This window comes from Triticum aestivum, chromosome 4A (genome assembly GCF_018294505.1).
Source record: "Triticum aestivum cultivar Chinese Spring chromosome 4A, IWGSC CS RefSeq v2.1, whole genome shotgun sequence".
NCBI classification, from domain to species: Eukaryota; Viridiplantae; Streptophyta; class Magnoliopsida; order Poales; family Poaceae; genus Triticum; species Triticum aestivum.
Genome location: NC_057803.1, coordinates 745,279,012 through 745,351,100, shown reverse-complemented (window position 1 = coordinate 745,351,100; position 72,089 = coordinate 745,279,012). Strand labels below are relative to the sequence as shown.

At 45.0% G+C, this 72,089-nt stretch overlaps 1 protein-coding gene and 2 pseudogenes across 1 annotated transcript; all 3 read left to right on the top strand.

Moving 5' to 3' along the window:
• Window positions 1-730: 730 nt before the first annotated feature.
• LOC123084548 (probable LRR receptor-like serine/threonine-protein kinase At3g47570) lies at window positions 731-4,497 on the top strand (annotated as a pseudogene).
• A 22,458-nt stretch (window positions 4,498-26,955) lies between these two features.
• On the top strand, window positions 26,956-38,966 carry LOC123084547 (putative disease resistance protein At3g14460). Its single transcript, XM_044506091.1, has 5 exons — window positions 26,956-28,228; window positions 28,319-28,605; window positions 28,723-28,808; window positions 28,968-29,139; window positions 38,955-38,966. Exons 1-5 carry the CDS (start codon window positions 26,956-26,958, stop codon window positions 38,964-38,966), a joined length of 1,830 nt encoding a protein of 609 aa, XP_044362026.1.
• A 7,573-nt stretch (window positions 38,967-46,539) lies between these two features.
• Window positions 46,540-50,407, top strand: LOC123083584 (putative disease resistance RPP13-like protein 1; annotated as a pseudogene).
• Window positions 50,408-72,089: the final 21,682 nt, after the last annotated feature.

Below are 72,089 nucleotides of genomic sequence, written 5' to 3'. Positions count from 1 at the left end.
TCAGAGATTGTGTGTGTGTGTGTGTGTGTGTGTGTGTGTGTGTGTGTGTGAAGTTTCCTCCACCATCCTTATGGTTTGATTTTTATGAATGACTTTTCTGATGGGCAGGGTTTTCAACCTTAGGTGACTTTTCTGATTGTGCCACATGAACATAAAATTCAAACTTAACCTGTTTTTTCTGTACATCCAGTTAATGCTGTTGCCTGTAACATCATTGGAATATTTCAACGTTTGCTTCCACTACATGGCAGAGGACATCACAATAGTCATTTTCAAGCTCTCTTTTTCTTTACTCATGATAGCGATATTTGTAATTTGAAAAATTAATTTTTATTTATTTAGCATGTGCCCACTTAGTGTAGCATACACCTCCACCTCGTATCCAATATGTGTGATAGACAATGCATCTATGGAGATGTGTCTAAGATCCGTGTGAGTTACTTGTATTTAGTAACATAGACTCTCCGTCAAACACATGAACACAAACTTCTACAATCTAGGTAAGAAACGGCACCGATAGATAAGCAATAAGTGGTTCTGCCAGAAAGAAGATGAGAACTCATAATTAGTGAAAGCAGCTCTGCTGCATTTCGTCAAAAATATTTTCATTGGCCGACCCCAGAGAGTGAGCGTTGGTGTATATTTAACGACTTGCACACAAGGAGAGGGGTCCTGAGTACAATAGTGAAAGACCTACAGCCACGCCCCATCTCCACCTCCTTGCTCAACCATGAAGACATGGCAGCTTTTCATGGTCCATCATCTCACTCATACCCTCCTTTTTCTCACATCCAGCTGCTCTCAACCCACCAAACAACCAAAGTAGTAACTATGGTGTCGATCTTCCGGTGCTCCTATCATTCAAATCCCTCATAACCAGTGACCCTACAGGGGCACTGTCCTCTTGGTCTTGGGGCCCTGTCATCAACGGCACGAGAACGGCACCATTGCCTAATTACTGTGAGTGGATTGGCGTGGCGTGCAGCAACCGCCGGCACCCAGGCCATGTCACTGCCTTACGTCTGCTTGCCTTGGGCCTTGTCGGCAGCATCTCCCTGCAGCTCGGTAACCTGACCCACCTTCGCATCCTCAGTCTTTCAGACAACAAATTGAAAGGTGACATCCCAGGCAGCCTCGGTGGTTGAACAACACTTCATACCTTGGAGTTGAGGGGGAACAACCGGACGTGGATTTTTAGAACATTTGCACCCGGGCCCTGCTATCCTGGTTGTCTAATATTGCTTTAAGATCTGTGCAACACAACTAACTTTCTATATGAATTTTTCTTTTTTTGTTTCTCTCACATAGAACATGTCTTGAACTTCAAACCTTTGCAGCGTGGCAAAGCCTTCTATCTAGAATCTAGGATAAATCATAATTTGTATATTTATGTTTGACAAAAAAATCTGAACGATTTATCCTAGATTCTAGATAGAAAACTTTGCCACGCTGCAAAGGTTTGAACTTCAAAACATGTTTTATGTGAGAGAAACAAAAAAGAGAAATGTGTTTGCACGAATCACGATGCGCAGAATGGATGTCTAGATAGGGAGGGCCTGGGTGCAGGTGTTCTATTATATGTTTTTGGGGAACAACCTATCTGGTTCCATGCCTGCTTCTCTGGTCTCAAATTTCTCAATGTTTCCGATAACAATCTGATTGGTGATATTCCCATGTCATTCTCCAACCTCACAGCCCCCACGAAGCTTAGTATGCGCAAAAACCAAGTCCATGGCCATATCCCGAGTTGGCTCGGTAACTTGACATCACTAACACACATAGGATTAGCCCAGAACGGTTTCAGTGGCCATATCTCTCCAGCTCTAGGTAAGATGGCAAATCTTTTTACATTTGATATCATGGATAACAAACTGGAAGGCCCTTTTCCTCCATCCATGTTCAATATTTCCTCCATCTTATACTTCAGCATCGGCTTCAACCAGTTTTCAGGATCTTTGCCGCTTGATATTGGCCTTAAGCTTTCCAAGCTAAAGTTTTTTTTACCACAATTGTGAACCAATTTATAGGACCAATACCCGGCTCCCTGTCAAATGCATTAGCACTTGAATTTTTGATTCTGGGCGGAAATCACCATAATGGCCTGATTCCATGGGACATTGGCATCCATGGTCATATCCGGGGATTTTTGTTAGGATACACTTTTCTTCAAACCACAGAGCCTAGTGATTGGGATTTCCTCGCATCCTTGACCAACTGTAGCAACCTGGAAGTATTAGACCTTGAAGAAAACAACCTTGAAGGTGTTATGCCAGTTTCTATTGCCAACCTATGTGCAGAGTTCAACTGGATTTCACTAGGTAGAAACAAAATAAATTAGGAGCATACCTGCAGGGTTTGGGAAGTTTAAAAAACTTGCAAAGTTTATCCTCACAGATAGCCTTTTCACAGGCACACTGCCTCTGGATATTGGACAGATTTCTAGACTCTAGTATCTCGACCTATACCATAGTAGATTCTATGGGAAGATTCCGCAATCATTAGGCAATAGCACACAATTGAGCAGCCTCTCTCTATCTAATAAGTTTCTAGATGGCAGCATTCCAGCAAACCTTGGTACTCTCACAAAACTTATATCTATGGATCTTTCTGCTAACTCCTTGAGTGGGGAAATCCCACAGGAGATACTTACTATTCCCTCTCTTACCGTACTTCTCAACCTCTCCAACAATGCTCTAAGTGGCTCCATTCCAACACAGATAGGAAAGTTGAACAGCCTTAGCGCAATCGACCTATCAATGAGCAAGCTCTCGGTAAAATCCCAGACACTCTCAGCAGTTGCGTCCAACTGAATTTCCTATTTTTTCAATGAAATATTTTGCGTGGGCAAGTACCGAAAGGTTTTTCTTCTTTGAGAGGCCTCGAAAAATTGGATTTGTCTGATAATAAATTAGCAGGACCCATTCCTGAGTTCCTCCAGAGTTTTGAGATCCTAATATATCTAAACCTCTCTTTCAACAACCTATCTGGTCCTGTGCCAAATGAAGGGATCCTTCGCAATGCTACTGTACTGTTGCTCCCTGTAATAGCATGCTATGTGGAGGTCCCCCATCCTTGCAACTCCCTTCATGCCCAGGCTGCGCAGCATCGGCGTCGGGTCATACTCTTTTGCATGGTTGGAACTTTGATCTTCTCCATGTGCTCTCTAACTGCATGTTACATGATGAAGACAAGAATCAAACCAAACAATGTTGCTGATCAAGGAGTTGGGTTTCACTTAGAGATGCATGAGAGGATATCCTATGCTGAGATAGATGCAGCAACGGAGTCATTCTCACTGGCAAATTTGGTTGGTTCTGGAGGTTTCGGCAATGTGTACATTGGAACTCTAAATCTTGACGAGAGTTTATATACTGTAGCAATCAATGTTCTGAATCTTAGCAAGCGAGGAGCTCATAAAAGCTTCTTGAGAGAGCGTGAGGCCCTAAGGAAGATTCGACACCGGAAACTTGTCAAAGTGTTCATTGTGTGTAGCAGTTTGGACCGTAATGCTGATGAGTTGAAGGCACTTGTCTTAGAATTTATCTGCAATTGAAATTTAGATGAGTGGATGTATCCAAAAGTAGTGACTAACAACGACCTGTAGAAGGCTAAGTTTGAGGGAAAGGCTATTCATTGCTCTTGATGTTGCAGAACAATTAGAATACCTTCACCATCAAATTGAGCCATCCATAGCTCACTGTGATATCAAACCATGCAACATCCTTCTAGATGATGACTTTGTTGCACACGTCACCAACTTTGGTCTAGCAAAGATAATGCATACTGAAGAATGTGAGCATGGTGGTGGTGGAACTGAAAGCAGCTCATTTGCGATTAAAGGCACAATTGGATACGTCGCACCAGGTCCGCAACGCTTTAAATTTATCTAGAAATATTTGTCCTTATATTACTTAATCCAATATCTAAATTGAACTGAGAGTGAAATCTGCAAAATTTGTGTCTATTACATGGCCAGTAACATCTTTGTCTCATGTTTGTCAGATTATGGCTCGGGATCTGAACCCTCCCCGGATGGTGATGTATATAGCTACAGGGTTTTGCTATTGTAAATATTTACTCGAAGGAGGCCAACTGACAATTTCATGGATGGTGTGACAAGCCTGGTTGACTATCTCAGGATGGCCTATCCTGATAAACTAATGGAAATATTGGATGTTGGTGCAACCTACAACGGAGACATGAAGAGCGTCACAAATACTCCCTCCGTTCGTAAATACTTGTCATCAAAATGGATAAAAAGTGATGTATCTAAAACTAAAATACATCTAGATACATTTCCTTTTATCCATTTTGGTGACAAGTTTTTCCGGACAGAGGGGGTATATTCTTGTATCCTATGTTTAAGCTTGGCCTAGATTGCTGTGAGGATTCCCCAAGCCACAGAATGAAGAAAGGGAATGTGGTCAAGGAATTGAACACCATAAAGAAAGATGCGCGGCTCACATGGATTTTCGTGAATTCCGAGCAACCGTCTGATCCAGGCGAGCAATGAAGTGATCATCTTTATTGCCAGTCTGCACCCATAGATTGTGGCACTGTGGTACAAGAAGCCTGTTTGTTGTGGTTTGGAAGTTAGCATTTTCATTGTATTTGTTTGTAGAATATGCAGTATTCATTTTTGATCCATTATGTTTACTTCTCCCTGAAGTTGTACCATCATTAGCCTGAAAGAACTACCACTTCGATTCAGCGTGCTAAAATTCAGCAAAGCATTTGTTGCTATCTGGTTGCTTCTCTGATTTAGATAACCATTGCATAGTATACTAGCTGTATGCATTAGTTACTTCGTGATCATATTATGATTGAGAAGAGTAATATAGGAATTGAAATAGTCTTTTGTTTTCTTTTTAAAAATAAATCGTTAATGCAATTTGTTCCCATGTCTCACTTAGTTGGTTCTTGTCAATATTCTGCAACCTCTCGGTTACAAAGTTATGTTTTGAGAGCTGGATTTAAATGTATGATTGTAATGCTGCTCAAATTTTGTTAAATTAATTGCTAGTCAAAATATGTTGTGCAAGCCCATTCTGAGTTATAAGTTTTACACTTCAGGTGAGTAAGAAAAGATTTTCAAGCATATGTGGTAAGCTATCTACAAAATACAAAAATAAATAAATTCGGGGCAGTAGAGTCTGAACGAAAAGCAGAGCACCAATCTCTATCGGTATCATCACCGTGCCTTTCTCCCCTCTTCCTCTGCAATCCAACCAACACTGTTGTTCCGTAGAGCTATACACTTCGAGCGGACATTGGTCTGTTGCTTCTACTGCAGGAAGCAGAGGACAAAGACAGCCTAACGTCGCTGACTGATTATGCACCCTAAGATATTATTGTAAGGCTGGGGAGCTCCCAGCATCATCTTGGCAACTCTGGGCGAAAAGTTGGAGCTGACTGTGCGAGATGCGGAAACCTCTTAGCCTCGGTGCGAGGGGACGTGTTTCATGTTTATAGGCAGGGGCGCAAGATCCCTGAAGGCGCATACATGATGGTTGAGATATTACAGGAGACTTGGAGGAGAAGAGATAAGAAGATAGAGTAGATTACAAGAGAGAATATTTGAACTACCTCCAGTCTATCTCTATCTCTAGGTGCACCTGGTGCGGTACAAGATGTCTCAAGTAACGTGACATAAGATATGTTTAACACCCTCCCTTAATCACAACTTCATCAAGTTGAGATTATGTTTAAACTCTTCAAAACTTCTTGTAGGTAACGGTTTTGTGAATCCATTTGCAATTTGATCTCTGGAATGCACAAACCGAATCTAAAGTTGCTTCTTGGCAACCCTTTCTCTCACAAAATGAAAGTCTATCTCAATGTGCTTTGTTCTGGCATGAAAAACTGAATTTGCAGATAAGTATGTAGCACCCAAGTTATCACACCATAAACAGGGAACTTGACTACTTCGGATACCAAGTTCTCTTAACATGGATTGTACCCATATGACCTCAGCTGTGGCATTTGCCAGTGCCTTATACTCTGCCTCTGTACTGGACCTAGAAACTATGGCTTGTTTTCTTGCACACCAGGATATCAAGTTTGGGCCAAAGAAAATTGCAAAACCACCAGTGGACCTTCTGTCATCCAAGCAACCTGCCCAGTCAGAGTCTGAAAAAGCACTTACAAGTGTAGATGATGACTTGCTGAAATTCAGACCAATATTGGCAGTATTCTTGACATATCAAAAAATACGTTTAGCAGCAGTCAAGTGAACAAAAGTGGGTGCATGAAGAAACTGACAGACCTTGTTGACAGCAAATGAAATATCTGGTCTAGTAAGTGTAAGATATTGAAGTGCACCCACTAAACTTCTGTACTTTGTGCTATCATCTGGACTCAAAAGTTGTCCTTCTGTGAGAGATATCTTTTCTGAACTTGACATAGGAGTAGGTGAGGGCTTACAACTTTGTAGACCTGCCTTTTTTACTAGATCTGCCGCATACTTCTCCTGAGAGAGATGAAGTCCATCCTCATGTTTCTTCACCTCAATCCCTAGGAAATAATGCAAATCTCCAAGATCCTGAGGGCAAACTCTGTGCTGAGGTCTTTCAAGAGCCCTGTGACAGCCTCATCTGATGAGCTTGTGACAATTATATCATCAACATATATGAGTACAAATATGTGTATATTATGCTTGTTGTAAATGAACAGTGAGGTGTCAGACTTAGAAGGGACAAAACCAAGTTGTTGCATTTTGTGACTGAGACGTGAATACCATGCTCGTGGGGCTTGCTTCAGCCCATAAAGTGATTTCTCAAGTTTGCATATGTAAGAGGGAACATTTTTGTTCACAAACCCAGGAGGTTGCTTCATATACACTTCCTCTTCCAGAACACCATGGAGAAACGCGTCCTGTACATCTAGTTGCCTGAGATTCCAGCCCCTGGGGACAGCAATAGACAAAACAAGGCAAATAGTAGCAGCTTTTACAACAGGACTGAATGTGTCATCATAGTCTATGCCATACCGTTGTTTGAACCCTTTCGCAACTAATCTTGCTTTGTATCGGTCAATGGTTCCATCCGACTTTCTCTTAATTCTAAAGACCCGCTTGCAGTCGATGAGATTTTTACCTTGCTGAGGAGGAACCAAATGCCATGTTTTATTCTTCTGTAGTGCCACAAATTCCTCATTCATGGCCTTTTTCCACTTTTCATCGCTCAAGGCTTCCTCAAGATTATGAGGTTCACCAGGTTCACCTGTAGAACACACCATGCCATATTTCGTAATATGCTTGTAGTTTACAGGTTTCGTTACCCCTTTTTGCAGTCGTGTGTGACGTGGAGATGTTGTGGTAGCTGTTTCTGGCGCAGAAGATCCTATGGCAGAAGTTGGAGCAGTTGTAGCGATCGGATCCACCAGCGCCGGATCCTCTGTGGCAGATGAGGACGTGGGCGAAGTTACAGGCGTCACAGCCGGCACAGAAAATCCCGTCGCCAGACTTCGAGGCGGATCCACCTGACCCAGCTGCTGCGCCCGACATGCCTCATCATTGGCATAGGACGGCGTGGGCAGCGTATCAGCGCGGGATCCCACGCCGGTCGGACCTGCAGCTGTCGGGTGGCGCAAGTCCCGTCGCTTGTAGCAGACTGGCTGCGGCGGAAACTGAGCCGCCACGGATCCAGTGGCGTCACGCCACCTGTCATCTCCCGATTGGTGCGGAGCAGAGGAGATGGGTCCCCCAGCCACAGTGCACCGCGAGGCCGTCTCGACGTCGCTTTCAGCGCGTGTCGGCCCGTGCCGGGTCGCACCTGAATCAGCTGGCGCGGAGTTTGAGGCAGATCCGCCTGATCCACCTGCCGCATCTGGGTGCGCTGATCCCGAGGGCGATGTTGCGGCTGACGAGACGGATCCCGAGGGGGATTTGCTCCCCTCACCGTGACACATGAAATATGGCCCTGTAGGGCGTATTTCTTCATTGTTTTGACTGCCGTTGTTTCCCTGCTTTCTCCTGCATCATCATCATGCTCATACATGGTGTTAAGAGGGTCAGTCAACAGTTGATCATTACCATTATCACCCCCGTGATCAAAACTAGTGAGATGAGAAGGAAGAAGCAGAATTTCTTTGCGGAGGAGTGCACCCACATTGGGGTGAAGTTGAGCAAAGGGAAACTTGGTCTCGTCAAAAACGACATCACGGGAAATGTATACACGACCAGAAGAGACATCAAGGCATTTTACACCCTTGTGTTGAGCGCTATACCCTAGGAAGACACACTGTTTTGATCGAAACATGAGTTTTCTATTGTTGTAGTGACGAAGATTGGGCCAACACGCACACCCAAAAACACGAAGGGACTTGTAGTCTGGTTTGGTGTGAAGAAGTCATTCCATGGGAGTTTCGTTGTTTATGACACGACTGGGGAGCATGTTGATAATGTGAACAGCAGTAAGAAACGCTTCATCCCAAAACTTAAGGGGCATAGAAGAACCGGCTAGTAGAGCAAGACCCACCTCAACTATGTGACGGTGCTTGCGCTCGGTAGAGCCGTTTTGTTGGTGTGCGTGAGGGCAGGAAACATGGTGAGATATGCCAAGAGTTTGGAAGAAGGAATTCAACTTTTCGTATTCCCCTCCCCAATCAGATTGTACCGCAAGAATTTTGCGATCAAATTTCCGTTCAACAAGTGCTTGGAAATTTTGAAAGACTTGAAAAACTTCGAATCATTTCTTGAGAAGATAGATCCAAGAGAACTTGCTATAGTCATCAATAAAACTAACATAATATGTGTGTCTACCAACTGAGCTAGGGGCAGGACCCCAAACATCTGAGAAAATTAATTGAAGTGGTTGAGTAGAAACACTGGTAGAAACGGGATAAGGCAATTGATGACTTTTTGCTCTTTGGCATGAATCACAAATGGTTTCAACATGACGGTCACCAACAAACGGGAGCTTATTTTTCCTAAGCAAGCGTTCAACTAAAGAAAATGAAGCATGTCCTAGACGATCGTGCCACCGTGTTGAAGAAATCTTGACAACACCATAGGCTTGTTTATTTTGTCTTGTAAACTCCGGAAGGAACGGGTAGAGCCCTCGAACACATCTACCTTGATAGAGGGTTTTCCTCGTGGCCAGATCCTTGATCAAGGAGAAAAAAGGATGAAATTCAATGAAGACATGATTGTCAAGAGTAATTCTATGAACGGAAAGGAGGTTTTTGTTGGCACTAGGGACATGCAAAAAATTTCTAAGATGAATCTTACGATGAGGGGTATGTATAACAGAATGACCAATGTTGCTGATGCTCATACCTGCACCATCGGCAGTGTGGATTTGATCCCTGCCATGGTACTTCTCACGGAGGGTCACCTTCTCGAGCTCTCCAGTGAGATGGTTGGTGGCGCGGCTGTCGAGGTACCAGTTGGTGTCAACGCCGTAGGATCCATCCGCCGCCGCAGTGATCTTGTCATCATCATGAGAGTCATCCTCATCTTCATCATATCTGTACCAGCAGTCCTTGGCGGTGTGGCATGGTTTGCCACAAATCTGACAGCATGGGGAGTCCGGACGTGTGCTGCCAGAGGCGCCGCCGCGGCGACCCCGGTTGCCACAGGCGCCACCACCACTGGTTCCACCATTGCTGCCGGTCCTGGCGCCACCAGCCCTGCCCTTGCCACGGCCACGATAGCGAGAGCCACCGCCGTGGCCGCGAGTAGCAAGGTTGGCTGAGGACTTGAAGCCGCCGCCACCGGAGTTCTGGAAGTGCACCATGCGATGGCCGAAGTTGCTGAGCATGGAGAAGATCTCATCGAGGGAGGCGGGGCCGACGTGGGCGTCGAGGGTGTAGACAAGGGGCTGGTGAAAGGATCGATATGGTTGACTAGAGGGGGGCGTGAATAGGCAACTAACAACTTTAAGCTTTTCTTTACCAATTTAAACTTTGCAACAAAATAGGTTGTCTAGATATGCAACTATGTGAGCAACCTATATGATGCAATAACAACTAGCACATACGCAAGCAAGGGATACAACACAAGTAGGCTTGCAAAAGTAAAGGCACGAAATAACCAAGAGTGGAGCCAGTGGAGACGAGGATGTGTTACCGAAGTTCCTTCCTTTTAAGGGGAAGTACGTCTCCGTTAGAGCGGTGTGGAGGCACAATGCTCCCCAAGAAGCCACTAGGGCCACCGTATTCTCCTCACGCCCTCACACAATGCGAGATTCCGTGATTCCACTATTGGTGCCCTTCAAGGCGGTGACCGAACATTTACAAACAAGGTTGGGGCAATCTCCACAACAATTGGAGGCTCCCAACAACACCACGAAGCTTCACCACAATGGAGTATGGCTTCGAGGTGACCTCAACCATCTAGGGTGCTCAAACACCCAAGAGTAACAAGATCCGCTAGGGATAAGAGAGGGAATCAAATTTCTCTTGGTGGAAGTGTAGATCGGGGCCTTCTCAACCAATCCCGAGCAAATCAACAAGTTTGATTGGCTAGGGAGAGAGATCGGGCGAAAATGGAGCTTGGAGAAACAATGGAGCTTTGGGGGAAGAGGTAGGTCAACTTTGGGGAAGAAGACACCTTTATATAGTGGGGGAAACAATCCAACCGTTACCCCACTGAACAGCCACGCACAGAGCGGTACTACCGCTTGGGCAGGGCGGTAGTACCGCTAAAGAGCGGTACTACCGCACCCTCCCAGTGGTACTGCCGTGCTAACGAGGAAGGCAGGGTCCTGGCCCCAGAGCGGTACTACCGCGGGAGTACGGGCGGTACTACCGCTTGGAGCGGTACTACCGCTACTAGTACCGTAAAACCCGACACGAAAAACATCGGTCTCGAGTCGAGGCGGTAGTAGCCCGGAACCACCGCGGTACTACGGTCGAAGACCACAAGCGGTACTACCTCTCGGGGAGCGGTACTACCGCTTGGGGAGCGGTACTACTGCTCGGGGAGCGGTACTACCGCTTGACGAGCTTCGGCGGTACTACCACTGAGGATCGCGGTACTACCGCGGGGACAGGACGGAGTAGGCTTGGATAGGAAAGGCAGCTCCAATGAAGCAGAAAGAAACATCGGGTGTGATAAGGATGTGTACGTCTTGATTCCACCCTAGCCTTACCAAAGCGGATCCCCTCTTGATAGTACGGTGACTCCTACGAAACTAGTCCACCAACAGAGGAACGAAGGAGCTACACCGTCTTGAATAGAACACCGAGGGGAGGTAATCGTCTCGTGCCAAGGATGAATCTCTGAAAGAACTCAACGCACACGATTAGTCCACAAAAGCATTGTCATCAATCACCAAAACATTTTGGGGATAAATATGCCCTTACAATCTCCCCCTTTTTGGTGGATTGATGACAATACGGGATTTGCACAAACAGGAACGATATAGGACAAGCGCAAAACCCCAGCGCTCTAAAATGTAGATGGGATCCCCCTAGATGTGTGCTATCTGGATAAGTGCTTTGGACTGCACAGCACACATATTAGGATCAATGCTCCCCCTACATTTTAGAGACCAACCACCTAAGTAGGATATATGAGAGAAACACAGATAACATGATAAGCATGCTACTCATAAGCTAGATAGTGACATAGATTATGATACTCGAAAGATAAGGTAGCATAGGTAGCATAGGTAGCATATGTCTCACACCATATGACTGGAACATAGGTCTCACTAACACAAACCAAACAAAGCAAGCTGCGAGAGAACACAAACACAGAAGATGGAAGACACAAAACACAAATCCCTAAACTCTCTCCCCCTTTGGCATCGAGACACCAAAAAGGAGAGGGAGTGTTGCTACGGCTCCAGGTGATAGAAATAGAGGGACTCAAACATCAGAGCTCAGCGGGATCTTCTGCGCCACCGTCGTCGGTCGGGAAGTGCTCGGCATCAGAATCGGTCCACGGGCAGTGCTGCTGAATCCATTCCTCCTCCTCAGTAAGCTGGTCCTCAGATCCACTGATAACTGTGGCACCCAACTGATGCATGAGCTCCTTGTGACGACCTCGGGCCTTCTTCTCAGCCACATGAGTCATGTACTGACCGTGAGACTCAATGCAGAACAACTTCTTCATCTTGAGCTTGAGCTTCTTTGCCCAAGAAAGCTCTGCCGCAGAAGGCACAAAGTCCTCATCATCATCCTCAGTCTCAGCCCCAGTCTCCTCCTCGGTCTCCATGGCAGTAGGAGACGAAGGACCTCCAGATTTAGGGACCTGAGTGCCCTAATTGTCCTTCTTCCTCAGGCGCTTGATGTCATGAGAAACCAGCTCTCCAGTCTCTAGCATCACCTTGGGATAGACACGAGCCCAGGCCTTCTCAATAAGCAGCATGATGAACGGACCATAGATCGGGCACTTGCGCTCGGAGATAGCAGATAACAGCTCAAACCACATAACATGAGAGATATCCAGGGACTCTCCAGTGTTCTGTTCCTTCTGACGCTGGCAGAAAAGAAGCATGTCCATGAGATAAGAATGAACCATATCCAGATTCCCGATACGAGGGAAAAGAGTCTCTCGGAAGACACGATGAAGAATATTCAGAAAGGAAGGCAGCTCATACGTTTCCTTCTTCGTCGCAGGGTTGATCTTCAAAGTGTAGTAGGGCCATAGAGCTTGCTTGTGAGTGGAGGTGGTGTTGCGGTGTGGACGAAAACCGACAGGAGACTCAAGTCCTTGATCTTCCACCCCAATCAACTCAATGAATGCATTCCACTTGACTGAAAGCAACTTGTCATTGGTCATCCAAGTTAGAGTCCTGTCCTCAACAGTCCCGAGATGAACCATGGCATAGAATTGGGCCACATGTCAGCATCATAATCTTTGTTGAATTGCATGACCCCAAGAATGTTCAGTTGAGTTCACATCTGAAGAGCTTCACCAAAGTATTCAGGATCCTTCTCCATATGGTCGGTGTCGATGGAGTGCACGTTGACAAAGAGGATCTTCTTGGCTTTGAGAACATCAAAGAAGATGGAAAATTGAAACCTGTTCCAGAACGGACAGTTGACCAAAGTGGGATCTTGGTCAGCCTCATAGGGGTTGCGGTGACGCCTTGCCCAGAACTCCTTGGGTTGCATTTCTGGCACGGTTTTGCTAGAGGGCTTCGGCTTGACCCCAGACTTCTTTTTGAGTTGAGGTGGAGGTTGAGAACTTGAGGAACCTCCTGCAGACTCAGTAGTGCGGTAACACTTAGACGTGGCACGACCGGGGTTGATACGCCGAGCCTGATGCTCAGGAAGCTCATCACCTGGAACCACACACAAGAACACGCAAACAACTAGAAAGAACGAGCATAAGCCACCAAACACAACCAAAAAGATCACTGGGAGGTAGGAGTATGGTGGAATCTGGTAGAGGGCAGTAGTACCGCGACCTGTGAGCGGCAGTACCGCTCCAGGGAGAGCGGTAGTACCGCTCGAGACGGGGAAACAACAGTTTCCTACTGCCGTGATCAGATCCGGCACTACCGTCCTACCAAATTCAAAAATATTTCTACCAACCACCAATCCAAACTGCCTAGATGCCTTCTCCATCCTACTCAAGCCTAGATTTGGCCAAAAATCTAGAGATGCAACCACTATTGCCCCTAAGATGCTAGATTGGAAATCTAGACAAGAAGAGAGAGGGAACGGGGGCAATACCGGCATCCATGGCAAGAGGACAAGGTGGGGATCGTCTCCACTGAAGGAAATGGAGAGGAACGCCCCGGAGAGGGAGATCCGCTGGAGCCCTCACGCGGCACCGGTTGTTGGAGAGACGAACGAGCGAGGGGGCGAGCGAATGGGTATTGGGGAGAAGAAAACTCCCCCTGCCCCCGATATAACCCCCTGCCCTGCCTCGTAGCGGTAGTACCGCGCACCACCAGCGGTAGTACCGCTAAGCAACCGACATGCCTCTAGACATATGGCAAAAGCTCAAAAAGAAATGAAAAGCACAACCAAGAAAAAGGAAAGACCAACACTGCCAAAAACACACTAACAATGGTCCAGAACCCACCTCTTCAAAACAACCACACGGAAGCAGAGAGAGCTCTGGCCTCTCTCACAAGAGGGCGGTGGCCGGAGCCACCTATGTTTGAGTCAATTGGTGTGGCACCATGAAGAATTATCCTTGGGCCCATGACCAAAACTCGTCTTTGAAGCACAAGTACCATAAAAAATGGCGAATGTGAAAGAGTTGATTGTTTTATGCATAATGGGGGGAGGGAGAGTTCATTGAGAGAACAACACTCCTCCTATGTCCATGCCTACATCTAAACTAGACAACAAGTTGAGTGAGGTGGGGTGTGCACGGCTTCAAGTCACATTGATCGAATTAATGATATTTAGCTCATGCCTTAACTCGCGAAATCTTGCTTCATCCAAGGGCTTCGTGAAAATATCTGCAAGGTTATCATGAGTGTTGACATACTTGAGCTCGATCTCCCCTCGCCTAATGTGATCCCGGATGAAATGATACCGAATCTCAATATGCTTCGTCTTGAAGTGTTGCACCGGGTTGAGAGAAATCTTGATGGCACTTTCGTTATCACACCAAAGAGGCACTTTGTCACAAATGACACGGTATTCCTTTAAAGTTTGCCTCATCCATAGGAGTTGTGCACAACAACTACCGGCCGCCACATATTCCGCTTCGGTGGACGAGAGAGACACACAACTTTGCTTCTTGGAAGACCAACTCACCAAAGAGCACCCAAGAAATTGGCACCCTCCGGAAGTGGACTTCCTATCCACTTTGTCTCCCGCCCAATCGGAATCCGTAAATCCTTCAAGCTTGAAGTTTGCTCCTCTTGGGTACCATAAGCCAAAGTTTGGGGTATGAGCCAAATATCAAAAGATTCGCTTGACCGCCACATAGTGACTTTCCTTTGGCGCGGCTTGAAACCGTGCACACATTCCCACACTCAAGATGATATCCGGTATAGATGCACAAAGGTAAAGCAAGGAGCCAATCATGGAGCGATATACCTTTTGATCCACCGCTTTACCATTGGGATCAATGTCAAGTTGGCACTTGGTAGGCATTGGTGTAGTAGCCGGCTTGACATCACTTAGCTTGAATATTTTTAGCATGTCTTGAGTGTATTTGGCTTGGTTGATGAAAGTACCTTCTCTTCGTTGTTTGATATCAAAAGCAAGGAAGAACTTCAACTCTCCCATCGAAGACATCTTGAACTTGGAGGTCATAAGAGTGGCAAATTCCTCATTGAAAGCTTTGTTAGGGGAAGCAAAGATAATATCATCAACATATAGTTGGCATACAAACAACTCCCCTTTGACCTTCTTAGTAAAAAGAGTGGGATCGATTAGCCCCACCTCAAATCCACGATCTTGTAACAACTCGGTAAGGTGGTCATACCACACACGTGGGGCTTGTTTAAGGCCATAGAGTGCCTTATCGAGTTGATACACATGATCCGGGAAGTAGGGATCCTCGAACCCGGGGGGTTGCTTGACATAGACCAACTCATTAATAGGACCATTAAGAAAAGCACTTTTCACATCCATTTGTTGCAACTTAAAGTTGTGATGGGAAGCATAAGCAATCAACAAACGCATGGATTCAAGACGAGCAACGGGAGCAAAGGTTTCACCGTAGTCGATACCCTCGACTTGGGAGTAGCCTTGTGCTACCAATCTTGCCTTGTTGCGAATGATGTTCCCATGAGCATCTTGCTTGTTCTTGAAAATCCACTTCGTTCCAATGACGTTGTGGTTCCCCGATGGCCTTGGCACCAATCTCCACATCTTGTTGTACTCGAAGTTGTTGAGTTCTTCATGCATGTCATTGAGCCAATCCGAGTCTTTGAGCGCCTCAAAGACCTTTTGGGGTTCAACACAAGAGACAAACGCGTGATGTTCACAATAGTTTGCTAATTGTCTACGAGTGCTTACCCCCTTTCTTAGGCTTCCAGCCACATTTTCCATGAGATGACTTTGGGTGGTGAGCTTGGAAGCAATCTTCGCGGCACGACGCTCTAATTCCTCCTCAGATGTGGAAGGAGGAGGGTTAACTTGATTATCTTGAGCGCCTTCTTGAGATTGTTCTTGATCTTGAGCTTGCTCGAGGGGGAGAACTTGACCTTGGGCATCATTTAGAGGTTCACCACCATCTTGAGGTTGATCTTTCCCTTGGTCTTGTTCACGAGGTTGAGGTCCTTCACTTTGTTCCTCGAAAGCGTGTGGGTCTTGGGGAGGTGATGGCTCCACTTGAGTGGAGCATTGTCCTTCTCCTTCGGCCACAAGGGGTTCCTCAATGGGTAGAATATGACCAATACCCATTCTTCTTATGGCTTGGGGAGGAATTTCATCACCTACATCACAAGTACCACTTTGCTCCACTTGGGAGCCGTTATTTTCGTCAAACTCCACGTTACACGTCTCCTCAATGAGTCCGGTGGACTTATTGAGAACATGGTAAGCATGAGAGTTTGTAGCGTAACCAACAAATATGCCCTCATGAGCTCTAGCCTCAAATTTAGACAAACGAACACCTTTCTTGAGGATGAAACACTTACAACCGAACACCCGGAAGTACTTGAGATTGGGCTTGTTGCCAGTGAGTATCTCATAAGGAGTCTTGTTCAAGCCTTTGCGGAGATAGAGCCGATTGGATGCATGACATGCGGTGTTGATGGCTTCGGCCCAAAAATTGTATGGAGACTTGAACTCCGCCATCATGGTCCTTGCCGCATCCATCAACGTCCGGTTCTTCCTCTCTACAACACCATTTTGTTGAGGGGTGTATGGAGCAGCATATTGATGCTTGATCCCCTCATCACTAAGAAACTCATCCAAGGTGTAGTTCTTGAACTCGGTGCCGTTGTCACTTCTGATTGTCAAGATCTTTGCATTATGTTGATGTTGAGCTTCATTTGCAAAGTCGATGACGGTTTGTTGAGTCTCACTCTTCCTCTTGAAGAAGTATACCCAAGTGTATCTTGAGTAATCATCCACAATCACCAAGAATACTTTCTACCTCCAAGACTATCAAAAGATGGAGGCCCAAAGAGATCCATGTGAAGGAGCTCCAAGGGTCTCTTCGAGTAGATGATGGTCGTGGGAGAGTGAGCCTTCTCATGGAGCTTTCCTTCAATACAAGCACTGCAAGCACGATCTTTGGCAAAACTAACATTTGTTAGTCCACGGACATGGTCCCCCTTGAGAAGACTTTGCAAAGATCTCATATTGACATGGGCTAAACGGCGATGCCAAAGCCATCCCACGTCAACTTTAGCCATTAGGCATGTCGCGGTCTTAGTGGGTCGCTCCGAAAAGTTAATCACATAGAGACCGTTCTCGACATGCCCAACAAAGGCTACTTTAAGAGTCTTGCTCCACAAGAGGGCCACGGTATCAATGTCAAAGAAAGTAGCAAAACCCATGAGTGCAAGTTGACGAACAGAAAGCAAATTGTATGCAAGGGACTCAACAAGCATGATTTTCTCGATCGTTAGATCATGAGAAATGACAACCTTGCCAAGACCCAATACCTTAGAATGTGAGGCATCACCCCACTCAACATTGGTGGGCATAGATGGAATCTTTTGCCCGTCCACCACCAAGTCCTTGTTTCCGGTCATATGATTTGTTGCTCCACTATCGAGCAACCATGATCCCCCACCAGAAGCAAACACCTACAAGAGATCAATGCTTGGTTTTAGGTACCCATTTAGTAATGGGTCCTTTGATGTTAGTAACAAGGGTCTTAGGAACCCAAATAGACCATTCAATGTGCTCATAAGGAGAACCAACAAATTTACCATAAACATGTCCATCACTACCACGACACAACACATATGACGGGTTAAAGTGGCCGGCTTTGTTGGAGGAAATGCTTTTGCCCTTTTGGACATCAACTCCCTTCACTTTTTCCTTCTTCTCCTTAGGAGCACCCTCTCCTTCTTTCACAAAAGTTTGCTTGAGAGGAGGAGGACGTTTGGTCTTGTCGTTCTTCTTCTTACTCTTGGACTTGGGTGCAAACCCAATTCCCTTCTTGGCCACAACTTCCTTTTGATTGCTCAAAAGGTCGTTGAGGTTCTTCTCACCTTGAATGCAAGTCACAAGCCCTTTCTCAAGTTGATCCTTTAACTTGGCATTCTCCTCCACAAGGTGCACATGCTCACAACACGGGTTAGTAGCACATGCATTATCAATTAATACCATATGAGGGAAGGTGGCCTTTTCCTTGGTTAGATTAACTTGGAGTTGAGCATGAGACTCCTTGAGGTTAGCGTGAGCACCCTTCAAGACCTTGTGGGCCTTGTCAAGTATCTCAAACTCCTCTTTGAGTCTAGCATGATCAACCCCAAGTTTAGCCTTCTCAGAAGTTAGCACACGAGACACGACAAGAGCATGATCAAGATCTTTCTTTAACTTAGCATGGTCATCGTTGTGTGACTCCTCAAAAGTCAAACGATGCACACTCTCTTCCTCAAGTGCATGAGAGAGATCCGATATCTCATCGGCATAGTCACGACTATGACCTTCCATCTTAGAGATGGTTTCTTCGTGAGCCTCGATCATGTCATTGGCCTCACCAAGTTGTTCCAAGAGAGCAACAAAATGCTTCTTGGACTTGCCCTTGAGCTTACTCATAAAAGACTCAAATTCATTCACTTCCTCATTAGACACATCATGTTCATCAATGCAATCCTCCAAGGAGGGATTAGTAATGATGGTGGTTTTGATGTTGGGGGTTACCTTGTTTGAAGCTTTAGCCATGAGGCACTTGGCGGTGATGTTCTCGTTGGGTGAATCAAAGAGAGACACCCGGGAGTAGTAGCAATGGCAACGGACGCCATGGCCATTGCTTCTCCATTTTCATCATCATCGTCATCCTCTTGGTATTCTTCTTGAACCACCAACCCACGAGTGGGAGTCTTCTTGACGAAGTTGTTCTTGTTGGGGAAGGACTTGGCTTTGTCTTTTCGAATGAACTTGCCACCATTGTCTTCCCGTTTCTCGTAAGGACAATCCGCAACGAAATGGCTCACATTGCCACAGTTGAAGCAAGTTCTAACTCGTTGCTTGCCCTTGACGCCACTTGAGTTGTTCTTGTTGAAGTTGGGTCTTGTATTCTTCTTGCTCCAAAATTGTCTTGAAGCAAGGGCCATGTGCTCATGATAATCATATTTGGTGTCTTCGGGGTTGCTCTCCTCATCTTTCACTTCTTCCTCTTCTTCCATAATAACCTTGGCCTTCAAAGCAAGGTTGGGCTTCTTTGCCCTTTGAGAATGGTGCACCACATTGTCGGCGGTCTTGTCCAAGACGCTCATTGCAATGAACTCATCCAACACTTCACTTGAGGTCATGGAGTGGAAGTTCGGTCTTTGACGGATGACGGAGGACATGGCCTTGTTGTAGGGCATCATGGCCTTGAGGAACTTGCGCTTGATCCAATTGTCATCTGTGTCCTTGCTTCCATGATCTCGGAGTGAGACCGCGAGTTTGGTCACTCTTCGAAAGAGCTCACGAGGTTCTTCATCTTCTTTCATTGCAAACTCATCGGCTTCATCTTGCACCACTTCATAGTTGGAGCGTTGAATGCTAGCACTTCCTCGATAGAGACACGCAACACATTTCCATGCGTCTTTAGCCACGACATGAGGTCGAAGATGAGGGAGATCTTCGGGAAGGATTGCATCTTGGATGATGAAGAGAGCACTCTCATTGAATTGATTGTCCACGGCTTCTCGAGGGGTGAAGTTGGTTGGGTCATGAGGATAGAAACCTTCTTCAATGATTCTCCAAAGGTTAGTATTCACATGTTTTAAATGACGCTTGAAGCGATAAACCCAAGAATCAAATCTTCATTTTTCTCATACTTAGGAGGGGGACCGGCATGATTCAAATGACTAGAGGGAATCGGTCCTCCATAAATTGGGGGTCCACATGGGCAAAGATGTCAGTGCCATTTCTACCACTAGTAGAAGGACTCTTTTCACTGTTAGCTTCCCCCTTATCAGAGGTAGCATCCGTCACCTTGTTAGTGGGATCACCCACTTTCATCGGCGAGGTGGACAATTTAAGCCCTTCAAGAAATTTAGTAAGCATGCTTTCAACCTTGGTCATCATGGAGTCTTTCAATGTGTCTAGAGCCACATTGAATTCCTCACGAGAGACCGAGGTTCCCCCATCGGCCGTAGACGAGACGAGATTCACACCGGAGTGCTCTTCCGCACCGTCTGTGGTGTCAACCATACTCTTCGGACGGTAAAGTCCTTAATAAAGAGACGAGGCTCTGATACCAATTGAAAGGATCGATATGGTTGACTAGAGGGGGTGAATAGGCAACTAACAATTTTTAAGCTTTTCTTTACCAATTTAAACTTTGCAACAAAATAGGTTGTCTAGATATGCAACTATGTGAGCAACCTATATGATGCAATAACAACTAGCACATACACAAGCAAGGGATACAACACAAGTAGGCTTGCAAAAGTAAAGGCACGAAATAACCAAGAGTGGAGCCGGTGGAGACGAGGATGTGTTACCGAAGTTCCTTCCTTTTAAGGGGAAGTACGTCTCAGTTAGAGCGGTGTGGAGGCACAATGCTCCCCAAGAAGCCACTACGGCCACTGTATTCTCCTCACGCCCTCACACAATGCGAGATGCCGTGATTCCACCAATGGTGCCCTTGAAGGCGGCGGCCGAACCTTTACAAACAAGGTTGGGGCAATCTCCACAACAATTGGAGGCTCCCAACAACACCACGAAGCTTCACCACAATGGAGTATGGCTTCAAGGTGACCTCAACCGTCTAGGGTGCTCAAACACCCAAGAGTAACAAGATCCGCTATGGATAAGAGAGGGAATCAAATTTCTCTTGGTGGAAGTGTAGATCGGGGCCTTCTCAACCAATCCCGAGCAAATCAACAAGTTTGATTGGCTAGGGAGAGGGATCAGGCGAAAATGGAGCTTGGAGCAACAATGGAGCTTTGGGGGAAGATGTAGGTCAACTTTGGGGAAGAAGACACCTTTATATAGTGGGGGAAACAATCCAACCGTTACCCCACTGAACAGCCACGCACAGAGCGGTACTACCGCTTGGGCAGTGCGGTAGTACCGCTGCCGCACAAACGAGGAAGGCAGGGTCCTGGCCCCAGAGCGGTACTACCGCGGGAGTACGGGCGGTACTGCCGCTTGGAGCGGTACTACCGCCACTACTGCCGCTACTAGTACCATAAAACCCGACACGAAAAACATCGGTCTCGAGTCGAGGCGGTAGTAGCCTGGAACCACCGCGGTACTACGGCCGAAGACCACAAGCGGTACTACCGCTTGGGGAGCGGTACTACCGCTCGGGAAGCGGTACTACCGCTTGACGAGCTTCGGCGGTATTACCGCTGAGGACCGCGGTACTACCGCGGGGACAGGCCAGAGTAGGCTTGGATAGGAAAGGCAGCTCCAATGAAGCGGAAAGAAACATCGGATGTGATAAGGATGTGTATGTGTTGACTCCACCCTAGCCTTACCAAAGCGGATCCCCTCTTGATAGTACGATGACTCCTAGGAAACTAGTCCACCAACAGAGAAACGAAGGAGCTACACCGTCTTGAATAAAACACCGAGGGGAGGTAATCGTCTCGTGCCAAGGATGAATCTCTGAAAGAACTCAACGCACACGATTAGTCCGCAAAAGCATTGTCATCAATCACCAAAACATCTTGGGGATAAATATGCCCTTACAGCTGGTACTCCTGATCCAGCCCGTGGAGGATGTACGAGATCAGCTCGTCGTCCTGGATGGGTTTGCCGGCCGCCGCAAGTTCATCCGCGAGTCCGCGCATGGTGGCGAAGTAGGAGGCGGCGGACTGGTTGCCCTTCCGCGCGTTGATGAGCGAGATACGGATGTTGTTTACGCGGCTCAGTGACTGCGACGAGTACATGCCCGCCAGCATCGTCCAGAGCGCTTGCGCCGTGGTGACCGCGGTCACCGTGACGAGCACCTCTTTGGAGAGGTTGCTCAGCAGGAAGCCTAGCACCTGCTGGTCCTCCCGAACCCAGATGGGGTGGAGAGGGTTGGGCACAACCGTGTCCTTGCCGTCCTTGTCCTTGGCGGCTTGAAGTTTCTTCGGCTCCGGTAGGGTGCCGTCAACGTACTGGAAGACACCGGCGCCACGAAGTTGTGGTGTTATCTGTGTGCGCCATAGCACGTAATTCGTGCGGGAGAGTTTCTTGATCACCTGCACACTGAGGCTAGGGTGAGATATGCCGGAGGAGGAAGACATGTTTCTTTGGTGCGACTGGAATCAGGGAGAAACTAGATGGGAAGAACGATGGCTCTGATTACCATGTGCGAGATGCGGAAACGTCTTAGCCTCGGTGCGAGGGGACGTGTTTCATGTTTATAGGCGCAAGATCCCTGAAGGCGCATACATGATGGTTGAGATATCACAGGAGACTTGGAGGAGAAGAGATAAGAAGATAGAGTAGATTACAAGTGAGAATATTTGAACTACCTCTAGTCTATCTCTATCTCTAGGTGCACCTGGTGCGGTACAAGATGTCTTAAGATGTGTTTAACACTGACTACTCAGGTTGGACGACACGAGTGGTCTTTCGGACCGAGCGGACCGAAGAACTTGTCCTCGGGCAACCGGCGGCACGGTCCCGGCGGCGTGGCAGGGGCGCAAGAAACTGTCGTCGTCTATGTCTGCCACGACTGCTGTCATCGCTCGTCCGCTGATCAGTGTCGCCGTCGTTCATCCAGGCGGCCACGAGCCTCCCTGACGCCGGCAAGCATGTCTAGTGGATGTGCCGTGCTTGGATATATCGTCTGGACGGTAGGAATCGAAGCGGGACGCTCTACACCGCCACACCCGTCATCGTTCCATCTCTATACACCGGCCGTCGTGCCAAATTCTTCACCGCCGGGAAAATATATTGTGAAGCTTAGGCTCAGGTGCATCTCGTTATCTAGCCATTCATCTCTGCATCGCGATTCCTGCAAGGAGCTTTGTCTTTTTTGTTTCTTCCAAATAAAACAACATATGAACTTCAAACTTTGCAGCACAACAAAACATTCTAACTAGAATGTGGGAAAAAACTTTTAGAATTTTTTCGTGCATCATAAATAGTAAAAATAGCATTTTTAATAGAGAAAATCTCATTTTGTATATTTATGTCGTCAAAAAAATCTATAGGTTTTTCTCACATTGCAGTAAGAATGTTTTGCCGTCTTGCAAAGTTTGAAGTTCATATGTTGTTTTATTTGGAAGAAACAAACAAAAAAAAATTTCACGTAGTAAGTTAGTTGTCTAGCACGGATCTTAAATCTATGTTGGAGGATAAGGATAGGAGGTGTTCATGAGCCCATGCTCTAAAAATCCACGTCCTTCGCCGCCGCCATGCGCCAGCCTCCCTCCTTGATTCATAATCTCTCTCTGGTTCTCCCGAGGCCGCCGAACATCTCCATGTCGAGCCGCGCTTCCTCCAGTGCTTCCCCGCGTCGCCATGCTCCGGCGGCATGCTCTGTGATGGCCACCGGCCGGTCCGCTCGGTCCGGCTTGGGCTTTGTCGCTGCCGGTTGTTAACCTTTTAATCTTGGTTATGTATCTGCATGTTTAGTTTTGTGTCTGCATGTAACTTAGACGGTTTAGAGAGTAGCTAGTCGTCGAAGCTTCGGTTTTTAAGACGATATGCCGGGCTGCCGTGTGATGCGGAGAGCATGGTGAGATGTCGATTGTGGTGTGAAGCCGCGGTGCTGTGAGACGCTGCACGGTCGCATGAAGCGGTAAGGCGCACTGGAGACAGACCTGCTGTCTGCTTAATGGACTAGCTGAACTAGAGCCGAGTGAATCAGTGTACTAGTTTGTTAGTGTGCAAGCATGTACTTTGCTTGGTCAGGTGGTTGTCGAGTAGTATGGGTAATGGAGGAAGTCTAGGACCTGGTTAGTGCATGGAGTTTGTTAGTGGAGTAATGGGTCAAAGTAGTTGCATGGCGTGGTGGCCGTGTCCGTGTGTGGTGGCTCGTGTGAGTGGGTGTGTCCTACCCCTGGTGTGTGTATATGCACTGCATTGAGTTAATGAAAAGTAAAAGCCGTGAGGGCTGTACAAAAGATGTTGTGTTTGTATGTCCTTGTCTTCATGGGAGTGTTCATGAGAGGAGAAGGAGTTGTGTGAGGCAGCTCAAGGAAGAAGAAGGGATGCTGCGAGGAGAGGCGGCGGTAACACCGGTCCGGTCCCTGAAAACGGGACTGCGGCACTGCTCGGTCCGGTCCGGTCCGGAACGCCGACGACTCGGTCAGGGACCGGACTGGCCCATACCGTGTCCCCCCTGACTGACGACGATGATGCTTGCGGGCGCCGCTGGCCTTTGAGAAGGCGTTGTTATCCAGTTGCCTCCATCTTTCTATCCTGGACTCTGGAGGAATGCCTGGTTACATGTCTTCCTGGAATAGGCAGCGGTGGCGCAACTTGGGGCGCGGACATTCCTGAAGAAAGGCGTCGTTTTTGAGTCAGCTTGGTTAACGCGGTCCGAAGGCTGCAGATATTCTTTCCTATGAAAGTGGTGCATGGTGTGGCACAAGTATTGATGATAAAGGATTTTCCCCCGCTTTATATTATAAAGCAAACACCCAATACATACAGCTTGCTAGGGCTGCAGCACAGATAAGCCCAAAAGAAAACAAAAAAAGAACAAAAAGAAATAAATGCCGACACCGGTAAATCAACGAAGAGAGGAAGACCAGCAACCGCTGCACCCGGCACAAGTATTATTGACAGAGTGGACAAATCACGGCCGGCATACTTTCCTATGGGGAAAATGTTAGAAGCATGCAGACGTTCTTTCCTATGGAAGGTTTCTCTTGTTTCTTCTTGTCCTTGGCTGTGGTTTGTTGTTTTCTCTTGGCCGGCCAACGAGCAAAGCTTTGTACTCTTCGACCCATGCGGCCAGTTTTCATAGAGACCTCTACCTTCACCTCATATTCCTTGGCCGGCGCTTCCCCTCTCTTCTCCTCTGACCATCCAGCGCCTTCCTCTCTTCTCATCGGCTTCCTCGGCTCCGGCGTCGCTCTCAGGTGCGAAGATCCTGTTTGCCTGAGAAATGTACGTCGGGTGGCCTTTGCCGAGTGCAACTCTTGGCAAAGTCTTTGCCGAAGGTTTTGGGCCTTTTGCCGAGTGTTCCTGGCACTCGGCGTATGTAGTGGATACAGGAAAGGATTGGCTACTGAATGTTCTTGCAAGTTGTTGAGAAGATGTGCGTGGTCGCATGACTATGTTGGTATGGAGGATTTGGTCTCTACGGTTAGATTTGGTGCACGGCAAGGACGTTCCGTCTTCCTCTGTCTCAATTGATTATCTCAAAAGCTATATGTGCTCACTTCATCTATCCACGGAAGACATTATTAAGGGAAATATGTCGTTGATGGAGGACGGCCCGACTACACGTGCTGATGTGGTTCCCATGGCGTTGTCGTAATCACCACTGCCGGCGAACCGGGTTGCACTCTCTGTTGGTGGGGCATTTTATACAACGGCGGCAGCCGACATGATCATGAGGAGACATGATGGATGTGTTATTTTTGCTGCGTATTGGTGCCTATTTGACTGCAACGATGCACTGGAGACCAAGATGCATGCACTGATGCAAGGTATGGCTCCGATGGTTCAACACACTAATGATCCTACAGTCCAATAGGACTCCTCGGAGGCATTGACAGCCTTAGCATGACAATCTGTCCCGGTCGTCATATGGGCATTTGGTAGTTGAGATAAACATCTTATGATAGATCAATAGTTTATTCCATAGAAAATTAAACGTGTGACGGCGTTTCCTATGAAAAAAAATAAGAAGAAGAAGGATGCACCCGGTGGTCACTATCTCACCGCCTGGGAAGATTTCTCTGGTTTCTTCTTGTCGTTGGCTCTTGGTTCGTAGCATCCTCCTAGCTGGCCAACGAGCAAATCTTTGTGCTCTCCGCCCCACGCGGTCAGTTTTTGGTGTACCTTCGTCTCATACTCCCAGTCGGCCAGCGGCTCCCCTCTCTTCTCCTCTGACCACCCAGCGCCTTCCCTCTCTTCTCGTCGGCTTCCTCGGCTCCGGCGTACCTCAGGTGAGAACATCCATCTCCCTCCCACCTTATCCTTGGGCATGTAGTACATATGTTTATGTTCTTGGGCAGTGGATTCCACGCCATTGAGACCCTCCACCCCGCTGTCCAACTCCTTCACTTTACAAGTGTCGCAGGGGTAGAACAGAGTCGCTGGCAAGTAGTATGTGTTTTGGACTTGGTGTACGACTCAGAACATAATAAAAAGGTTACCTGATATTGTATTCGCTGCATGCAGCATCCGTTCATGGAGATTGCATTGTATTTTAGCTTCAACTTGATCTCCTTGCACCAATGATTATGTGATTTGTTATTACCGATGACATCAAAATTTGCTACTCTTGCTGAGTTTTATTCATGTTCTCTCTGCTTGTAGCTAGGTGTACATGATATACAGTAATTTTTGTGCAAAAAAAAGTGTTACGTATGTCCCGATTGCCTTGTACAATCATCAAGACAATATCCAGCCAATAGCTGCTGGTGGATAGCAACAATACCCGAGGACTAGAAAAATTCAGAGAAGGATATGGACTAGGAGAAGAAGCATGTTGTTTGGCGATTTCTGCCTCCTCTCATTCTCTTGTACTATTTGAGAGTATCGCTGCCTGCCTCATGGCTGCACCGGCTCCTACAATGCTGCTTCTCACTTCTTTATCTGGTGTAAGCTCATCACTATGTTCTTGTCTGTTTTCCTCTACAAATCTTGCTCTTTGGTTCTGTTGTTATATTCGTTCTTGCAACCAACTAATTTATTTGATTTCCTATTCCTGCAGGCTTTTCAGCAATTGCCATACTCACTGGCGGTATCCACCCCCAATCAATAAGGACTATCCTTGGTGTTCATTCAGCACCCACAAAGGAATCATAACTTCCCTCCATAGAAATATAAACCAGAAAATATCGCAATCCAATGGCAGAAGTAGCATTAGCTAGTGCTGCCTTAAGATTGGCCGCATCGCCCCTCTTGAAGAAGCTCCTTGCTGATGCTTCAACATACCTTGGAGTGGACATGGCGCGTGAATTCCATCAACTGGAGACCACTATCATACCGCAGTTCGAGCTAGTGGTTGAAGCAGCCGACAAGGGAAATCACAGGCCCAAGTTGGACAAATGGCTTCAAGAACTCAAGGATGCCTTCTATATGGCTGAAGACTTGCTAGACGAGCATGAGTACAACCTCCTCAAGCGCAAAGCAGACGGGAAGGATTCTATGCCGCCTAATGACTCTTCCATTAGCAGCATATTTATGAAGCCTCTACATGCTGCATCAAGCAGGATGTCCAATATGAGATCAGATAACAGAAATTTACTTCGCCATCTCAATGAACTTAAGGCTACCCTAGCGAAAGCTAAGGACTTTCACGAACTGCTGTGCTTACCAATTGGTTATAATGCAGAGAACCCCACCATACCATCATCCATTGTTCATGTGGCTACATCACTGCCACCTCTGAAAGTGATCGGTCGTGATAAGGATCGTGATCATATAATAAATCATCTTACCAAGACAACTGGTACTGCTGAGTCTAGGACTGCTATGTACTCCGGATTGGCCATTGTTGGAGTTGGAGGCATGGGAAAGTCCACTTTGGCACAACTTGTTTACAATGACAAGCGGATAAAAGAATTTTTTGATGTGACGATGTGGGTAAGCATCTCACGCAAACTTGATGTTCACCGTCATACACGGGAGATCATCGAGTCTGCTTCTCAAGGGGAGTGCCCACGCATTGATAACCTTGATACACTTCAGCGTAGGTTGAAAGACTTACTGCAAGAATCCGGAAAATTCCTGCTTGTTTTGGATGATGTTTGGTTTGAACCTGACAGTGGAAGGGAATGGGACCAACTATTAGCTCCTCTAGTTTCCCAACAAACAGGAAGCAAAGTTTTGGTAACCTCTCGAAGGGATACATTTCCAGCTTCTCTTTTTTGTGCGGAAGTGTGTCCTCTGGAAAACATGGAAGACGATCAATTCTTGGAACTCTTCAAACACCATGCATTTTTTGGACCAGAAATTCAAAATCCACGGTTGCGTGAAAAGCTAGAAAAAATTTCAGAGAAGATTGCTAAAAGGCTTGGACAATCTCCTTTGGCGGCAAAAGTTGTGGGTTCCCAGTTGAAAGGGAAAACAAGTATCACTGCTTGGAAGGATGCTCTAACTATAAATATTGACAAATTAGGTGAGCCCATTAGAGCTCTACTATGGAGTTATGAGAAGTTAGATCCATGTATGCAGAGGTGCTTTCTATATTGCAGCTTGTTTCCAAAAGGCTACAAGTATGGCATTGATGAGTTGGTTCAACTTTGGATGGCAGCGGGACTTGTTGATTCGTGCAACAAAAACAAGAGAGTGGAAGACATTGGGAGAGAATGCTTCAAGGAGATGATGTCGGTTTCATTCTTTCAACCAGTACATGACGATTACACACCCATGTACTGTGTTATCCATGATCTCCTTCATGATCTGGCAGAATCACTATCCAAAGAGAACTATTTCAGATTGGAAGATGATAGCATAACAAAAATACCATCCACCATCCGACACTTGTCTGTTAGCGTTGGTAGTTTGAAGGAACACAAGCAAATTATCTGCAAGCTTCGTCATTTACGTAGTATTATCTGCATAGCCCCCCTAATGGATGATGTAAGTTACCTTTTCAATCATATACTGCAGAATTTGAAGAAGCTGCGCGTACTATATTTGTCATCTTATAGCAGCAGTATGTTGCCAGAATCAGTTGGGAAGTTGAAGCACCTTCGGTATTTAAACATTGTCAGAACGTTGATTTCTAAATTGCCAAGATCCCTAGGTACTCTTTACCACTTACAGTCACTTATGTTAAATGATAAAGTTGAGAGTTTGCCTGAGAAACTCTGCGATTTAAGGAAGTTACGACATCTTGAACAACATGATTACAGAATATACACATCAAACAAGAAAGCATTGTGTCAAATTCCTAACATTGGCAAGCTAACTTCACTTCAACAATTTGAGGAATTTTCTGTGCAAAATAAAAAAGGTTATGAGTTAGAACAACTGAGGTATATGAATGAGATTCGTGGCAGTTTAAGTGTCACAAATCTTGAGAATGTCAGTACGAAGGATCAAGCCCTAGAATCGAAGTTGTATCAGAAAATTCATCTTGGCAGCTTGCAACTTGTCTGGAGTCACATGTATAACACAAATGAAGAGGATAATTTACATTTGGAGATTCTAGAAGGCTTGATACCACCACCTCAACTTGAAGATCTTACAATTCACGGTTACAAATCTTCAAAATACCCAAGTTGGTTACTTGATGGTTCGTATTTTGAGAATTTGGAATCTTTGAGCTTTGTTAATTGCAGCACATTACAAAGCCTACCATCCAATTCTGGCCAACTTGACAATTGCACTTCACTTTTACTTGACAATATGCCAAACCTGAAGGCATTACCTTGTCTTCCGCTAGGACTTGAAATACTGAAAGTATACAAATCCCCATTGCTTATATTTATATCCAGTGATGAGATGGAACATCATGATCAGAGAGAGAATATTATGATAGAGCACTTGGCATCAATGCTTGATTTAATTTGGAAGGTGCATTCCAGATCAGATATTACAAGTGTACTCTCAAAGGAACAATCATTTATGATGCAGTTGGGGATAGTGATGCATGCTAATTTGTCAAATATTCGGAACCTTAAAGGTGCTCTAGGAATACAGGATGACGAAAAATTTAGAAAAAACTATCTTATCGATGCATGGATAGACAGTCACAAGCAAAAGATCAGACTCATGTATGAAAGGGGCATTGGGTTGTCGCTGGTTCCACCAACAGGGCTTCGTGAACTGACTCTTTCATCATCAATATTACAAATGGAGCTTTAGCAGTTTGCCTTGATGGCCTAGCATCACTTAAAACATTGGTCTTAGAGCAGATTATGACTTTAACTACACTTCCCTCAGAAGAGGTCCTCCAACACTTGACAAAACTTGACCGCTTGTTCATCAAATATTGCTGGTGTCTCAGGTCATTAGGGGGTTTACGAGCTGCTACCTCTCTTTCCGATGTTAAACTGATTTCCTGCCCTTCTTTAGAGTTGGCATGTGGAGCAGAATGTTTGCCATTATCCCTTCAGAGCCTGAGTATAGACAAGTGTGTGCTTGCAGCTGACTTCCTGTGTGCTAATTGGCCACACATGCATGATATTGAAATAAGAAAATGTAGAAGCGCCACATGCTTGTCTGTTGGTAGTCTTACCTCTCTTAAATCACTCTCACTGGAGCACTTGCCAGATTTATGTATGCTCAAAGGATTGTCTTCACTGGAACTTCACCATGTACAATTGATCGATGCTTGGAAACTCAACCTCATGTGTATCTCACAGTTTCGTGTCCAGTACACATTCGTTGTGAGCAGCTCTACAATACTCAACAACATGCTTACGGCAGAAGGCTCCACGGTTCCAGCATTTCTCTCTCTTGTATCATGCAATGAAGAATTCGTTTCATTCGAAGCATCCGCAAATTTCACATTTGTCAAGAGGCTTACGTTCCGGGATTGTCTAATGTTTTCCCTGCCATATCTGAAGTGCTTCTCCAATTTGGAGCATCTAGATATCTATGACTGCCCCAACATATCATCTTTACCAGATCTGCCATCCTCCCTCCAGCTCATAAGCATACGTTCTTGTGGTGAGCACTTGATGGAAAGCTGCCATGCACCTCATGGAGAAAGTTGGCCAAAGATCGCGCATATTCGCTGGAAGCTATTTGAATAAAGCATGATTTAGATGCCCTCACACAAACAAATGGAAAGGTAAATTAGCTCCTGTCAGACACCTTTGCACTCTCAAAGATCATGGGCATTTCGTTATTCTTTTCAATCTTTCAAATAGTCAGCACAGTTTCCTTCATTTCTTTTACATCAATTATAGCTGGCTCATCTTACAATTTGACTCTCCTACTTCACCAGGCAGCGGCCCTGACCCCCCCCCCCCCCCCGCCCCGGCTCTTGCACTTAACAACCCCGTCCTCTGGTGCTACCTCTGACGGTGGACTCTGCACTCGTGTTGCCAGTTATACTTTTCTTCATATTATTATTCATTCATGGAACAATAGCTGAAAGGAATATTTAATATGTATCTTTTTATTGTCATTCTGTTTGAGTACAACATACTTTTGGTCTGTACGGATTGTAATTGGTATCTCTTGTGTGCTCTTACAAGTAAGTGATGGTCTCTTTTATCATTCACTTTCGTAATGAGTTATGCATGTATTTCAGTACTTGGGTTTCACACTTGATATAGTGTTATAGTAGAACTTTTGTTGGAGGCACGTATGATATTTCCATTTGACAATAATGCTTCTGTTTCGAACTGTGTCATAATTTGCTGAAGGTAGACTGTTGTACCACTACCATCGTCACTTGTCTAGATGTTCTCCCTGCGGTTGAATTATTTTACATTCAGAAGTCTAAATTACATAATAAGTATCAATTGGGGAAGATGAAAAGTGCTTTCGTCTGAAGTTGCCAAGTTGCTCTGCAGTGATTGCATGTGTTCTTGGTAGAAAGACTGTTGCTTCAGATCTTCAGGGCATATGCTCTAGAGGTCTGAGCTGGTCTTTCTGCATGCTTAACTTTCTCATTCCCTTAATTAGGTGATGTTTTTTGTGAAAGCAACCAGCCGGTCAAGAGGATATATAAAATTAACCATTCCCTGGTATGTTATTTATCACAATAACTATGAATGAGCACTTTGATTTTATACATATGGCTTGTGTTATCTAGTATATAGTAGGACTGGTTGGCCTGTGTGAAGTATGTGATGTGAGCACCAGTTTATGGCAGTTTGCCATGCGAGGCATTAGAAATTTATAATGGCACCCTGGAAAGCACAGACCATGTTGTTTTTAACATAGTACAATTGAAGTCACTCACATACACGAGCATATACTCAACCCTATGAACGAACGCATGCATACGCTATCCCTATGAGCACCTCTGATTTTTTACGAAGCATAACCTGGGACCTCCGGTTTTTTGTGAACACACTGATAGCCACTAGAACAAAAACGGCTTTGATGACACCTATGTAGCGCGGTTCTCATCAAATAGAATTGACGTACTATATTAGATCAAACCGGCACTGTACGACCGGGCCGGACACTGTAGCGAACCAACCCAGGGGGTATTGTAGCTAATGCATTTTTTCAGTTTTTCGAGTGTTTATTGAAAACACGAAGATTTTTAAAACATGAAAAAAACGAAATTTTAACTACTTTTCAAACATGCGAACCTTTTTATAAAAAAATCAAACGTTGAATGATTTTGTGACGAATTATTTATACTTATGAACATTTTTTCGGAATTGTGAAGATTTGTCTGAAAGTGTGAACATTCTTTTCAAAGAATGAAAACTTTTTAAATTTTGCAAACATTTCCGTTAAACATGAACAATTTCAAAACTTTATGAACATTTTTTCAAATGAGAATACTTTCCAAATTTAGGATCATTATTTGAAAACACAAACATTTTTTCAAATTTACAAACATTTTTATTTTCTAGGTCTTAAGAATTTTCCGTCTATTTTACATTTTTCTTCTCTTTTTTCTTAATTTTTTGTCCCCTTTTTCAATCTTATTATCCTTTTGATACCGGTTAATTTTTTTGCAAATTTTTTGAGAATACCAGAAAACGTTCTTGTTTTCACATATTTGTTTACAAATTTTTTTAAATGCTCCGGAATTTCATAAAATGTCCCCGTTATGACTTTTCATTCACAAATTTAAGAAATGTTTGTCTTTCATAAAAAGTTCATATTTTTTAAAAGTATATGGTTTACAATTTTTTTAAAAAATTTTCATAAATGGCCGGGAATTTTTTAACAATTTTGGAAAAAGTGTTCAGGTTTGTAAAATTTTCATACGCAATTTGAAATTCCAAAATTGTTGAAAAATTTCACAAAATGGTTAGGACATAAAAAAGTTCACGTTGATTGATAAATGACGTTAATTGCAAATAGTATAAGCATTCAATTTAGAAAAACTACATGCTGACGGATGCACCCGTCTGGCCTAGTGCGGCAAACTCCTCTCAAGTGGTGTTTTCTTACTATGGATAGATGACCCCAACTTCTTGAAGCAGCCTGGCATAGATATATGAGGCATGCCATGTATCGGCCCTTTTTCACCGATAAACCTCCAGAAAATGCAAAACTTCTTAAAAATTTAAACGGCTTAGCATGATGCCTTGAATTGATTATAGAAGCTTCTTGTTCTTTGAGTAATTTTCTCACTACTGGAATTCGCTGGAGTTGTTGCCTCCGTCCTTGCATTTTTCTCTCGTTCGCTCTCGGTAGATCATGTTGATAACGTGTTGTAAAGTAAAATGAGAGACAATAGGCAAGAAAAGTAATGAGAACTATGTGTAATCATCTTGATAGTCCATATATTTATATTGTGCTACAAGGGATGCAAAGCAACAGGTGCCTGTTCTGCAAGGGGGGTGGGCAACCCGCGGCAATTGCCAGTTAGCAGCCGTGTTTTTTAAGCATGAATTAAGTTAATCGTAACAAAAATCGTCCCGGGGAAATTTATCCGATTTGCCAGATTTTAGTTGCCTACAAAACCGTTCCAATAACCACGTTTCAGCGGGAAATCTATATTTTTCTCGAGACAAAAGTGCCAACTGGAGCAGCGCCACAATGAGGAAGGCCCCGAATACAGCAGTGGTCGGGAAGGGGGCCTCGCCGGTCCTCATGGCGGGTAGCCCCCGTTCTGGAGTTGCGGGTGATCATAGCCACGTTTGTGCAAGCTCGGCGCCTCGGACAGATGACCACCGCATGAGCCGAACTGTCCCCACACCGAACAAGGTCCAATTCCCGCCCCATAACTGACCCGCTGTCTTTTATTATCTTTACCTAATAATAAAGTGGCTATCAGCTCTGGTCATACGTCGTCATCGTTTTTGCAGAAAAGTCCCTCTGTTTATGAGAATTCAACCCGCAATCCTAAATTTAATTGCAAAAAACGGTTCGTTTTTCTATTTTCCAAAAAAACCCTCCTCTATTAGTTAATGAACCAGCGGTGCTAAATTTAAGTGAAAAAACGATTCACATTTTTTCCGGAAAACACTCTGATCTTTTATTTAATTAACCTGCCATCCATCTATTTTTTTGACAGGTTCAAATGCTTTTTCAAAATATTCATATCTTTTAGACCCTAACTCCAATTTTGACATGTCATATACGAAAATTGATTAGAAAAATGACTAGAATCTTAATATGATTTTATTTTGCCTCTTAAATATTTAAAAAATGTGATTCTAATACTTTTTAAAAATATTCATATCTTCTAAACCCTAACTCCAACTTTGACATTATATATATGGAAATTGATTCGAAAAAAATATGTAGAATCTAAATATGATGTTCTTTTACATGTTAAAAAATTTAAATGCTATTTAGGGGACAATATTAATCAATAGCGAACAATCCATCTTTCTTTCGTACCGGTATAGATCGGGTTAGAAATCAACGCCTCAACAAAATTAGTTTGAAGAAGAAAGAAACCATCTATAACCACGCATGCACGACTCGGTAAAACCTCGAGGTGAAAAAGTAGATTTCTCAACTTATACAGAGAGGAGAGACACATTACAATTGGCCACATTCAAGCGAGTTGTGACTGTGAGCACTGAGGCCGCCGTTGACAAGGGTGGCAAGGAGGGTAAGCGGCAACATAGATGGGATGCACGTGGACCCTTGAGGTCTTCATTCATGATTACTATGCTAGGGAAGCGTGGTATTTTTTTTCCATTGCAAAAAGGTCCGACCCCCCCCCCCCCATCTCATCTCCTACAATTTTGCGAAAGGCAGCAAAATTATTATTTTTAATTCAGAATGGCTTTAATTTGTCTGCGATTCTCGAAAATCTTTGTGAAGCTCAGTCCGTCATAGCAGTAATTCAATTCTGAATCTGAATTGCCTGCTGATCATCATTCATTGAATTTCCGTCTCTTCTTTCCTTGTTCGTTCCATGTTGTGCAAAGAACCCATTAGTTCTTACCATGCTTCTACAAATTTTTTCCTTCTTTGCTCATGGATTGCAGAATTACAATTTGAACATACGGTGATGCCAAGATAACGAAGCAAGCAAGAGAGCCACGGGGCTCATTTTTTGTTTGACTACAAGGTGGAGGAGCTCCTGTGAGCTTCCCGGATGCAACAGGAAAGCAAGACATTCATTTTTTATTTCCCAATGATTGTTTTAGAAGAAAAAAGGAAATGAATCATTCGTTCATTTGCCTAGTGAAGTTCAGTCTATTGTTTGGGCTTCTGGGACCAATTCTGCTGTGAACTAAGATGTGAAATTAGTCGTTTTCTCAATTGTGGAAGACAACGGCATGCCCAACAGGCCAACGGAGAAAACTCAGTCAAGGGGAGGCCAACCGGATGGAGATGGTGGCCACCGGAAATGATGATCCCGCAGAGAGTTGGAGTGTGAATATGCTCTCTGTGTATTGCCTTTCCTCAACAACAGTACAATATATACAGGGAGTTACATGAGTGGCCCGATCTAGGTGGCACGCAGGCCCGGGGCGAGGGCTCCGATCCTAAAGATTAGGAGCGACCATGAGTATATTACAGGCTAACACCCCCCCCCCTCAGCCTGAACGCCATGGGGAAGGACGTTCAGGCTGGAGCGAAACTCATGGAAGACATGCGATGGCAGCCCTTTCGTAAACACGTCAACAAACTGCGAGCTCGATGGAACATGGAGAACACGAGCTTCGCCTAGTGCCGCACGGTCCTGGACGAAGTGAAGGTCTATCTCGATGTGCTTGGTATGTTGATAGTGCACGGGATTAGAAGCGAGATACGAGGCACTGATGTTATCATAGTAGACAATGGTGGCTTGAGTGGGAGGGCGCCGCAGCTCGTGTAAGAGTTGGCGAATCCAACACGACTCAGCCACACAATTTGCCACACCGCGATATTCGGCTTCAGCACTAGAACGAGATACAGTTGGCTGCCGTTTTGAGGACCAGGAAAGCATGTTTGGGCCAAGAAAAACACAAAAGCCGGAGGTGGACTAGCTTGTATCGGGACACCCGGCCCAATCGGCATCGGTATAGGCCACAAGTTCATGGGAGGGAGACTTGTAGAGTTGTAAGCCGAAGTGAGAGTGCCACGCAAGTACCTAAGCACGCGCTTGATGAGCTGCATGTGGGAGTCGCTAGGGGAATGCATGAAGAGGCATATTTGTTGGACAACATAAGAGATGTCGGGGCGAGTCAACGTGAGGTATTGCAGGGCACCAGCGAGGCTGCGATAGAGGGTGGGGTTCTGCAAGGGGGTGCCAGCGCTAGCAGAAAGCTTCGAGGTAGTGTCGATGGGTGTAGAAACAGGCTTGCAATTCAGCATATGAGCGCGGTCTAATATCTCAAGTGCATATTGTTGTTGGAAGAGAAACAAACCAGATGCATTGGGTGTGACGTTGATGATGAGAAAATGATGGAGAGCGCCCAAATCGGTCATAGCAAACTCGGTTTTGAGGGAGTGAATGATATGATGGAGAAGGTGTGGTGAGCTAGCGGTGAGGATGATATCATCAACATACACGAGCAAATAGGCAATAGATGACCCACGGTGCAAGATGAAAAGAGAGGAGTCACTCTTGGATGCAATGAACCCAAGGGACAAGAGAAACGATTGGAAGCGATGAAACCATGTGCGAGGAGCTTGCTTGAGGCCATAGAGTGACTTACGAAGGAGACACACATGGTCGGGCGAGAGACATCAACAAAGCCGGCCGGTTGGGCACAATAGACTGTCTCCTTGAGATCACCATGAAGAAATGCATTCTTGACGTCAAGTTGACGAATGGGCCATGAGCTCGACGTGGCAATGCTCAAGACAACACGGATCGTCGCCGGCTTGACCACGGGACTGGAAGTTTCATCATAGTCGACCCCTTCCTTTTGAGTGAAACCGCGGACCACCCAACGCGCTTTGTACCGTGCCAAGGAATCCATTTTCCTGTGACCACGTTGACACCTGCAGGTTTGGGAACCAAAGACCAAGTCGAGTTCTTTGTTAAAGCAGCAAATTCATCAAGCATTGCGTGGTGCCAATTTGGGTCTTTTAGTGCAGAGCGGTAGGTGGCAGGTATGGGTGAGATGGGAGGTGTAGTCGTGGCTGTTAAGAAAAGACGTTTTGGTTGGCAAAAGCTGGACTTGGCACGAGTGTGCATTTTGTGAGAATTGTGAGGAGGTTGGACGGGTTGGGCACGAGCTTGTAGGCGAGGAGGCGATGGGGTGGTTGGCGCAGAAAGGGAGGTGGATGCAGTGGCGCCATGAGCGGGACGGGCAGGTGCATGATCCAAGGAGTACGCGTGGCAAGAGGAGGCAGATGCGCGGACGCGTGATCCGAGGGCGATTCGTGGGCAGGGGAACCGGACGTGGTGGGCGCGCGATCCGAGGGAGAGGCGTTGGATGGGGAGAAGGTAGGTGCGCGCTAAATGGGTGGGGAGCAAGAGGTGGATGCGGGGGCCCAGTGGGATTTAGTGGAGGGTGGACCTGGTGGGGGGCTGTCGGGTGGATGGGCGATCCTATTGGGGTGCATGGGGGTGTCGCGTCAAGTGGGGTTGCAATTTTGAAAACAATTCACATGTTTCGAAGAAAGGTTTACACATTTGAAAAAAGCTCGTGTATTTTTTGGAAAAATACATGATTGAAAAAATTTCACGGATTTGGAAAATATTTCATAAATTTAATAAAAGTACATGATTTTTAAAAAAGACACGAATTTTAAAAAAGAAAATGAAAAAGAAAAAGAAAGAGAAAAAATAACAGATGAAAACTTGGTCAAAACAAAAAAAAAGGAGAAAAGGAAGGAAAACCACTGCGTATTATAACTAAGAGAGTTGTCATTCCTATAGTTGTCAGAACTACTAAGGTGGCATGTTGGTCAACTTGGTGTATTGTCTATTGGGAGGTCTTTAGTTCGAACCTTGCCAGCTGTGTAATTTTTACTGCGCCGATGACGTGGTTGACGAGGGGGTCAACAAGGGTGGCGTAGATCCAGGGCATCGGCGTTGGGTGGAGGCGGGTGCTCGATAAGATATGCGACACATCTTGCTGCGCTGACCATGGCTGAATGCAACACTGTCCAAGAGGCTCCTCCCGACAATCCTAATTCTGCTCTCCATGCTCATATTAACAGGGACAACAGTTTGGTGCTACAACAGGGCTGCACCATTAGGTCTGATCTTCTAATCTCAGGAGCCAAAATATTCTCTGACGCTTCTTTCAAGTGTTCAAAAATTCCAGGTTTATCAAATGGAGATGCAGCTACGGGCATTGGAGTTTTTCTCAATTTTTTGCAGGACAATAGAAGTATCCAAGTTCAGATTCAAGCATCCGCACCACTAACCACTAACTTCGTCACCTCTACAAGCACAAGCACAAGCTCTTCTTCTTGCTGCCAAAGCAGCGCCGATCTTACAAGTCGAGCAGCCGACGTTTCTCACCGACAATCTTTCTCTTGCCAAGGCGACGGCGAACAGGAATGTAACAGGAGATTCCACTCCTTGGGTGATTAGAGATCTCTTGCTGATTTCTACAGGATTACCCAAAATATACAGCCGCAGGCGTTCCATATATCTAGAGAAATAAGTGGGATTGTGCACAATGTAGCTCATCAGGTTCATAGTCGCTCTTTGGAACCTGTTTATAGTTGTTTCGGGTCAACTCACAGGAATAGAATATGCCCTGTAATGAAAGAATGATTTTTCACTTATGGTAGTTGTGGTCATACCAAATTAGACGTGGCGTAGATCCAGATTTAAAAGCCAACCCACGATCGAAGCAGGACCTTAGTTGTACTTTCGCTAATTTTATTTGTCTTTTTTGCAGAAAGCTGCTTAGATGTTCAAATGAGTTAAAATTTGAAGCAAACCTCACGCATCAAATTATCTATCACACAATTTTTTTGGATTTTTTTGAATTTTTCTAGTATTTGTTTTGATTTTTTACTGAGCGTGGGTGCAGATGAGCCCGAGAGCAGAAACTCCGCATCCATTGTTAGCTTGATTTTGAGAATGTGTGGCACTTAGGTGTGGTGGATCAACATTTTGTATCTTCCATTAATTTGGTGCTATTATTTTAGGCAAACAAAATGCTACTCCCTCTCGTTCAAAGTAAGGGTCACGGTTTTAGTATTAATAGGGTTGAATGATTAGAAGAGCAGTGATATCCTTAGGATTCAAGTCCTAAACTTAATATTGGTGGTTGCATTATTTTTGTATTCATTTTAGGTTTTCGACGATGTTAGTTGGGAGGACACGTTCCCATCGACTGCAAGGCGTCTGTTGTGTTTTTGTAAAATCTTAAGATACCATGCTTGTGTTTTTGTAAAATCTTAAGATACCATGCTTGTGTTTTTCAGGCGAATGACTTCTCTTCAAGTGGTAAAAAAACCTTGGTTGGGTCTGTGCTTCAATTATTTGCTTTCTTCAGCTTTTTCTTTTGAAGTGGAACCCTCTGATTCCATACGTTAACCAGGTCCAGCCAGGCTGCTGGCCCGTCGAACACTTACATCATCCGGGAGGCCTTCAGGCCATAACTCCCGATCTACGAGACGCTTTGCTCCAAAGGCAGCAACAGCATGAGCTAAGACATTACAACCCCTTGGGGCAAAAGAGAAAGAAATCCGGCTAAAGTTCAATCGGGCAAACTCACATATGTCTCTGAAGAGGATTCCTTCGGCCGCCAAGTCCGCTTCCCTGCTAGTTAGTGCCTTCACCAGCTCCTGGCTGTCCAACTCAACCTGGACACGCGTCATGCCCCACGCGGCCGCCGCCTCTAGGGCCGCCGCGCAAGCTTCCGCTTCAGCTTGCAAAGCTGACGCCACATGTGTCAGATGGCCTGCTCCCGAGCCCCTGATGTCCCCCATTTGGTCCCGGACTGCGAAGCCCCAACCCCCGGTGCCGTGTCTCGCCGAGTAGGCGCCGTCGCAATTAATTTTCAGGAGATCCCCCTCGGGCCTCACCCACGTCTGCGCAGGCTGTTCCCCATAGGTAGTACGAGGCTGTCGGCGCAGCTGCATCGAGTCGAAGGCCCAATGGCTGATCTCAGCTGGTAGGCTGTCTAGGGGGACAGGCTTGTCGCCTGCATTCACTTTGTTGCGCCAGTTCCACCACCTCCACAGCAGACATGCAACAGGTAGTTTTTTATCGTCAGGTAGCCGAAGCGTTTCATGCAAGACTTCCATGGCATCCCTACAAGCACACAATCGCTCTCTTAGGCTTTCCAATTGAAGTGCTCGCCACACCTTCTTGACTTGTTTGCATCGCAAGAACAAGTGTGCCCCATCCTCATCAAGCCTCTGACAGCAAACACATAGAGTTTCACATTCAACTCCTCTACGCTTGATGCTACACTTCAGAGGGAGGCTGTTATGTGCAAATCGCCATAGAAAATGTTGAATTTTTGGCTGGCAAGGCATAGACCAAATCTCTTTCCATTCCCATCCATAGTTGATAGGCTCAGAGGCCGTCGGTCTTTCCAAGTCGCGCTGTTGCACATATAGCTTATAGGCCGACTTTATCGAGAACTTGCCCTTACTGTCGTGAAACCATGCGTGGAAGTCCTCGAAATCCTCCCGGAGCGGGGTTGCTAAAATAACTGTTGCATCTTCTTTTTTGGAAAATGTCTCTCACCAGAATCTCATCCCAAGTATGTGTGTATGGATCCACAAGCTCGCTCACTTTGGTTAGGAGACAGTTTCCCCGAGGGGTTTTTGGTGTCCTTTGCCCTTCCCGATTCAGCCATGGATCTGCCCAGATGATTATTGAACTTCCATCCCCCACCTGATGTATTAAGCCGTCCCTAAGCAGTGCACCCCCTTTAGGATGCTTCTCCAAGTGTATGAGATCCCAGGGTGTGTCGTTGCCTCAAGGATAGTAGTGTTCGGGAAGTACCTCGCTTTCAGAACTCTGGCACAAAGTGATTCCGGGGCTGTTAACATCCGCCAAGCCTGGCGTGCTAGCATAGCTAGATTGAAGCCGTAGATGTCTCGGAACCCCATACCCCCATCCTTCTTTGGCTTTGTCAGAAGTTCCCAGCTAAGCCAGGCATGGTTGTGGTCTTTTCTTGCTTTGCCCACCAGAAGCGGCATATCATGGATCTAATCTCCTCGCAAAGGGTTATTGTCAGGTCAAAACAGGACATTGCAAATGTTGGTATCGCTTGTGCACAAGCTTTAATCAGGACATCCTTCCCCATCTTAGACAATAACCTCTCCTGCCAGCTTTGTATCTTTTGCCAGATTCTATCTTTCAAGTATTCAAAAACTTGTTTCCGTGCTTGGCCCACATATACAGGGAGACCCAGATATCTCTCAGACTTGGCTTCAGCCCGGATGTTCAATCTGTCTAGGACCTCTCATTTCTGACTTTGTCTAGTGTTCTTGCTGAATATAACCGAAGATTTATCATAGTTCACAACCTGCCCCGAGCAAACCTCATAAAGTTGTAGAACATTTTGCAGTGACGTAGCACTCTCACTTGAAGATTTAATGAGCACTAGTGAGTCATTCGCAAATAGTAGATGGTTGAAGCTCGGTGCATCATTGCAAACACGTATCCGTCTCAAAGAACCATCCACCTCTGCCACGTTGAGAAGCGCAGAGAAGCCCTCTGCAAAGATGAGGAACAGGTACGGGGAAAGTGGATCTCCTTGTCTAAAACTACGCTGCGGTATTATTGTGTCAGTGCACTCTCCATTAACCTTAACTTTGTAAGAGACCGAGGTCACACACAGCATAATCCTGCCGATCCATTGCTCGTTGAACCCCATTTTCCTCATCATCTTCTCCAAGAAATGCCATTCCACTCGGTCATAGGCCTTCCTCATGTCGAGCTTGACAGCCGCATAACCCTCCTTCCCTTTTCTTCTGTTCTGCATATAGTGTGTACATTCATAGGCTAAGAGGATTTGTCCGTGATCAAGCGTCCTGGGACGAAAGCACTCTGATTAGGCGAGATCACTTCTGGTAGAATTTGTTTGAGGCCGTTTGCAAGAACTTTGGAGATTAATTTGTACACCACATTGCACAAGCTAATCAGACGCATGTCTTTCATACTTTCTGGCTTTTTTGTCTTGGGGATTAACACAACACAGGTCTCATTCCAACCCTCCGGCATTGGTCCTCCATGCAAGACAGCAAGAACTTCTTCCACTATTTTGTCTCTCACAACGTCCCAACATTTCTTGTAGAAGATGGATGGCATCCCATCCGGTCCGGGGGCCTTGAGGTCACCAATGCTTTGCAGAGCCTCAAACACCTCCTCACGAGTGTACTCCTTCGTTAATAGCTCATTCATCTCTGGTGTGACTTGGGGATGGACACAGGCCAGCAACTCCTCCCATCGGGCTCCTGCATGGGAAGTGAACAAATTCATAAAGTAATTAGTAACCACTTCCTTCATCTCCTCCTCCTTCTCCACTAATCTCCCATCCTACCTTCTTAATCTCCTAATTCTATTCCTCCTTCTCCTTTCAGAAGCAGTTGCATGGAAAAACTTTGTGTTATAGTCGCCTCCCTTCATCCAATTCACATGAGCCCTCTGCTTCCAATATATTTCAAACTGCTCCTCCAGTCGGCTAAACTTAAACCACAACATCTATTCACGCCTCACCTGCTCTGGGCTAATATCCTTTCTTCTCTCTTTTTCTAGATCCTTTTTGAGCCGGTGTATTCGTTTCTCCAAGTCCCCCAAGACATTTTTACTCCAGTCGAGCAACTCCCTCATAACGCCTTTAACTGCCCCTGCTACCTTCTTCCCTTCGGCTTCCGTCTCCTTCTCCCATGCCATCTTCACCAGCTCCTTGCATCCTTTCTCCTCCAACCACCCTGCTTCAAAATGTGGGTTATGAGTATGGTTAGCATTCCTTCTAACAGCTGCTGCACCTGCAGTATCAATGATGACAGGATGGTGGTCCGAGTGGCGTGGGTCACCATTTACAACCTGATAAGCAGGGAATTAGACGCACCAGTCTTGTGTGGCAACAGCGCGGTCTAACCTCTCCTTAATATACTTCTCCGCTGTGTGACTATGGTTCCTCCACGTAAAAGCATCACCAGCAAACCCCAAATCGCCTAGCTCACAATATTCCAGTGCCTCTTTAAAATTATCCAAGCATCTTTGGCTCCTTGGTACACCACCTTCCTTCTCCCAAGCATGTAGAACCTCATTGAAATCTCCCACACACAACCATGGTTTATTATTTTGGTTCTTTAAAGTTCTCAACAGCTTCCATGTCCTTCCTTTCTCCACCATCTTCGGCTCCCCGTATATTCTGGTGAATCTCCACTTGAAACCATCCTCTTCAGTAATCTCAGCATCAATATGATATTTTGACATGAAACCTACCACCCGCAGGTCCACCTCCTTCTTCCAAAACAAAGCCAAATCCCCTCCTTGTCCTTCGCTACCCTTCGCTACCATGCACGTCATATTCATCTTCCATCTTAGCCATTCAAGCCTACGTTTCTCCATCCTTGTTTCAGACAAGAACAGAACGTCGGGGTCCTCCCTCTTCTGGAGTTCCAGAAGACCCTGAATTGCCGGGCCGTTCCCCAACCCCCGGCAATTCCAACAGATAAGTCTCATTGGTTCGTGCAGGGCTGTTCCGACAGCCCCGCGTTCTCATTTTCCTACCCTGTCTTCCCCACATCCTGTACTCCATCACCACGGCTCTTCTTTGGGTTTCCACCCTCCTCCACTTCCATAGCATCGACCCCTCTCTTCTTTTTAAAGCTTACTACTTGCGCCCCCTTATTTTTCTCCTCTCTAGGGATCCTCTTGAATTTTTTCCCCTTCCCCTTGACACTCTCCTTCTCCGAAGGGTTCTGCTTTACCTCCCCAGCTCCTCCTTTATCCTCTTCCTCCCCTCCTACGCCTTGCTCAATCCCCTCTCTTACATCCTTTCCATGCGGTACTGTATCAACCAGGTCTGCTGCCTCCGGTTGCACACCCTTCTTGGATGCCTCCTGCTTCTATGATAGTGTTTCTACCATCTCACCTCCAGTGAATAAAGCTTTTTTTACTCTCCCTTCTGCTTCCCCTTCTTTCTCATCTTGCATTACCTGCTTCAGTTTAAGAGGGCTCGTAACATCTCCTTCAGTATCAATTCTGCCCTTTTCTTTTCCGCATATAGGCAGTTGCCCATCGCTCCTCCATGACGGTCCATCACTCCCCGATTTGCTTCCATTGCTAGACCCACCGTACCTCCTCCTTGTGAAACCACCCCCAAACTCTCCTCCTCCCCTCCTTCTCTCACCTAGGTTAGAGTTGCCCTATGGTACATACCGCATCCATTGTCCATATTGTGCTCCCCCCTTCTTCAACTTCTTCTTGCAATCTCTGTCAGTATGACCCATAATTCCACACGTGAAACAGAAGTCCGGCAAGTACTCGTATTTAAAATGGCACCAATTCTTTTCCTCCTCTTCCTTTCTCCTCCCATGCTCTTTCACAATTGTGTCACCATCTCCATCTTCTTCATCATCCAGAAACATACCCCTCATCAAAGGCTCAGCAACCCTGATTCCTACCTTCACCCTGAGCGCCTGACCTATGGATGTACCATCTTCTTCGGTATCTACCTCCACCAGGTCTCCGATCTGCCCCCCCCCCCCATCTCCTCCGCTAGTTCCTTGCACATCATACCGAGGGGAACATTGTATATGCGTACCCAGATTGGTACCTTCTCAAAGCGGTAGTCATCAATGGTTTTGGCTGGATCAAAATCCTCAATCACTAACAGATCCTTGTCAAAGCTCCATGGGCCGTTCTTCACCGCATTCCTCTTCCCTGCCTCATGTTGGAACACGAATAAGAATCTGTTCCCCCCATCTCCTTTGACTCGATCCTACTCATGGGGCACCAGGCTCTCCCCAACGCCGTCTCCATTCCCGCAGCATAGCCGGGTTTGTCCGACATGAGTATCCCAACAGCTTTGAGGGCCGCCCCTCCTGCTGTTTCTGCATCGCCTTCCTCCACCCGATCTTCACTCCCTTCCTTTCTGCGTCAGACAGGTTCATCTTCTTCAAACTCCTCTCCACTCCCTCCATCCTTCGCTTCCAGATCACCCCCTCACGAAGACGAAAGAAACAAGATCTACTAGGGTTTTGGTGTTTTACGACCAGGTGCCCTAGCACACCTAGAAGGCTTATGGTGGGCGGGTTCAAGGGTTGCAACGCGTGGGGAGGATCCCGTTCCCGTCCCGGATCAAGAGATCGGGGCCGAGGATACGTGAGATGCACAAGGACAAACCCTAGCGACGGCGCGAGGGAGACGACAGGCAAGATCGCCTAGCGATCGCCACATCCAGACCCTAACCGTCACGCGCTCTCACACCGACGACCATCGACGACCCACGCTCGCAAGAGAAACGACGGTGCCCTGAGTGAGACAGCACCACGACAGGGGCGGCGGCATCCGCATTGACGCGCGCCACCGACGAGGGGACCAGCCACGGTGGCCTCGACGAGGAGACAAGCGGCACCGCGATGCCCTGAGCAAGGGGACGAACGGCGCCGTGCGCGGTGGCTACAAGCGGCGTTCGGCGGCGGGGGGGGGGGGGGGGGGGGTCATCTTCGGCCGCGGCCTCCCATTCTCTCGCAGCAGAGGATTTCTTCCACTCCCGCGACCCTGCCTCGACCACGCTGCTTCTCACTTCTTCAGTTCAGCTCTGTAAGCTCCCCCACTGTCACTGTTCCTCCTCTCTTCTGCTCTGCAGATCGGGCTCTTTACTGTCTAGGCTTCGCAACCGGCTAATCTATCTGGTGATTTATTACTCCAGCAGTTGTTCATCCATCGCAACATCATTATATCCTCGTGATTTCTCACTCCCATTGCTTGTCCATCGATTGTTCAGGTCAGGTCGTCATTCCCACTCCCAGAACAATATTTAGTCTTTGCCATTCTGTACAGATCTGCCTCTAGGTTTTTGTTTTCTTCACACCATTGCAGCTTGCTAATTTATCTAGTGATGATTTCCTACTTCGACAGGTTTTCCTCACAGCGTCCAGAAGCATTTCCATTGCTGTCTTTAGCTGTGTAGTAAGCTCACCATAACTATCCTCTGCTTTGCTCTGCGGAACTGGATTTTTCATTGTCTTCGCTGTTGCCACCAGTTGATCCTTTAGCTGTGCAAGACCCACGTGATTTCTCACTTCCATTGCTGTTGCATCGGTCATTCCTCACTCTCTCTCAGAATAGTATTCTTGCCATTTTATACAGATCTGCCACTAGTTTTTTTTATATATTATTCTTATGTTTTTCTTTCTTTTCAGCATTGTAGTGGGCTAATTTATCTCGTGATGGTTTCTTAATTCAGCGTGTGCTTCATTCATCCACCATGGCTTCTATAAACAACTCCACTGTGGTCTTCAGTTTATTTTCTACACCCAAAAAGTAAACTCTCCAGCCCAATGGAAGTGGCCTTAGCTAGCGCTGCCTTAAGCGTTAGCTTAAAATCGGCTGCATCGCCAGTCTTGCAGAAGCTCCTTGCTAATGCTTCAACATACCTTGGAGTGGACATGGCGCGCGAGCTCCATGAACTGGAGACCACAATCTTGCCGCAGTTTGAGTTGTTGATCGAAGCAGCAGACAAGGGAAAACACAGGCCCACGTTGGACAAATGGCTTCATGAACTCAAAGAAGCATTCTGCATGGCGGAAGACTTGCTGCATGAGCATGAGTATGGCCTCCTTGAGCGCCAAGCAAAGGGGAAGGATTCCTTGCCTGCAAATGCCTCCTCCCTCAGCAGCTCTTTTATGAAGCCTCTGCGTGCTGCATCAAGCACGCTGTCCAATCTGAGCTCTCGGAACAGAAAGCTAATTCGCCATCTAAATAAACTGAAGGCTCTCCTGGCGAAAGCCAAGGACCTCCGTCAACTGCTCTGCTTATAAGCTAGTTGTAGTGAAGGGAGCCCTGCCATACCATCAGCTCATGCTCCTGAGACCACATCAATACCACCTTTCAAAGTGATTGGTCGTGATAATGATCGCGATCATATAATACATCTTCTTACCAAAACAGCTGCTACTACTCAGTCTAGTACCGCGATGTACTCGGGTTTGGCCATTGTTGGGGCTGGAGGGATGGGAAAGTCCACCTTGGCACAACTTGTCTATAATGACGAGAGGGTAAAAGAAAGTTTTGATGTGAGAATGTGGGTAAGCATCTCACGCAAACTTGATGTCCCCCGTCATACAAGGGAGATCATCGAGTCTGCCTCAAATGGGGAATGTCCATGCATCGATAACCTTGATACTCCTGCATCACAAGTTGATTGATATACTACAAGAGTTAGGGAAATTCCTGCTTGTATTGGATGATGTTTGGTTTGAACCTGGCAGCCAGAAGGAATGGGACCAACTGTTGGCTCCTCTAGCTTCCCAGCATAAGGGAAGAAAAGTTTTGGTAACTTCTCGACGGGATAGATTTCCAGCTGCTCTTTGTTGTGACATGGAAAACATGGAAGATGCTCACATCTTGGCACTCTTCAAGCATCATGCATTTGCTGGACCAGAAATCAGAAATCCACTACCGTGTGAAAGGCTTGAAGATTTTGCAAAGAAGATTGCTAAAAGGCTCAGACAATCTCCTTTGGCAGCAAAAGTTGTGGGTTCCCAGTTGAAAGGGGAGACAGATATATCTGCATGGAAGGATGCTCTGAATATAAAGATTGACAACTTAAGTGATCCAATGAGTGCTCTGTTGTGGAGTTATGAGATGTTAGATCCACGTCTGCAGAGGTGCTTCCTATATTGCAGCTTGTTCCCAAAAGGCCATAAGTATGTCATTGATGAGTTAGTTCATCTTTGGATGGTAGAGGGCCTTATTGATTCATACAACCAAAACAAGAGAGTGGAAGATATTGGGAGGGATTGCTTCAAGGAGATGATCTCTGTTTCGTTCTTTCAACCAGTTTACAAGAAATACACTTGGGACACTCCAAGATATGTTATGCATGATCTCCTTCATGATCTGGCAGAATCACTCTCCAAAGAGGCCTACTTCAGATTGGAAGATGATAAGGTGACAGAAATACCGTCCATTGTTCGACATCTATCGGTTCGTGTTCATAGTATGACGCAACACAAACAAAGTATCTGCAATCTACATCATTTGCGCACTATTATCTGCATAGACCCCCTAATGGATGATGTAAGTGACCTTTTTAATCAGATACTACAGGATTTGAAGAAGTTGCGTGTACTACATTTGTCATCTTATAGCAGTAGTAAGTTGCCAGAATCTGTTGGTGAGCTGAAGCACCTTCGGTATTTGAACATCATCAGAACACTGATTTCTAAATTGCCAAGATCATTGTGTACTCTTTACCACTTGCAGTTACTTCTGGTAAATGATAAAGTTGAGATTTTGCCTGGGAAACTTTGCAACTTAAGGAAGTTACGACATCTTGACTGGTATGATTATGGAACACCTGATTCATGCAGAAAAGCAGCGCCTCAAATTCCTAACATTGGCAAGCTAACTTCGCTTCAACAAGTTCAGAAATTTTCTGTTCAAAAGAAAATGGGATATGAATTGCAACAACTTAGGGATATAAACGAGATCCGTGGCAGTTTAAGTGTCACAAATCTTGAGAATGTCAGTGGGAAGGATCAAGCCTTAGAATCGAAGCTGCATCAGAAAAGTCATCTTGGCAGCTTGTGCCTTGAATGGTGTTGCCGGAATAACACCAATGCAGAGGATAGTTTACACTTGGAGATTCTAGAAGGCCTCATGCCACCGTCTCAACTTGAGGATCTTACAATTGACGGTTACAAGTCTTCACAATATCCAGGCTGGTTACTTAACGGTTCTTATTTTGAGAATTTGGAATCTTTAAGCTTTGCTAACTGCAACGCATTACAAAGTCTACCATCCAATACTGGGCTATTTGGGAATTGCTCTTCGCTTGACCTCCGTAATGTGCCAAACCTGAAGACATTACCTTGTCTTCCACTGGGGCTTACATATTTAAGAATGGACAATTGCCCACTGCTTATATTTACTTCCAACGATGTGCAGGAAAATAATGACCAGAGAGAGATCATGAGGACAGACCACTTGGCATCACAGCTTGGTTTAATCTGGGAGGTGGATGCAGGATCATATATCAAGAGTGTACTCTCACGGGAACATTCATTTATGAACCAGCTGATGACATTTATGCATGCTGATGTGTCAAATGTTCAAAACCTTGAAAGTGCTCTAAAAGGAGAGAAAGAAGAAATACTGGCAAAAGAGGATATCATCAAGGCATGGCTATACTGTCACGAGCAGAGGATGTGCCTCATATATGGAAGGAGCATTGGGCTGCCACTGGTTTCACCATCAGGACTTCGTAGTCTTAACCTTTTTCAATGTAGTATTACAAATGGAGCTTTGGCAGTATGCCTTGATGGCCTGGCTTCATTGGAAAGTTTGATCTTAAAAGAGATTATGACTTTAACTAGACTTCCTTCGGAAGAGGTTCTCCAACATTTGACAAATCTTGGCCGCTTGTCCATTGTATATTGCTGGTCTCTCAGGTCATTAGGGGGCTTACGAGCTGCTACCTCTCTTTCAGATGTTAGCTTGAGTTCCTGCCCTTCTTTAGAATTGGCACATGGAGCAGAATGTTTGCCATTATCCATTGAGAAACTCAATATAGACAATTGCGTGCTTCCAGCTGACTTTTTCTGTGCTGACTGGACACACATAAATGTTATCAGCATATTGGATTGCAGAAGCACCGCTTGCTTGTCTGTTGGTAGTCTCACCTCTGTTAAATCATTTGTATTGTATAACTTGCCAGATTTATGTACACTTGAAGGATTGTCTTCTCTGCAACTTCACAGTGTACATTTGATTGATGTTCCGAAGCTCACCCCTGAGTGCATCTCACATCTTCGAGTTCAGTACTCGCTCACTGTTAGCAGTTCTGTGATATTCAATAACATGCTCTCGTCTGAAGGTTGCTCAGTTCCAGCATTTCTCTCTCTTGAAGGATGCAAGGACCCATTTGTTTCATTGGAAGAATGCACAAATTTCGCATCAGTCAAGACTCTAAGATTTTGTGATTGTCAAATGACTTCCCTGCCAACAAATCTGAAGTGCTTCTCCAGTCTGAGGAGTCTCGACATCTATAGCTGCCCCAACATATCATCTTTACCAGACCTGCCATCCTCTCTCCGGCACATATGTGTATGGGGTTGTGAGCTATTGAAGGAGAGCTGCCGAGCACCTGAGGGAGAAAGTTGGCCAAAGATCGCGCATATCCGCTGGAAGGAATTTATAGTGTGATCTAGATTCCCAGCTACAAATAAACGGAAAGGTAAATTAGCTCCCGTCGGCCGTCTTTGCACTGTCAAAGATATATAGTCTTTCGTAATATATATGCACTTCATTAAACTTTCAATCTTTGAAATATTCCATTGATTACAAACTTTTCTTAATAACAGGCCCTCCAGCAACCTGTTACGAGGTGGAGTGCTTCAAGCCAAACTGTCTTCTACTTCACGGGCTGGTGTTAATCCCCTTGGTCTGTCTGTCGCCTGCTTTGCTGATTGCTTCACGCATTGCCTCCTGCCCTCTGGTGCCACTGTCACTGACGATGTTTTTTGTAATCGTGGTGTTGGTTATCTTATCTTCTTATTCATGCTATTATCATCCATTGACTGAACAATTCCTGGAACCGTAGTTTAATTCAGGCTTGTACAGTTTATGTCAGTTGCTAAGTTGATTTATAATTGCTGATCTATCATATCCGTGCTGGTACTGCCATATTTTGCTTGTGCTACCAGTCTTAATGGACAGTTCTGGACGTGCTGGGGAGGGAGCAATATTTGAGAGAAAGTGACGAATGAGGAATGACTACTTTTGTGGCCAGCAACTCTTGGAAATGTGTCGGTGTTTCTCCAGCTTGTGCCATTTTAGTCTTCCCCGTGAATACGGATGGAATACGGATTTCCAAGGGGACATCGAGATGTAAAACTAGATGGAATACGGATTTCCCAGGTACGTACTTGTCATTGATGACCTCGACAAAATTACAGAGACACGTACCTTATCTCAACAAGAGATTGGATTGAAAAATCAATCTAATGAGAAGGTTGCCCGTCTATTGCGCGAAGAGGAGATCAAATACTACCAGAGGTCCAAAGCTGACTTCATCCTAATGGGAGATAGTAATACAAAATACTTCCAATTGGTCGCCAATGGTCGACATAGGAAGAAATGTATTTGTAGTCTCCAACAGGATGAGGGGCGGATCGAAGAGGAGCTCAAAAGGTATATCACCAGTTACTACAAATCTCTTTTTCGGGCGCCAGATGAAGGGAATGTCACCCTTGACGAGGCCCGAATAGATGATATTTCACAAGTCACGGTGAAAGAGAACAATATCCTCACGGCACCTTTCTCGGAAGAGGAGGTGAGAGCGGCGGTGTTCCAAATGGAACACAACAAAGCTCCAGGCCCTGATGGTTTTCCCGCAGAATTTTATCAGAATTTCTGGGATATCATTAAGGCTGACCTTCTGGAGTTGTTTAAGTGTCTTCATGCCGATCAACTTGACCTATTTAGGCTAAATTTTGGTGAGATTGTTTTGTTGCCGAAAATTAAGGAGGCCGAACAGATCCAACAGTTCAGACCCATATGCCTCCTTAATGTCAGCTTCAAGATTTTCACCAAAGTAGCTACGAATAGGTTAAACTCAATAGCTGACCATGTTGTCCGGCCATCTCAAACGGCCTTCATGCAAGGAAGTAATATACTAGATGGTGTAGTTATCCTTCATGAGACCGTCCACGAGATGCACCGAAAAAACATGAGTGGAGTGGTATTCAAAATTGACTTTGAAAAAGCCTATGACAAGGTCAAGTGGTCTTTTCTCCAACAGGCCCTAAGGATGAAAGGTTTCTCTGATAAATGGTGCAAGTGGATCCAAAATTTTGTAACTGGAGGTAGTGTGGCCAGCAAAGTCAATGATGATGTAGGTCATTACTTTCAGACAAAAAAAGGACTACGACAGGGTGACCCCATGTCCCCAATGTTATTTAACATTGTTGCTGACATGTTGGCTATTCTGATTGAGCGCGCCAAGTAGGATGGACAGATTGCGGGAGTAGTGCCACACCTTGTGGATGGTGGCCTCTCTATTTTGCAATATGCCGATGACACGATTCTTTTTATGGAACATGACCTAGACAAAGCTCGAAATCTGAAGCTATTGCTTTCAGCGTTTGAGCAAATGTCGGGCCTCAAAATTAACTTTCATAAAAGTGAATTGTTCTGCTTTGGAGAAGCCGTTAAGGCGGCAGCCGATTATGCTGACCTGTTTGGTTGCGCACTTGGCCAATTCCCGATTAAATATCTGAGAATACCGGTACATTATCGGCGTCTCACCATTGCGGAGTGGAAGCATGTGGAGGAGCGTCTAGAGAAACGGTTGAGCAGTTGGAAAGGAAAACTACTCTCAGTTGGTGGTCGGCTGGTTTTGATCAACTACGTCCTCACAAATATGGTTCTCTATATGCTTTCTTTCTTCCAACTCCCAAAAGAGGTCCTGCAAAGACTGGACTACTTTAGATCCAGATTCTTTTGGCAAGAAGATGGTGAAAAGAAAAAATACAGGCTGGCCAAATGGAGCGTGGTTTGTAGGCCTAAAGACCAAGGTGGCCTTGGAATTCATGACCTGCAGGTCAAGAATGAGGCACTTCTTAGTAAATGGTTATTTACACTTCTTACCGAGGATGGTGTTTGGCAAACCATGTTGCGCAACAAGTATCTAGGCCAAAAGGCGGTATCCCAGGCATATTGGAAACCTGGCGACTCACACTTTTGGGCTGGCCTCATGGCGGCAAAGAAACATCTCTTTTGCTTTGGGTCTTTCGCGATAAAGGACGGGTCGGAGATTTGTTTCTGGGAAGACATCTGGCTAGGCAATGCCAGTCTCAGAGAACAATATCCAGCCTTATATAACATCGCTCGCGATAAGAATAATACTATTGCGCACGTGCTCGGTTCTTCCCCGCCGAATATTTCGTTCAGGCGGGATTTGATTGGCCACCGGCTTGTGTCATGGCATAATCTTTTATCCCGGCTGGATTCGATTAACCTGACACAAGGTCGGGATGTGTTTCGCTGGAACCTTACTACATCAGGGTCTTTCACAGTGGACTCTATGTACCGTGCACTCACGCATTCTGAGGTACCAACGAGTAATAATAAGAAAATTTGGAAGTCTAAAATTCTACTAAAAGTGAAAATCTTCATGTGGTATCTCCGTAGGGGAGTTGTGTTAACCAAAGACAACCTCGCACGGCGCAACTGGCGAGGGAGTAAGAAGTGTTCCTTTTGTACTCATGACGAGACAATCAAACACCTCTTTTTCCAATGCAAGTTTGCACGTCAGTCATCCAAATAGCGTCAAATTTGTATCCGCCCACAAGTGTTGCCAATATTTTTGGTCATTGGTTGGACGGTATTACAAATAGGTTCAAAACGCTAATAAGGGTGGGTGCGTATGCCTTAATTTGGTCGCTTTGGCTATGTAGAAATGATTTAGTTTTTAATGACAAAAATTGCTTCTCCTCTACAGGTTATTTTCCGGTGTACGATCTCGATACGTACGTGGTCTATACTACAACGGCCGGAGTACCAACCGCTGTTCATGGTGGTGTGTACGCGATTGGAGCAGGTGGCTACGGAGGGTTTTTCCCAACATGGGTGGCAGCATAACCTACGGATCGAGCCACCACCTTCTTCGACATAGGCATAGTGTCGGTCTAAAAGACTCTACTGTTGCCGGTGTGTCAATTTTTATTTCATGAATTTTGTCAGACTTCTGGATTTGACTGTGTGCATTTTAGTTATGCAGAGGCCGGGTGTTACTCATAATGCTTTGTATCCGCTTGATGCTACATTTTGAGATAATAAAGTCGCCCTTTATCGAAAAAGACGTACTTGTCATTGTTTGTTTGGTGAATGACAGATAACCAAAAAGCAACGCATGCATCAGGCTGACTGGGTGGATCATGCTTGTCTCTGTCGCCTGTTCTCTGAAGGCGAGAGATCAGATTGTTAATTTTGCTTTGGACGTGTCTGCTTGTAGCTTGGTGGCCTGTTCATAGTTGATACGGTGCATTTACGCCCTGATGCACAAATCTAGCAAACTGTACCACAAGATGCAGTCGAGTGCCCAGCAGACGGTGACAAGGAGCATCTCGGGGGATTCGAAGGTCGGCGAGGAAGCGGCTCTCCAGACGTCAGCTAGACCTGATAAACACAATGAGGGGGAACGAGATTGTAACTTTTAAGTGTTCATGATCGTCCACGTCGGTTGGGTGTCCCCGTGTTGCTGACATGTTCAGAGTTCAAAGAAAATGGCTTGGACAGAACTGCAGGAGGCTCCCCTCTTGCCGCCGTGCTAGAGCAGGGTCGCCGACAATGACAAGGCTTCTGGATTTTTGACTGAATTTGGTGTTAACTGTATCCTGGCTGATAATTGGAATTATTGTCCGGCTAGTGCCATGGCTTAAGTCACTCGCATCGCCGCATCTGCGAAGGTGCCCCTTAGAGTCATCGAGGATTCTCTCGAATTGATGGGGCAAGATAAGAATCCAGTGATCTCTGTCTTTTTACCTGTCAACGTAATTTCTGGTGTCCTGCGTTTCTGACAGAGATTTTCGGTCCTAATTCAGCCACACTGGGTGTCCTGTGTTTGAGATCTTTACATTGCAGCCACCCTGCGTCACCCACATCCTGCCATGGGACCTAGTAACTAGTTAGATAGATCATGTCGTCATGGAAAACACTTGTCTGAAATCACCCTGATCATTGGATCTGAAGGGCTATGGAAGTCCGTGCGCTGATTGTGTCGCTGCCGGTGGGCGCATGGTGCATGTAGATTCTGCTTGTATCAAGTTAGTATTCTGCAATGTAGATTCTGTTTGTATAAAACTTTCTTTTTGAAAAGGAGGATGTACCCCGCCTCTGCATCTGGAGGATGCATGCAGCCATTTTATTAATTATTCACAAGGACCTTACAAAGTAATACATCAGTTCGCCTGAAGCAACCATACTGGCAACATCTGCTGCTACACCTATCCCCTTAATGAAGGGGTGCCGAATGTCCGAGCCTAATATCAAACAGACATCCCACCAAAACCTAACATCTAAAACCGGTTGCCCCAGCCTAGTCACATGCCGGGACTGGGTCACATACCGGTCCGACGCACTCACAGTGGGCACCACATGCGCACCCTGCAAGGCTCAACACCGCCGTCTTCCATCGATCCATTTTTAGAGCAGAAACTGACGCATCGACCGAGTCAGGCCTCACTGCCATCGACGCCACCATGACATCAGACAGTGTCGTCTTCCTCCGCGAGTCCATCCCCGCACATCGGACACCAAATCTGCACTGCGCCACGACGTCAAGATCCGTCGCCATCAATGTGTAGGATGAAGCACCGCTCCACCAAAGATGCGGTCCGCTGGTCCCTCGAGCTTGTGTACACCTCCAAGAATGACGCCCCCAAGGGAGAAACGACACAAGCGCGCCGCCGTCTTCTGATCTAGGGTTTCCCCCGGAGATAGCAGATAGTGGTCTAGAACTTCTCCACGACGATGCCTTAAAGAAGGGAACGACACCAAAGAGCACTGCCATCGTCGGCCTTGACACCTAGCCAAGAGCAGGTTTTCACCCAGACCTGTTCGAAGAAATCCATCCAACTTCTTGTGCACGGATCGCTTCCTTCTCCGCCGGAGACTAGATCTGAGCGAGGGGTCCGATATCCGCCGCCGCCCGCCGCCACGGCCAGCCCCCACGCTGCCCTCGCAGCTGTTGTGGACCAGGGACACGCCATCCACAGCCGCCGACCAGGCCCAGTCGAGCCGGCTGCAGCACCGACGCCATCACGCCAAGCTACAACACCGCCGCTGGGCCGCACCACCGTCTCCCGGCCTTGCGGCCACCGGATCCACGCGCGCTCGCCGCCAAGAGCCCCGCCGATCCCGCGTCCCCCACATGGAGCAGCCACCTCGCGCTGCTGACATCCCGTGCAGCCGCTATTGCATCCGCAATAGCGCTAGCACAATAGTGTCCGCTATTGATCAAATTAAATGTCCGCTTTGCCCGGCGGACGCCGTCCGGCGGCGGCGAGGAGTCTGGGACGAGGAGAGCTAGAGGGCGAGCGGCGGATCTGGCCTCCCGTGACGCACGCGGGGAGCGCGTCGCAGGAGCGAGACGAAAAACAGTTCTGTTTGTATAAAACTAGGACTGTGTTAAGCAAAGCAGCGCATGAGTGTAGAAGAATGCATGCTAGTCCAACTGTTGAGAGGCTACTGTTTTTGCTATGGTGTGATGGACTTAGAGCTGTGACTTCACATGTAGTTCCTTCCTCCTAGTTTATTGGTTTGCTTGTATTTTGGGTTAAACATTAACCTTAAATTCAACTAGCAAAATGTAAGTTATATGCCAGAAGACGGAGGGAGTATTTTTTTAGTGCATTTTACGAGAAATATATCTGGGAAACACGTCGATAATTTAACGTTACTGCCAAACGACTCGTGGTCCGTTGGATCACCATGGCACAGATTTGTTGGGAGGGTTCGACCAGATTTTTCCCAGTAGACCGTTTTCTGTGATGGAACGTAGGTTCAGGTGGGTTTCCTAGAGGCAGTTTTCTCTCATGGAACATGGACACATGCGGATTTTATGGTGCAACGTAAAATATGTTGTGCCTTATAGGATTTGAACTCCGGTGGAATTTGTAAAGGAATTGGCCTACTCACCAACACAACCACAGTTTGGTTGTTGTCAACTGGTGAACCAAAAACCTCACCGGTTCACTCAAAATTATGATTTCTAAAATAATGGCTTGACGCGTATGGGATGTGAGCGGACTTGAGTGGACTATAAATCATGAGTTTTCTTCCTCTCCAGCACCAAAATGTGGAAGCGGAACAAGATGCGTCATCCCAACGGCCATCACCGCACATCTATTTGTTTGTTGTGTTGCTCGTCTGCGAGGGGAACGACAGATGGCGGTGCCAACCCACGGGAAGGCTACAATGCTGGTAGAGGAGTGGAGTTCAATACCCCGCAGGATGCATGCCAAAGTATTGAATATTGATGGGTGCACCAGCGAATGTGCCAACGCTAGTGAGGATGAATTTGGTGACCGGGTAGGCCTAAGTGAGAACCGCTAGGAATTGAACTATCATAGTTCCATCAGAAAAAAACTACATCCATAGTTTTTTCTCTTTTCATGATTTTTTTTCCCTCTAGCGTACAGATTCCTTGTTCGCCTCGCCGGTTCACTCTCTGCTGTTACTTTCAAGTATACTATATACCTAAATAAATTTATGAGGTGCACCATTTATGCCAAAAACGGTAGAAAAGTAAAACAACATCGAAAATACCACAGGGGAACCCCATTGCAGACAGTAAAATATGTGAGTGCGCTATATCGATCATAATATTACTTCCTCCGTAAACTAATATAAGAGCGTTTAGAATACTAAAATAGTGATCTAAACGCTCTTATATTAGTTTACAGAGGGAGTAATTCAGTCCACGAGAAACCAGATAGAAGATAGATGAGATGATGTTTTGGCTATGCAGTAGCAGCAAGTTATGAGATCGTTCCTTTGCATGTTGGTCAGCTGGAAAATGAGGTTGACCATCATTATTATTTCTTCCTCTTGAGTGGCGAAGCCAGCTCATTTTTCTAGCCTATGCAAGAGCTAAGGACATCCATGTTGACCGGATTTCGCCCAAACAAAGTGTTAATAGGAGCAACCTTTACTAGTAGAGTTATACGGACATGCACCATCAAAGCCCAGGATGCCGCCAAGACTCGCCGAGTGATGGACCTTCTTCAGAGTTCAGAATACTATGTATTTTATTGAGAACACTCTGACTCTTCTTCAGTATCTTCTTCAGAATACTCCGAGTCTACTTCGGATGGGTCTGGCTCGTCTTCAGATTGCTCCAACTCTTCTTGAGAATGATCTGGGTCTTCTCTGGAATGCTCCGTCTCTTCTTCAGATTGCTCCGGCTCTACTTCACAATGATCTGGCTCTTCTTCAGAATGCTCTAGTTGTGGGACCTTGATATAGGCCCAACCTCATACGCGCCACTGATTCGGCCCGAACTTTTACGATGCTACGAACTCCTTAAAGATCCACGATAAAATCTCCCAATTACGCTAACAGTACGCGTAACCTGAAGATGGTTGACGGCGACCAACGGACAATCTCTCGACACACGAGGAACCTCCCGCCGTAGTAGACGTAACCGGTGTGCAACCCGTCGGTGACGACGGACCTCGAGCCAATAGCTAGAACATTCTCAGTGTACGCACTAGAATCCTCTTGCCAAAGTGAAATCTTCAATTAGAAAATTTCACACAGATAAGCAAAACGAACGCCTATAGGGCCGCTTCAACTCTTCTTGAGAATGCTCCGTCTCTACTTCACAATGATCTGGCTCTTCTTCAGAATGATCTAGTTGTGGGACCTTGACATAGGCACGACCTTAAACGCGCCACTGATTCAGCCCGATCTTCTACGATGCTACGAACTTCTCTAAGATCCACGATAAAATCTCCCAATTACACTAACAGTACGCGTAACCTGAAGATGGGTGACGACGACCAACGGACAATCTCTCGACACACGAGAAACCTCCCGCAGTAGTAGACGTAACCGGTGCGCAACCCGTCGGTGCCGACGGACCTCAAGCCAATAGCTTGAAAATTCTCAGTGTACGCACTAGAATCCTCTTGCCAAAACGAACGCCTATAGGGCCGCTTCATACTAGATGTATAAACCTCAAAATTCAACCTGCCCTCGGATGCAAGACGAGCGCTCCTTTTATATTCGGGACTCCACCGGCGGTAAGCCCTAAAATACTCTAACCGACCTGAGCCAAACTAACATGGTAGATCCTCTCCTTTTACATCTCAGAGAAAAACACGAAACTAGCTAATAACAAACTTGTATGAGGACCTCTATTCTGGTAGTGCTCTTTTAATTAGAACGCTAATTAATCAATATGGTCATGTTGATCACCCGCCACGTGATCACATAATTTATTAAAATAATAATAAAACAACTTTGCTTGTACGATTGGAACCAGTCCACCGAACATGAAAGTAGTACCAATTATTACTTCAGTTTGGAGGGTTTCTGAAGTTTGGCTTCACTGCATCCTTCTTCGGTTCAGTTGGCGGCACCTCAAAGCTAAAAGAGCCAATTTGTAACATGTTTCAGAGATTATCTCTTGCACTTACGACATCAGACCTGTTCATATTGGATTGTGCAAGTCTGGTACATTTCCCATGTCGTAAGGTGCCTGGAAAACCAATCTTTGTCAAAACTGCAAAGTTATTTTTCTTTCAGATGCTTTATAGTACCGTCAACAAACACGAAATAGAGTTTATTATAACGTACATGTTAAATGTAAACTCGTGGGGCAAGAAAAGTGGCACAAGAAGTCTGCTAAATGATCACTAAAGTACCACCATATGGCAATATTTGCATCTTGGATAGTCTAAGGAAAATTTACAGTTAACTCCATATGGCACTATGCTATAATAACACAAGAGCAGAGAAATGCCTCAGAAAATACTGATCATACCATATTTCAATTTTCATGTTAAAGAAAATTATGTCAAAAAGTAAACCATGACAATTTATTGTCATAATATGTGCCCCCCTCAATGGCTATAGCCACCACCTATAGAAGTATACCGGACTAAAGTCACGATCAAATTCAGCTACCCAACCCCAATTATATGGAGATTGTAGAACGGTTGGAAGGATCCAGCTAAAATTAGATGTGTCTATGCACTTCCACTATAAGTCCTAGACCTTGAAAGTGTTAGATAACTCCTCACCTTGTTTCATCGTCCACATATTTTCAGCAAATTAGCTTTGTAAGCTATATTTCCTCCTTGCAGACTCCAACTTCATCATGCACATGTTGTCAAGTACTCCTACCCAAAGCTTGAATGTCCATATATCCATCCGGGGTAAAAACCAGAACATGCACATGATCTTCATTTTCAAGATGCAAGTGTCAAATAATCATGTAACTATCAGCCGAGGATATGCATATGATATCCTGATGACGATATCTGCCACCAAAACAATTGTTCCTTGTGTGGTACAAGGGTTCCTTTTCAAACAGTTTTTTAAAGCATCTGCCACCATTGCTTATTCAACACACATATCGTTCCGTTTATTCCAAGCCATTCATTTCTGGACGGTAATTCATTCAAACAGTCCAAAAATGACATAACGCCCAATTTAAAATATGACCTGCATGAATTTGTATACCCCCCCCCCCCCAATATGTATATAATAGTTATGTGCAGTCATTTATCTACTTACTTTGCACCGCCACCGAAGGTCAATGCATTCCATATTTGTTGACTACAGGTCCATAGCTTCATCTAAATAGTTTTTTCCAAGCACAAAACTCTACCTCTTCATATCGACCCCGATAAATAACACTGTTTCGGGTATCTTATGCTTGATTTTTTAGAATGCAAAATATATTGCTGGTTCCACGGTAGCATCTTGGGTTACTTGAATGGATATTAAATGCCTAGCCAAGCTAATGAACATAACATTGTAAGCTATAGGCAACAGAAATAAATAAAAATATGTTTGGACAAACCAAAGTATATGAACAATTGGAGGACTCCTACCAAAGATTTGAGATCTTGCAATAGAACAAACGTCAAAAACTTAAAATGGGCAAGCAAACAGTACGAGCCCTGAAACATGTACTCCCTCTAGATCAATATTAATTGTCGCTGATTTAGTATAAAGTTGTACTAAATCAGTGATAATTCTTCACTATTCTTATGAAAATACTTTGAATCAAAGAGACCTGTAGATTTTTTTTAACAAAAATTCAGTCCTCCAAAATTCCTAGGTTTTTCATCTCTCTTATACATGCCTTATTCACCTTTAGCTTTTTATCATCCACCAAAATCCTATAGACTTTTATATAAGAATTAAACACATGTATGTGTATATATATAAAACATAAACTCTACTACACAGAGTGGACACATGGCGCATCCAATTTATAGCGAGCGACAAGGGGCCAGGGATGGGTCCAGCCTGTCCCAGACAAATTGAGACAACCCGAATCCTAGTCGTTGCCGTTGTCACCGCCCCATGCCTTCTCAACGTGTTAATGATCTCAACGGGCCATGGTGCTACTGTTGGGGAACGTAGTAATTTCAAAAAAAATCCTACGCACATGCAAGATCATGGTGATGCATAGCAACGAGAGGGGAGAGTGTATCTTCATACCCTTGAAGATCGCTAAACGGAAGCGTTTATCAACGCGGTTGATGTAGTCGTACACCTTCACGGTCCGCCCCGATCAAGTACCGAACATACGGAACCTCCAGGTTCAGCACACGTTCAGCTTGATGACGTCCTCGCCTTCTCGATCCAGCAAGACGGGCGAAGTAGTAGATGAGTTCTAGCAGCATGACGGCGTGGTGACAGTGTTGGTGAAGAACAATCTCCGCAGGTCTTCGCCTGAGCACTACGGAAACTGTGATGGAGGATAAACTAGAGGGGACGGGGTTGCCGGCACATGGCTTGGTGTTTCTTGATGTGTCTTCGGTGCTAGCTCTACCCCTCTATTTATATGTTGAGTCTTGTGGTCGAAACTTGGAGTAAAAGCCTTCACAAAGTCGGTTTCACCCGAAAGGCAAGAGTCCTTCTCGGACTCCAGGGCCAGACGCCAGGGTTCCCGGCGTCTGGCCCCAGACGCCAGGGACCCTGGCGTCTGGCCCCTGGACTCCGCAAAACTTCCTTTTGCGCTTTCCAAAAACCTTGTGGGCTTTCCCCTTTGTCCCAAATAACGTGTTCTCGTACCCAAACATTTCGGGAAACATCCGGAACCCCTTCCAGTGAATTCCGGAACCCTTCCGGAGACCAAACAACATTATCCCATATATTAAACTTCATCTCCGGACCATTCCGGAGTTCCTCGTCATGTCCGTGATCTCATTCGGGACTCCGAACAACATTTAGTCACCAACATACATTACTCATATAATACTATATCGTCAACGAAAGTTAAGTGTGCGGACCCTACGGGTTCGAGAACTATGTAGACATGACCGAGACATTTCTCTGGTCAATAACCAATAGCGGAACCTGGATGCCCATATTGGCTCCTACATATTCTACGAAGATCTTTATCGGTTGAACTGCATAACAACATATGTTTGTTCCCTTTGTCATCGGTATGTTACTTGCCCGAGATTCGATCGTCGATATCTCAATACCTAGTTCAATCTCGTTACCGGGAAGTCTCTTTACTCGTTATGTAATGCATCATCCCGCAACTAACTCATTAGCTACATTTGCTTGCAAGGCTTATAGTGATGTGCATTACCGAGAGGGCCCAGAGATACCTCTCTGGCAATCGGAGTGACAAATCATAATCTCGAAATATGCCAACTCAACATGTACCTTTGGAGACACCTGTAGAGCTCCTTTATAATCACCCAGTTACGTTGTGACGTTTGGTAGCACACAAAGTGTTCCTCCGGTAAACGGGAGTTGCATAATCTCATAGTCATAGGAACATGTATAAGTCATGAAGAAAGCAATATCAACATACTAAACGATCAAGTGCTAAGCTAACAGAATGGTTCAAGTCAATCACATCATTCTCCTAATGATGTGATCCCGTTAATCAAATGACAACTCATGTCTATGGTCAGGAAACACAACCATCTTTGATCAACGAGCTAGTCAAGTAGAGGCTTACTAGTGACACTATGTTTGTCTATGTATTCACACATGTATTATGTTTCCGGTTAATACAATTCTAGCATGAATAATAAACATTTACCATGATATAAGGAAATAAATAATAACTTTATTATTGGCTCTAGGGCATATTTCCTTCGGTCTCCCACTTGCACTAGAGTCAATAATAGATTACACAGTAATGATTCTAACACCCATGGAGCCTTGGTGCTGATCAGGTTTAGCTCGTGGAAGAGGCTTAGTCAATAGGTCCGCAACATTCAGATGCGTGTGTATCTTGAAAATCTCTATGTCCCCCACCTCGACTTGATTCCGGATGGAATTGAAGTGTCTTTTGATGTGCTTGGTCCTCTTATGAAATCTGGATTCCTTTGCCAAGACAATTGCACCAGTATTGTCACAGAAGATTTTCATTGGTCCTGATGAACTAGGTATGACACCTAGATCGGATATGAACTCCTTCATCCAGACTCCTTCATTTGCTGCTTCCGAAGCAGCTATGTACTCCGCTTCGCATGTAGATCCCGCCATGACGCTTTGTTTAGAACTACACCAACTGACAGCTCCACCGTTCAATATGAACACGTATCCGGTTTGCGATTTAGAATCGTCCGGATCAGTGTCAAAGCTTGCATCGACGTAACCATTTACGACTAGCTCTTTGTCACCTCCATAAACGAGAAACATATCCTTAGTCCTTTTCAGGTATTTCAGGATATTCTTGACCACTGTCCAGTGATCCACTCCTGGATTACTTTGGTACATCCCTGCTAAACTTATTGCTAAGCATACATCAGGTCTGGTACACAGTATTGCATACATGATAGAGCCTATGGCTGAAGCATAGGGAACATCTTTCATTTTCTCCCTATCTTCTGCTATGGTCGGGCATTGAGTCTGACTCAACTTCACACCTTGTAATACATGCAAGAACCCTTTTTTTGCTTGATCCATTTTGAAATTTTTCAAAACTTTATCAAGGTATGTGCTTTGTGAAAGTCCAATTAAGCGTCTTGATCTATCTCTATAGATCTTGATGCTTAATATGTAAGCAGCTTCACCAAGGTCTTTCATTGAAAAACTTTCATTCAAGTATCCTTTTATGCTATCCAGAAATTATATATCATTTCCAATCAACAATATGTCATCTACATATAATATCAGAAATGCTACAGAGCTTCCACTCACTTTCTTGTAAATACAGGCTTCTCCAAAAGTCTGTATAAAACCATATGCTTTGATCACACTATCAAAGCGTTTATTCCAACTCTGAGAGGTTTGCACCAGTCCATAAATGGATCACTGGAGCTTGCATACTTTGTTAGCACTTTTTGGATCGACAAAACCTTCTGGTTGCATCATATACAACTCTTCTTTCAGAAATCCATTCATGAATGCAGTTTTGACATCCATTTGCCATATTTCATAATCATAAAATGCGGCAATTGCTAACATGATTCGGACAGACTTAAGCATCGCTACGGGTGAGAAAGTCTCATCGTAGTCAACTGCTTGAACTTGTCGAAAACATTTTGCAACAAGTCGAGCTTTGTAGACAGTAACATTACCATCAGCGTTAGTATTCTTCTTGAAGATCCATTTATTCTCGATGGCTTGCCGATCATCGGGCAAGTCAACCAAAGTCCATACTTTGTTCTCATACATGGATCCCATCTCAGATTTCATGGCCTCAAGCCATTTTGCGGAATCTGGGCTCATCATCGATTCCTCATAGTTCGTAGGTTCGCCATGGTCAAGTAACATGACTTCCAGAATAGGATTAACGTACCACTCTGGTGCGGATCTTACTCTGGTTGACCTACGAGGTTCGGTAGTAACTTGCTATGAAGTTTCATGATCAATATCATTAGCTTCCTCACTGATTGGTGTAGTCGTCACAGGAACCGGTTTCTGTGATGAACTATTTTCCAATAAGGGAGCAGGTACAATTACCTCATCAAGTTCTACTTTCCTCCCACTCACTTTTTTCGAGAGAAACTCCTTCTCTAGAAAGGATGCAAATATAGCAACAAAAGTCTTGCCTTCAGATCTGTGATAGAAGGTGTACCCAATAGTCTCTTTTGGGTATCCTATGAAGACACATTTCTTCGATTTGGGTTCGAGCTTATCTGGTTGAAGTTTCTTCACATAAGCATCACAACCCCAAACTTTAAGAAACGACAACTTAGGTTTCTTGCCAAACCACAGTTCATAAGGCGTCGTCTCAACGGATTTTGATGGTGCCGTATTTAACGTGAATGCGGCCGTCTCTAAAGCATAACCCCAAAACGATAGCGGTAAATCAGGAAGACACATCATAGATCGCATCATATCTAGTAAAGTACGATTACGACGTCCGGACACACCATTACGTTGTGGTGTTCCGGGTGGCGTGAGTTGCGAAACTATTCCGCATTGTTTCAAATGTAAACCAAACTCGTAACTCAAATATTCTCCTCCACGATCAGATCATAGAATCTTTATTCTCTTGTCACGATGATTTTCCACTTCACTCTGAAATTCTTTGAACTTTTCTAATGTTTTAGACTTATGCCTCATTAAGTAGATATACCCATATCTGCTCAAATCATCTGTGAAGGTGAGAAGATAACGATACCCGTCGCGATCCTCAATGTTCATTGGACCACATACATCAGTATGTATGATTTCCAACAAATCTGTTGCTCGCTCCATAGTTCCAGAGAATGATGTTTTAGTCATCTTGCCCATGAGGCACGGTTCGCAAGTACCAAGTGATTCATAATCAAGTGATTCCAGAAGTCCATCAGTATGGAGTTTCTTCATGTGCTTTACACCAATATGACCCAAACGGCAGTGCCACAAATAAGTTGCACTATCATTATCAACTCTGCATCTTTTGGCTTCAACATTATGAATATGTGTATCACTACTATCGAGATTTAATAAAAATAGACCACTCTTCAAGGGTGCATGACCATAAAAGATATTACTCATATAAATAGAACAACCATTATTCTCTAATTTAAATGAATAACCGTCTCGCATCAAACAAGATCCAGATATAATGTTCATGCTTAACGCTGGCACCAAATAACAATTATTTAGGTCTAAAACTAATCCCGAAGGTAGATGTAGAGGTAGCGTGCCGACCGCGATCACATCGACTTTGGAACCATTTCCCACGCGCATCATCACCTCGTCCTTAGCCAATATTCTCTTAATCTGTAGTCCCTGTTTCGAGTTGCAAATATTAGCAACAGAAACAGTATCAAATACCCAGGTGCTACTGCGAGCATTAGTAAGGTACACATCAATAACATGTATATCACATATACCTTTGTTCACCTTGCCATCCTTCTTATCCGCCAAATACATGGGGCAGTTCCGCTTCCTGTGACCAGTCTGCTTGCAGTAGAAGCACTCAGTCTCAGGCTTAGGTCCAGATTTGGGTTTCTTCTCTTGAGCAACAACTTGTTTGCCGTTCTTCTTGAAGTTCCCCTTCTTCTTCCCTTTACCCTTTTTCTTGAAACTGGTGGTCTTATTGACCATCAACACTTGATGCTCCTTTTTGATTTCTAACTCCGCACCTTTTAGCATTGCGAAGAGCTTGGGAATAGTCTTGTCCATCACTTGCATATTATAGTTCATCACGAAGATCTTGTAGCTTGGTGGCAGTGATTGAAGAATCCTGTCAATGACACTATCATCAGGAAGATTAACTCCCAGTTGAATCAAGTGATTATTATACCCATACATTTTGAGTATATGTTCACTGACAGAACTATTCTCTTCCATCTTGCAGCTATAGAACTTATTGGAGACTTCATATCTCTCAATTCGGGCATTTGCTTGAAATATTAACTTCAACTCCTGGAACATCTCATATGCTCCATGACGTTCAAAACGTCGTTGAAGTCCCGGTGCTAAGCCGTAAAGCATGTCACACTGAACTATCGAGTATTCATCAGCTTTGCTCTGCCAGACGTTCTTAACGTCGTCAGTTGCATCTGCACCAGGCCTGACACCCAACAGTGCTTCCAGGACGTAATTTTTCTGTGCAGCAATGAGGATAATCCTCAAGTTACGGACCCAGTCCGTGTAATTGCCACCATCATCTTTCAACTTAGCTTTCTCAAGGAACACATTAAAATTCAACGGAACAACAACACGAGCCATCTATCTACAACAAACATAGACAAGCAAAATACTATCAGGTACTAAGTTCATGATAAATTTAAGTTCAATCAATCATATTACTTAAGAACTCCCACTTAGATAGATATCCCTCTAATCATCTAAGTGATCACGTGATCCAAATCAACTAAACCATGTCCGATCATCACGTGAGATGGAGTAGTTTTCAATGGTGAACATCACTATGTTGATCATATCTACTATATGATTCACGCTCGACCTTTCGGTCTCAGTGTTCCGAGGCCATATCTGTATATGCTAGACTCGTCAAGTTTAACCTGAGTATTCTACGTGTGCAACTATTTTGCACCCGTTGTATTTGAACGTAGAGCCTATCACACTCGATCATCACGTGGTGTCTCAGCACGAAGAACTTTCGCAACGGTGCATACTCAAGGAGAACACTTATACCTTGAAATTTAGTGAGAGATCATCTTATAATGCTACCGTCAATCAAAGCAAAATAAGATGCATAAAGGATAAACATCACATGCAATCAATATAAGTGATATGATATGGCCACCATCATCTTGTGCTTGTGATCACCATCTCCGAAGCACCATCATGATCACCATCGTCACAGACGCGACACCTTGATCTCCATCGTAGCATCGTTGTCGTTTTGCCACCTATTGCTTCTACGACTATCGCTACCGCTTAGTGATAAAGTAAATCAATTACAGGGCGATTGGATTGCGTACAATAGAGTGACAACCATATGGCTCCTGCCAGTTGCCGATAACTCGGTTACAAAATATGATCATCTCATACAATAAAATATAGCATCACGTCTTGACCATATCATATCACAACATGCCCTGCAAAAACAAGTTAGACGTCCTCTACTTTGTTGTTGCAAGTTTTACGTTGCTGCTACGGGTTGAGCAAGAACCGTTCTTACCTACGCATCAAAACCACAACGATAGTTCGTCAAGTTAGTGCTGTTTAACCTTCTCAAGGAACGGGCGTAGCCATACTCGGTTCAACTAAAATTGGAGAAACTGACACCCGCCAGCCACCTATGTGCAAAGCACGTCGGTAGAACCAGTCTCGCGTAAGCGTACGCGTAATGTCGGTCCGGGCTGCTTCATCCAACAATACCGCCGAACCAAATTATGACATTCTGGTAAGCAATATGACTTGTATCGCCCACAACTCACTTGTGTTCTACTCGTGCATATAACATCTACGCATAAAACCTGGCTCGGATGCCACTATTGGGGAACGTAGTAATTTCAAAAAAATTACTACGCACACGCAAGATCATGGTGATGCATAGCAACAAGAGGGGAGAGTGTATTTTCATACACTTGAAGATCGCTAAGCGGAAGCGTTTATCAACGCGGTTGATGTAGTCGTACACCTTCATGATCCGCCCCGATCAAGTACCGAACATACGGCACCTCCACGTTCAGCACACGTTCAGCTTGATGACGTCCTCGCCTTCTCGATCCAGCAAGACGGGCGAAGTAGTAGATGAGTTCCGGCAGCACGACGGCGTGGTGACAGTGTTGGTGAAGAACAATCTCCGCAAGGCTTCGCCTGAGCACTACGGAAACTGTGATGGAGGATAAACTAGAGGGGACGGGGTTGCCGGCACATGGCTTGGTGTTTCTTGATGTGTATTTGGTGCTAGCCCTGCCCCTCTATTTATATGTTGAGCCTTGGGGTCGAAACTTGGAGTAAAAGCCTCCACAAAGTCGGTTTCACCCGAAAGGCAAGAGTCCTTCTCGGACTCCAGGGCCAGACGCCAGGGTTCCCGGCGTCTGGCCCCAGATGCCAGGGACCCTGGCGTCTGGCCCCTGGACTCCGCAAAACTTCCTTTTGCGCTTTCCAAAAACCTTGTGGGCTTTCTCCTTTGGCCCAAATAACGTGTTCTCGTACCCAAACATTTCGGAAAACATCCGGAACCCCTTCCAGTGAATTCCGGAACCCTTCCGGAGACCAAACAACATTATCCCATATATTAAACTTCATCTCCGGACCATTCCGGAGTTCCTCGTCATGTCCGTGATCTCATCCGGGACTCCGAACAACATTCGGTCACCAACATACATTACTCATATAATACTATATCGTCAACGAACGTTAAGTGTGCGGACCCTACGGGTTCGAGAACTATGTAGACATGACTGAGACATTTCTTTGGTCAATAACCAATAGCGGAACCTGGATTCCCATATTAGCTCCTACATATTCTACGAAGATCTTTATCGGTTGAACCGCATAACAACATACATTTGTTCCCTTTGTTATCGGTATGTTACTTGCCCGAGATTCGATCGTCGATATCTCAATACCTAGTTCAATCTCATTACCGGCAAGTCTCTTTACTCATTATGTAATGCATCATCCCGCAACTAACTCATTAGCTACATTTGCTTGCAAGGCTTATAGTGATGTGCATTACCGAGAGGGCCCAGAGATACCTCTCTGGCAATCGGAGTGACAAATCCTAATATCGAAATATGCCAACTCAACATGTACCTTTGGAGATACCTGTAGAGCTCCTTTATAATCACCCAGTTACGTTGTGACGTTTGGTAGCACACAAAGTGTTCCTCCGGTAAACGGGAGTTGCATAATCTCATAGTCATAGGAACATGTATAAGTCATGAAGAAAGCAATAGCAACATACTAAACGATCAAGTGCTAAGCTAACGGAATGGTTCAAGTCAATCACATTATTCTCCTAATGATGTGACCCCGTTAATCAAATGACAACTCATGTCTATGGTTAGGAAACACAACCATCTTTGATCAACGAGCTAGTCAAGTAGAGGCTTACTAGTGACACTATGTTTGTCTATGTATTCACACATGTATTATGTTTCCGGTTAATACAATTCTAGCATGAATAATAAACATTTATCATGATATAAGGAAATAAATAATAACTTTATTATTGCCTCTAGGGCATATTTCCTTCAGCTACACACCCTTACCTCCAAGCTGCCAGCCAACGCCGTCCCTAGAGTTTGGGAGGACCTGGGGCGAACTTAGATGAATGAGCCCAATGGCGACATGGGTGGACAAAAATTTATTCCATACATTAATAGAAAAACATTCTTGCAAAGCTATAATATATAGTAAAAAATTTCCTTGGTAAATAATGTATGCTAAAAATGTCATACTTTAGGTCTAAATCAAATATCATAGAAGTTACAGAACATGAAAAAAAAAGACATGATAGTGAACCTCCGAACCTCCAGTAATCATGAGAAACGACTCCTATATGCATTTTTAAATGCAACATCACTAATGACAATATTAAGATCAATGTTATCCAAACATCCTTCTCAATATAACGTATTTCCAACCCATCCAGTCTTATGACATAGTTGGGCTCAAATAATCTTTCAATAACTTCAATTTGGCTACATGTCTGAAAAAAAGGATCAAAGGCACGTGATGGTTGTAGTAAATCAGTGACAATCTATGTTCTTTAGGCTTCAACTATTCAAATCCAATCATTAAGGAAACAAGGAGTCGAGGACCAAGTCAGCAACAACAGACGATCGAACATTAATCAAATGCAGTATTGTTGTAAAAAAAATTATAGATTAATCATTAGATTAAAATTGAAAAACTAAGAGAAATTTATTCGGTGATTTACTTTGTCTCCTGCTATTCCTTGCAAACACTTGCTAGCCCTATGCGCCAACATCTGGTGGCAACCGATATCGCTTACAGACTCACATTGCTCGATCGGATGATCTGTGCGAGGTGGTCAGTGGAGGATAGGAAGCGACGTGCCTCTAGGCCTCTCGGCAGTCGGTTATCCGTTGGATAATGAGCCTCCCTGTCTACAGGTTTTTTTCTATTTTATTTACACCAATTCATCAAGACTATTTTTGTACATACATTACATGCTATGACACTAAATGGGGGCTCCTAGCTTGATTGGCCCCCGGGCCATCGCCCCTGCTGCCCTGGCCCAGGGCCGGCCTTGCTGCCAGCCTCCGCTCTCCCAGTGTCATCATTGGCTCACATCTTATGTACCTAGCGAAGACGGTTTGCTTAGGACTAAGACAACATAAAATCAATCGTTCTCACGTATTTATAGTAAACTTTTTTGCTTTAAAAGCTATTCATGTACCCTGGCTAAATATACGATGTTCCTATAAATTGACAACTTTCACTATTTTCTACATACAACAAGCAAATATTAATAATAACATGATGCCACTAAATATTAATATACATATTTTAGTATTTAATTATAATATTCATTGTTACCAAAATTCATCTATTAATATGAAATGATATTATGTTGCAAAAATTGTTTTATTCAATTTGGCGTCTTAAATCTCCTGTTATAACATATTTACCGTAGATCTAGGCAGACCTAAAGTATCACAATAATACTGAAATTTGTTAATGCCCTTGTATTGTAGTCAGTTTATATGTATGCGTTTTGTGTTTCTGTAGCATCCTTTTAAATATCTGCACAATTTCGAGTGCATATGGCAATTTTAGATTATAAGTGTGAAAAATCTTGATAGAGGCATCAAGAGCGCAAGGCTATCAAGCTTACGTGTAACTAACTTGAGAATTCAAGAGTGTATGAGGTGAAATTACACTTGTTATCCTTGAGGCTTAGTTTAGCAGTACCCTGGAACTAAGCAACTCGCTGAAAAAATGGTCAGGATTATCTTATCACAGGCGGCAAGAAATGAAATATATGCTATTACATACAAGTTTTTAGTTTGAAGAGCAAACAGGGTGTAACAAATGTCTCTTTCCTTTTTTATTATTCAAAACCATATGCACAATGGGCACGTCCAAAGGTTGGGTGATGTATACTACACAATTTTATTCTCATAGAATTTGTTAGGCCTTCAAGCGTAGTGTTTTGTAGGACAATAGCAAATTTCTCTCAAGTGAATGACCTAAAACTTATTAATTCATAGGAGTTGTAGGATGAAGATGGTTCTCTCTCAGACAACATGCAAACAAATACAAAAAATCTCTTGTGTACCCAATA

What these genes read in the sequence shown, in the direction of transcription:
- LOC123084547 (XM_044506091.1), top strand. Translation starts at nt 26,956, where the DNA reads ATGGCAGAAGTAGCATTAGCTAGTGCTGCCTTAAGATTGGCCGCATCG. An exon ending in TCCGACACTTGTCTGTTAGC is followed by an intron (nt 28,606 to 28,722) that starts GTTGGTAGTTTG and finishes CATATACTGCAG; the next exon opens with AATTTGAAGAAGCTGCGCGT. An exon ending in GGGAAGTTGAAGCACCTTCG is followed by an intron (nt 28,809 to 28,967) that starts GTATTTAAACAT and finishes ACATGATTACAG; the next exon opens with AATATACACATCAAACAAGA.